Source organism: Salvelinus namaycush, chromosome 39, assembly GCF_016432855.1.
Source record: "Salvelinus namaycush isolate Seneca chromosome 39, SaNama_1.0, whole genome shotgun sequence".
NCBI lineage: Eukaryota > Metazoa > Chordata > Actinopteri > Salmoniformes > Salmonidae > Salvelinus > Salvelinus namaycush.
Window position 1 is genome coordinate 19880176 of NC_052345.1, and position 72089 is coordinate 19952264.

General features: G+C 42.3%; 2 protein-coding genes and 1 long non-coding RNA gene across 3 annotated transcripts; 1 reads left to right on the top strand and 2 right to left on the bottom strand.

Annotated features, from left to right (window-relative positions):
• Positions 1-7170: 7170 nt before the first annotated feature.
• LOC120032745 (zinc finger protein 260-like) lies at positions 7171-33375 on the bottom strand. The gene is made up of 4 exons (XM_038978931.1): positions 33247-33375; positions 32838-33056; positions 17653-17996; positions 7171-8263 (listed from the first exon to the last, which is right to left on the bottom strand). Exons 1-4 carry the CDS (start codon positions 33373-33375, stop codon positions 7171-7173), a joined length of 1785 nt encoding a protein of 594 aa, XP_038834859.1.
• Positions 33376-45461: 12086 nt separating this feature from the next.
• Positions 45462-54609, top strand: LOC120032560. The gene is made up of 3 exons (XR_005473838.1): positions 45462-45516; positions 51196-51341; positions 54583-54609. It is a non-coding gene; the product is annotated as an uncharacterized LOC120032560 (long non-coding RNA).
• A 16159-nt stretch (positions 54610-70768) lies between these two features.
• On the bottom strand, positions 70769-71458 carry LOC120032557 (zinc finger protein 2 homolog; the record flags this gene model as incomplete). The annotated part of the gene is made up of 2 exons (XM_038978699.1): positions 70769-71018; positions 71106-71458. Coding segments are annotated over 2 exons (603 nt in total), but the record flags the coding sequence as incomplete, so codon positions are not given.
• Between the last annotated feature and the right edge of the window lie 631 nt (positions 71459-72089).

A 72089-nucleotide genomic window follows, 5' to 3' on the forward strand; every position in this document is an offset into this window, starting at 1 on the left:
AGTGATGGCTATTTAACAGTCTGATGGCCTTGAGATTGAAAAACAGCTTCTGTCTCTCGGTCCCAGCTTTGATGTACCTGTACTGACCTCGCCTTCTGGATGATAGCGGGCTGAACAGGCAGTGGCTCGGGTAATAACAAAGAACAAATGTGTGTGCCTGAGGGGAAATTCACTTTCCTACAGCCAGAAGGGGTGAGAAATTACACCAATATCAGTGGACAATTTGCACTAATGTAAATAAACATAGATGATGGAACATATTCCCTTTTGCTGACGTGATGAACCGCTAAGGGGAAATAAATATTTAACATCTAAACCATGTGTGACCTCTCACCTCTCTGGCTGTAGAAGTGTTCTTCCTAACCAGTCCCTCAACAGCTCTCTGATTGAGCTCCACCCTCACTGGGTCTTCAGAGGAGAGGAAGGCTGAGGAGGGATGGAAAGATGAATGGATCAGTCAGTCAATAAAGTGTAGAGCTGCTGTCTGACAAAATCACTATTTTAGTAGTTCATTAAAGTGAAGAAGGCTTTATGACTCCCGAATACCAACTATCAATCACTTAGATCATGTATTTTCAAGTAGAGATACATCCTTGGGACGTCCCTAGCCCATTGAAGTTGACATTTAAAATGGTTAAGGTTAGAGTTTAGGGTAGGGATGTCCCAAGGATCCCGGATAGCATTGACATTGTGCATTCTTTTGTCTCTTTTACAAAAGCAGGTGATGGGTTCCGACTTCTGTACTTTTAAATATGAAATATCCTTATTATGTGAAATTTAATGAAACAATAATGTATGTTGATGCTAATATGATGTATAACATTCCATGATGTTTCTATATGATTACAATAGCCTCATATATTTAATATGCCATATACGATTTTTTAACAGTTACACTAATTAATTTTTATTAACTTAATTATTATGATTCAAGGTCAGTTCACCGTCTCACCTCATACTGTATTGGAGCAGCAGCAGCTGACTGCCCGGTTCAACGTCAGTTCACCGTCTCACCTCATACTGTATTGGAGCAGCAGCAGCTGACTGCCCAGTTCAACATCAGTTCACCTTCTCACCTCATACTGTATTGGAGCAGCAGCAGCTGACTGCCCGGTTCAACATCAGTTCACCTTCTCACCTCATACTGTATTGGAGCAGCAGCAGCTGACTGCCCAGTTCAACATCAGTTCACCTTCTCACCTCATACTGTATTGGAGCAGCAGCTAACTGCCCAGTTCAACGTCAGTTCACCGTCTCACCTCATACTGTATTGGAGCAGCAGCAGCTGACTTGATCGTTGATGCTAATCATCATATGTTGAATCTGAGAGTAAATAGAGCCGACTACAACTCTAAAATTGAAGGGTTCAACTGGAGTTGTTCTCAGATCCCTTAACAACCGTAGGGTTCTTGGTCAATGAAAAACAGCCCCAAAAGGTTCTTCAAAGAACTTGTTAGAATGTGGGTTCATCGAGTAACCTCCGTTGTTGCTGGACTTCTTCCGGGAACTTCGCAATTACAACTGAAAATGATTGTGACAAGTTTGGATGCGACAACAGTTAAAAAGGTTAAATTGGGTTTATGTTTGGCTCTGAATATATATCGAAATAATTTATATAATAACATAACATACTAATAATGAATAACGAAGACAATGATGGTTTTCTGTGAATATCTTCCATAACGTTACTATAGCTAATTACCGTAAATATTAGAAAGCCGGGTTTGACCGTTGGCGTTGTATGAGCTACAGTACAGTACCGTTATCTAGCTAGATAACGTTATGTCCTAACTAGGCAGAACTAGGTTTGGATTATTTCCCTCAACTATATTCTTTCCCATATATTGTATATCGTTTCCATAAAGCCAACATGGCTTTACACATTAACGTAAGTTTCCAATCTAGAGCAGTTCTCACTTTTGTGATAATTAACTAGCTAAAGTTAACTAACTTACGAACTAACTAAGACGGTGACCTGTCCAGACGAGATGTTACAACGAACTGAATCGTCAATGGAGGTCTTCCTCTTTATATAGCCTGATACAGCATGCAATACTATTAACTCACAAGGGGGCATAATGTTACATGTACAATACTATCCCATTTTGGAAACGTTACATGTACAATACTATCCCATTTTGGAAACGTTACATGTACAATACTATCCCATTTTGGAAACGTCCCATATCTTAGATGATCAGAAAATCCAATAAGCGTTTTATAGTTTCCTCCTTAGCGTATATTTTATATATATATTTATAGTTACATCGTAACTTGCCCTAAAGTGGACACACTCCCATCAGTTTCTGAGACAATTGCCCAGACTTTGTAGACGTTTTAATAATGCTTAAACCTCATCTTTATCAAATGATCCATTAATTCTTGTCAATAGGGGGTGCTGTTAGCACTTTGTAATAATTACGTTCCCAAATTAAACTGCCTCGTACTCAATTCTTGCTCGTACAATATGCATATTATTATTACTATTGGATAGAAAACGCTCTCTAGTTTCTAAAACCGTTTGAATTATATCTGTGAGTGAAACAGAACTGGACTTAGAGCAATTTTCCTATGTGGATGTGAGAATGCAGAATTTTGCTGGCTGTTCTCAGATCTGTTTATAAATCTGCCTGTCTTCTATTGGTTGAGATGCATACGCCTTCCCCTGGTTGTTAGCGAATAGTGAGACTTGAAATGGAGTCTCTAGGCAGATCTGAAAGGTTATAAATGGCTTGGGAAGAAAAGTACTGGTCTTTTCCCTCTTCGCTCTGACGCAGGAAGGAGCTTGGCATATCGTACTAGAACCTTCGGTTATAACTCTTAGAAATATCCGGCTGTGTTTTTATTCGATATAGGTGTTAAAGACATCATAATGTTGTTATTTTAAACCGAATTATATCAGTTTATGTCAGTATACTGCGATTTTCGGATATTGACTAGTGTTGCGTTCTAGGGAGTTGGTGATGTCTGGACCACATGGCTAATGTTTACTGCTAATTGCAACGTTGAAGAGGACATTCTACAACCGAGCAACGATTCTTTTGGACAAAGGACACCTTTCCCAAGATTCTGATGGGAGTTCATCAAAAAGTAAGAACTATTTATGCTGATAATTCGTTGTTCTGTTGAAAAATGTTAAATGCATAAGCCGCCATTAATTTCAGTGTAGCCTCGCTTTAACGCACGCTGTATGTTGTAGTAACGTTAATTTTAAAAATGTAACACAGCGATTGCATTAAGAACTAATTTGTCTTTCATTTGCTGTCCAACCTGTATTTTTTTGTCAAGTTTATGATTATTTATTGATTAGAATAGGTGCCTCTCCAAAGATTTCTCCCGACATATTGTTGGCAGCTTGGCAACTTTTCTCATTGCATAACCACGATTTGTGCCGCTAAATATGCACATTTTCGAACAAACTCTATATGCATTGTGTAATATGATGTTATAGGACTGTCATCTGAAGAATTCTGAGAAGGTTAGTGAAAAAATTAATATAATTTGGTGGTTTATACGTTATCGCTATTTTTGGCTTGAATCAATGCTGTTGTGATGTTTGCTATTGTGGTAAGCTAATATAACGCTATATTGTGTTTTCGCTGTAAAACACTTAGAAAATCTGAAATATTGGCTGGATTCACAAGATCTGTGTCTTTCATTTGCTGTACGCTGTGTATTTTTCAGAAATGTTTTATGATGAGTAATTAGGTAATACACGATGGTCTCTGTAGTTATTCTAGTTGCTTTGGTGAGAGTTGTGATGGTGGCTGCAATGGTAAACTATGATTTATACCTGAAATATGCACATTTTTCTAACAAAACATATGCTATACAATAAATATGTTATCAGACTGTCATCTGATGAAGTTGTTTCTTGGTTAGTGGCTATTTATATCTTTATTTGGTCGAATTTATGATAGCTACTGATGCAGTAAAAAAATGGTGGAGTTAAAGTGGTGTCTTTTGCTAACGTGGTTAGCTAATAGATTTACATATTGTGTCTTCCCTGTAAAACATTTTAAAAATCAGAAATGATGGCTGGATTCACAAGATGTGTATCTTTCATCTGGTGTCTTGGACTTGTGATTTAATGATATTTAGATGCTAGTATTTACTTGTGACGCTATGCTAGGCTATGCTAGTCAGCTTTTTTACTGATGGGGGTGCTCCCGGATCCGGGTTTGGGAGGAATTAGAGGTTAAAGATACCAACTCAAAACCTACGTTCGTCTACATATGGGTTGTTTAAATTGTATCTAATTATATTCCCAGTATTACTTTTAACAAATCTCTAGTAATCGATTATACACACATACAATCCATCATATTTTCATATATTCACCGAATCCATATAAAAACTCAAGAAATTCTCAGGTACTCACGACAACCATTCCATTGCTTTTTCAAGGACTCTCCATAGACTCTCCAAGCAGCTCTCCAAACATACTCCCAGCAGAACAAAAAATAAACTAAACTATAGATCTCTGTGAGGAACTACAGATCTCTGTTACAATCCAAACTTCAGATTAAGACTCAATCACACAACTCCCATATAGCAGTCACACAAGTCTCATATCGCAGTCACACATGTCTCATATCACAGTCACACATGTCTCATATCGCAGTCACACAATGCTATTCCCAAACATACCTAATCAATTAGGTGTTTTTCAACAATATTTTAACCTACAGGAATATTTTCACATTTCTATGTCATGGTTAGTTCCTAGGATAATGTAACTCATACATTTACATCTTTCAATACTTCTAAAATGGGATCCAGGTTTAAAATAATTACAGGTGCACCTTACTATCTTATACTATATCATACATGGTCTTAACTAGTAAACACAGATTCTAGTTTTCATCCAGTTCACACAGATAGCTGACTCGGCCCTGTTTACACCTCCAAGGTGCCTCCTACACACTCAGAGCCTACGAGACTTTTATAAAAACTCCACTTGTTTCGCTCACCTCATATTTTTTTTTTAAACAACGTTTGAGATGTGGTATCCACTCGGCTCGCTGCCTCTCAGATCAAAGGTGGGTCCATCTGCTCCGTTCCCGAAGTGTGGTCTCCTGAGATTCCAAGTTTGAGGGCTCCCTCATGTACCTTTTACCCAGGTCGTCAGGAGCGTCACCAAGTGAAGATTCACATCCCCAAATGTGGTTAATTTCTTTAATATCAAATGAGACAAACTTATCACACAAGTCAGAGTTATTCTTAAACTAAATCTTTATTCACTTAATAATAAGGGAGCAGATCAATACAACACACATTTAAAGTGAATCAATTTAGTGCTCTACGATAATGATGGCTGGTCGACAAATCACCCCCAGATGATTCGTTGAGAGCCACGAGACAAAAGTACAAAGGTCTTTTATAGCCAAGACACACCCCTTTCAACCTACATGACCAACAATAGACGTATAGAACGGGTCACAAGGTTAAAATTAGTATGAAATATACTTATAATACACAGCAGACAGTATCTGCTGTAAAAACAGTACTCTTTGTGTAGAGACTAGGGTCTGGCCCTGAGGTCATCTCTCCCTGATACCATATAGAACAGAAACATTAACTCATGCTCTGGAATGCGGTCTTTAGGTTTTATCACCCAAAAGACATGTAAATCTCCTGTCAATGTTTTCTCCCAGAGGCCCATCCTCAGTAGAACACACAGACACAATAGTTCTAAGAACTCTCTATTCTGTTGCATAAAACAAACATTTGATCCAATAAAAGTATTATAACATAATGTTGCAGTTTAGCTCTGTGTTCATTGAAAGTTGACTAGTAACAACTGGGACATAAAAGACACCCACCATAAGACCCACTAAATCTGCCCAAGATGAGGCAAACAAAAGTAAAACCCCCACACCAAACTTACAGACAGGAAGCAAACCAAAAAAGTGGAGCAACTAAAGGTGTTGACTCTCCACATCTATCAAGACAACTGGAGCACTGGGCCAGACACTCTTAAATAGAACCTGGACCAGCTCAGGTGGAACACCTTCCCACAAACGAGATGGACAAGCCAGCACAGGTGTAACACATACTGACTAACGAGGTGACACCAATCAGTGCGCCCTACGTGCTAACGAGCTATATGCACGAAAGTTCAACCTCAAAACATAAATGGGAAAACGAAAGACTAACACCTTAATTAAGAGAATGCTCACCACCAACAGAAAACAACTTCCATTTCACATTATAATCAACTACAATGCTTCACCTTCACCAATATAAACATGGTGTCTACTGGCTGTCAACAATTAAAAACAAGAAAAATAACGTGTATTTTTCTCTTCCTAAAACTCACTAGCTTCTATAACTCTCGTCCCCTTGGAACGAGCCCAAACAAAACTAATCTCTAATACGGAAAGTCAAAATAATTTGTGATCCATGGAACGCAATGGCTAAACACAAAACACAAATCTTTTTGACTGCCCAACCTTGAGACAATCAGAAACCAAGTTGTCCTCACCATGGACACAAGCACCAAAAACGCTGTTGTTTTGACAAGTAGCAATAAATCACTGATATCGATTAGGGGTTAAATCAGGTTGTACTTGCTGTTGAAACTAACAACTAAAAAAACACATGGAAATGGGAGATATCATTTAGCTCACTGGTTAGAGGACAACCTGCAGAAGACAGTCAGCTACATTTTGGAGTGATGCATTTAAATGTAGGGGTCGCTAAACAAAGGAACACAACACTTATTTGTCATCACTCATCGATATCATGTTGAAATAAATTGTGCCGAGAGGGAGATGAGGTTGTACGTCCTGTTTAAAACTAACAGCTCAAAAACCACACAGAACCTGGGAATAATGTGTACATCCCTGGTTAGAGGACAATTTGTAGAAAACAGATCGCTACATTCTGAAGTGCTGCATTTTGATTCAAGTGGGTCACTAACGTGGTAAGTGGAACACAACTCTTTTCTTGTTAGTCACTTTTTGTTAAATATCATAAATAGTACTCTTTCAATTCAGAGCCTGGATTTTTCTCCTCTGAGGCTAATATCCATATCATGCTGAAATCAATAGAACAGGGGACAAACGTTTAGGGTTCTACATTGTGACATCATTAAAATACTCCTACTACAATGTTAAAACATTCTACATTGTGACATAATTTCATTGATATCATGAAACAACTCCTTCATGTATGCATTTTTTGATGTTTGATCAGAGATCTTTTATCAGAGTATCTATTGTCACACTGATCACAGCTATAAGGTTTCTCTCCTGTGTGTGTTCTCTGGTGCACTGTCAGCTCTCCAGATTGACCAAATCTCTTCCCACATTGATCACAGCTGTAAGATTTCTCTCCTGTGTGTGTTCTCTGGTGTGATACCAGATGGCCAGATCTACCAAAACTCTTCCCACATTGACCACAGCTATAAGGTTTTTCTCCTGTGTGTATTCTCTGGTGCACTGTCAGCTCTCCAGATCCACCAAAACTCTTCCCACATTGACCACAGCTATAAGGTTTCTCTCCTGTGTGTGTTCTCTGGTGTAGAGTCAGATTGCCAGGTGTAGTAAAACTCTTCCCACATTGATCACAGCTATAAGGTTTCTCCCCTGTGTGTGTTCTCTGGTGTAGAGTCAGAGAGCCAGATGTAGTACATCTCTTCCCACATTGATCACAGCTATAAGGTTTCTCTCCTGTGTGTATTCTCTGGTGCACTGTCAGCTCTCCAGATCGACCAAAAGTCTTCCCACATTGATCACAGCTATAGGATTTCTCTCCTGTGTGTGTTCTCTGGTGTTGAGTCAGATGACAAGATTGACCAAAACTCTTCCCACATTGACCACAGCTATAAGGTTTCTCTCCTGTGTGTGTTCTCTGGTGTATAGTCAGAGTGCTAGATGCAGCAAAACTCTTCCCACATTGACCACAGCTATACGATTTCTCTCCTGTGTGTGTTTTCTGGTGCACTGTCAGCTCTCCAGATCTACCAAAACTCTTCCCACATTGATCACAGCTATAAGGTTTCTCTCCTGTGTGTATTCTCTGGTGTTGTGTCAACTGGCCAGATTGACCAAAACTCTTCCCACATTGAACACAGCTATAAGGTTTCTCTCCTGTGTGTATTCTCTGGTGTTTAGTCAGCTGGCCAGATTGACCAAAACTCCTCCCACATTGAACACAGCTATAAGGCTTCTCTTCTGTGTGTGTTCTCTGATGAATTTTAATGCCAGATGAGGTGAATCTCTTCCCACAGTCAGAGCAGCAGTGAGTTCTCTTCCCTGTGGATCTCTGCAGGTGTTTCTTGAGGTGTTCTGGTCTGGAGGGACTCTTCTCTGCCTCGTCAGCATCATGAGGTTGTTGAGGCTCCCCAGAGGATCCACGATAGTCCCGTATCTCTCCTGTGTGAACAACAAATTCAGACGATTAAAGGCCCACAACAGCGGTAATCCACTGTAAAAGGTGATGCCAACAGCATAGCCATGATGTTGTACAACAATTGACGTCTGTAATGAATGTTAAAATTATTTGACAATTGTCTTATGAGCAACAAGTCATATTTTGTCTTGTTTTCACATTAGTAGTAACATCTAAGATTGTCGGCTAGAAATAAGATATTCATGTTGTTGAAACTCTAAGCAGTGTGCCAGACGACTTTTGGTCTCCAATATAGGTCCCTTTCTGTGTTTGCTAAAATTGCGGCACAAGGGCAATTTGATTGCAGAAACTCCTCACTGCTAATGAAGAAACCGATAGTTATGGATGTACTATATCTGCCTTGAGCAAAAATGGTTAGCAAAGATTTTAGTTTTTCACAATGTATTCCGAATGTGAATGGGGGAAAACTCAGGGGAGTAACCCCCATTTCCAGGTTGCTTATGAGTGCATTTCACACTACTTTGGATTATAATTGTAAGGCTCGTTTGAATGTCCTGTGTAATATAATGTTTGCTACAGTATTAAGAATTGTGTAATTATTGAAGAACCGCGTTATTGACAGTATCTATTTGGGTGTTGTCAATAAAGTTAAGATTTTATTTTAAAAGTTTTTTTATTTTTTATTTCACCTTTATTTAACCATGTAGGCCAGTCAAGAACAAGTTCTCATTTACAACAGCGACCTGGCCAAGATAAAGCAAAGCAGTATGACAAAAAAACAGAGTTACACGTGGGATAAACAAACGTACAGTCAATAACACAATAGAAAAATCTATATACAGTGTGTGCAAATGGAGTACGGAGGTAAGGCAATAAATAGGCCGTAGTAGCAAAGTAATTACAATTTAGCAAATTAACACTGGAGTGATAGATGTGCAGATGATGATGTGCAAGTAGAAATACTAGTGTGCAAAAGAGCAAAAAAAGTAAATAAAAACATGGGGATGAGGTAGGCAGTTGGATGAGCTATTTACAGATGGGCTGTGTACAGCTGCAGCGATCGGTAAGCTGCTCAGATAGCTGATGCTTAAAGTTAGTGAGGGAGATATAAGTCTCCAACTTCAGCGATTTTTGCAGTTCGTTCCAGTCATTGGCAGCAGAGAACTGGAAGGAAAGGCGGCCAAAGAGGTGTTGGCTTTGGGGATGACCAGTGAGATATACCTCCTAGAGCGCGTGCTATGGGTGGGTGTTGCTATGGTGACCAGTGAGCTGAGTTAAGGGGGAGCTTTCCCCAGCAAAGACTTATAGATGACCTGGAGCCAGTGGGTTTGGCGACGAATATGTAGTGAGGGCCAGCCATTCTAAGTCAGAACCGTCCAGAGTAGTGATGCTAGTCGGGCGTGCGGGTGCGGGCAGCGATCGGTTAAAAGGCATGCATTTAGTGGTACTTGCGTTTAAGAGCAGTTGGAGGCCACAGAAGGAGTGTTATATGACATTGAAGCTTGTTTGGAGGTTTGTTAACACAGTGTCCAAAGAAGGGTCAGGTGTATACAGAATGGTGTCGTCTGCATAGGAGGTGGATCAAAGAATCACCCCAGCAAGAGCGACATCATTGATATACACAGAGAAAAAAGTCGGCCCGAGAATTGAACTCTGTGGCACCCCCATAGAGACTGCCAGAGGTCCAGACAACAGGCCCTCCAATTTGACACACTGAACTCTATCAGAGAAGTAGTTGGTGAACCAGGCAAGGCAATCATTTGAGAAACCAACCATTAATCTACACACAATAGAATCCTCATTAATCTACACACAACAGAATCCTCAATAATCACACAATAATGAAAAAGTGAAAACAGGTTAAAAAAAAGAAACTTATTTGCATAAGTATTCAGACCCTTTGCTATGAGACTCGAAATTGCTTTCAGGTGCATCTTGTTTCCATTAATAATCCTTGAGATGTATCTACAACTTGTTCAGAGTCCACATGTGGTAAATTCAATTGATTGGATATGATTTGGAAGGCAAACACCTGTCTATATATGGTCCCACAGTTGACAGTGCATGGCAGAGCAAACACCAAGCAATGAGGTCAAAGGAATTGTCCGTAGAGCTCCAAGACAGGAGTGTGTCGAGGCCTAGATCTGGGGAAAGGTTCCCCCAAAAAATCTGCAGCATTGAAGGTCCCCAAGAACACAGTGGCCTCCATCATTCTTAAATGGAATAATCTTCCTAGAGCTGGTCACCCGGCCAAACTGAGCGATTGGGGGAGAAGGGCCTTGGTCACGGAGTTGACCAAAAACCTGATGGTCCCTCTGACAGAGCTCCAAAGTTCCTCTGTGGAGATGGGAGAACCTTCCAGAAGGACAACCATCTCTGCAGTACTCCACCAATCAGACATTTCTGGGAGAGTGGCCAGATGGAAACCACTCCTCAGTAAAAGGCACATGACAGACCACATGGAGTTTGACAAAAGGCACCTTAAGGACTCTAAAACCATGAGAAACAAGATTCTCTGGTCTGATGAAACCAAGATGGAACTCTTTGGCCTGAATGCCAAGAGTCACGTCTGGAGGAAACCTGGCACCATCCCTACGGTGAAGCATGTTGGTGGCAGCATCATGCTGTGGGGATGTTTTTCAGCAGCAGGGAGTGGGAGACTAGTCAGGATCGAGGGAAATATTAATGGAGCAAAGTGCAGAGAGATCCTTGATGAAAGACCTGCTCCAGAGCGCTCAGGACCTCAGACTGGGGCAAAGGTTCACCGTCCAACAGGGCAACGACCTTAAGCACACAACCAAGACAACGCAGGAGTGGCTTCGGGACAAGTCTCTGAATGTCCTTGAGTGACATAGCCAGAGCCCAGACTTGAGCCCGATCTAACATCTCTGGAGACCTGAAAATAGCTGTGCAGTGATGTTCCCCATCCAACCTGACAGAGCTAGAGAGGATCTGCAGAGAAGGATGGGAGAAACTCCCCAAATGCAGGTCTGCTAAATTAAAGAGGAAAAATAATAATTTTATAAATTTTAGCTTTAAACAAAATGTGGAAAAATTCAAGGGGTCTGAATACTTTCCGAATGCACTGTATACAGCAACACCTCCCCCATAAGCATTCCTGTCTTTTCTGTAGATGTTATATCCCTGTATTGCTACTGCTGTATGAAAGGAATTATCTCAGTGAGTTTCAGAGATGAACAGTACAGTGCATTCCAAATTCAATAGGCAGGCAAGTAAACAAAATCGTTTTCAAATAAAAACTATTCCAGAAAATGTCAACGCGTATATAACACCCGTCCAAGAGACTGTCGACCAATCGCGCTCACATTGTCATGCTGTGACACACAGTTCCTAAGCTAATTCTCACTAAATCCCTTTTTAAAGTCAGGGTATGAGTCGAGAAACATGCCTATTTTCCTTGAAAGTACGTAATGTCACGATTGCAAAGCTATACGATATTACAGAGAACAAGTTAATTATCTCTAATTATCTCTGAAAATATTTGTATTGTTGTGCTTCTTGTTCACAGAGGGTAATTCATGCCAATGTTATTTTCTTTAAGATGTTAATACGAATCTAAAAGAGTTTCCAATATCCTCATTTCTTAAAGTATTTCTGGTGATAGCAAGTGATAGTGACACAAAAGCTAGGTCTATTTGAAACATTGCCATCCCATGGCAGCATTTACCAGCCACCAGGTTCAGAAGCTTTAAAACCACAAACATATTTAAAACCCAATTCTATTTTTGCCCAAAGTTAAGATATAAATTATTCAAACTGAACATAATATTATTATTTAATATAAATTATTTAAGGCTATTTTAGTTTGAGTGAAAGATAGTTTTGGAATAGTTTTCATTTTTCAAACAGGTTTGTTATTTTATTTCAGTTTACTAAATAGTTTCCCCCTAATTATTTTTTCTATAATAAGCATGGAGGTTTCCCCTATCAACCAGTCATAGGTTCTGGTGACAAAGCGCCTCGTAACCTAGCTGGGAATGGGACAAACGGAACCCTTCTGTGGTAACAGACAGGGGCGATTTGTAATCAAATCTAATTCCCAGGAATGGGGTTCATATGAACCACAGAGACTGTGTGTGGAATAATAACATGGCCGTGTCCAACCCTGCTTGTTCCCTCGACTCCACTACCAACCGCCAATCTCCAACAGGGCCCTTAACCTGTATCACTAGACACCTCATAGTGTGCTACAGGTAGGAATCAGCAATGAATCCCAATAATGAGACACCTCTGGGGAGGGGTGTCAGCAACATTTAAAAAAAAATATATATATATAGTGTTTTATGACAAACCGTTTTTTACAAATCCGTCAAGACACCAACTTAGACTTTACTGTGAAATGCTTTACTTACAAGCCCTTAACCAACAGTGCAGTTCAAGAAGAAGAGAACGTTTACCAAGTAGACTAAAATAAAAAGTAATAATAAAAAGTAACAAAATGAGAATAACAATAACGAGGCTATATACAGGGGGCACCGGTACCGAGTCAGTGTGGAGGCTATATACAGGGGGCACCGGTACCGAGTCAGTGTGCGGGGTTACAGGCTAGTTGAGGTAATCTGTACATGAAGGTGGGGGCGTAGTGACTATGCACAGGTAACAAACAACCAGCAAGTAGCAGCAGTGCACAAAAGGGAGGGGGTGGGGGAGGTCAATGTAAATTGTCCGGTGGTGATTTTACAAATTGTTCAGCAGTCTTATGGCTTGGGGGTAGAAGCTGTTGAGGAGGCTTTTGGTTCTAGACTTGGTGCTGCGGTACCACTTGCCATGCGGTAGCAGAGAAAACAGTCTATAACTTGGGTGACTGGAGTCTCTGACAATTTTGTGGGCTTTCCTCTGACACTGCCTATTATATAGGTCCTGGATGGCAGGAAGCTTGGCCACAGGATGTACTGGGCCGTTCGCACTACCCTCTGTAGCGCCTTAGGGTCAGATGGCGAGCAGTTGCCATTCCAGGCGGTGATGCAACCGGTCAGGATGCTCTCGGTATTACCTTTTGAGGATCTGGGGACCCATGCCAAATCTTTTCAATCTCCTGAGGGGGAAAAGGTTTCGTTGTGCCCTCTTCATGACTGTCTTGGTATATACCCACGTGGGTGATTGAAAGATGAACTCAGGTCCACACTCCAGTCCAGTTGACAGTGGTAATGCAGTGGTAATGCACCTTAAAGTTGGTTTCCAACCACCATATAAAGTCCAAAGAAGAAAAAGAAGCCTGAAGGAAGGAGAAATTACAAGAAACTAATTTGGTTTACCTTTTGGGTGATCGCGACTGGTTACCTATTTTGATGTGATATGCAAGTAGTGTGAAATTATTCTGAATTGATATGAAAATACAGCGATTTATGTTTCTAGAAATGTATCGCAATTGAGAATGGATAATTTGACTATTTTATCTGCCAGAGCCAGTCTACCTCTGAAAACAACAAAGTCCTTGGACCTTGAGGAGTAACGGGGGCAGCAATCAGCAGTAGAAACAATAACAAAGCGTACTCCCTGCCTGTTTTGGTAAAAAGCTGAGGGATGGGGCTGGAGAAATGCAACCATCCATGATACAAACATTATAGTTTTAACCATGTTTTGAGGATATAGAGTGTTCGTTTATATTTACTGACAAACATTGGAGTAAAAACAAGCTTATATTTTGGGTTCTGATGGGGTACGATAGTTGAACTAAGCTCACGAGGCATTTACAAGTAAATTCTTCAAGAAAAAGATGGGTACATATCATTAATGTATAAGTCCCAAAATGGATTTAACAACTGCTGATTACCCCTAAGACTACATATTGGGCTAATCTAATAGGAGATATTGAGGACTACAGTATTTCAGGCATCGTCATTGGATGCATTTGATCAATTGTTAACATTTTGTTGATGGTCCACTCTTGATGTTCTACACGTTACAGTGAAGCTTCAGCCATTCCTACAGATCAACATTAAAGCGTAGAACCCCTTTACTGCATATTGGTTCAACGACTGCAGAGACGGTACTTACTGGTGTTAAACAGATCTCCAACCTCCTCTTCTTCTTCCAATGTGATAGTCATCTCCCCCTCCTCTTTCACTCCAAAAACGGCATCCTCCTCTTCTTTTACTGTAATATCCTCCTCCTCTTTCACTCTGAACGGGTCTGCCTCTTCTTTCACTGTAACGTCTTTCTCTTCGTCTTTCACAGTAACAGCCTCACCCTCTACTTGTTTTTGTATTGTAACATCCATCTCTTCCTCCTCCTCTTTGACGAAAGCTTCTTTCTCCGTCCAGCAGACCACCTCTTCTTTATCAGGAGGTGAGTAACTTAGTGAACTCATGGTCGGGGATGTTAGCTAGCTAGCATTAGCGACTAGCCTAGTTCAAAGCTAACTTAGCAAACAAGCTAGCTGACAAACAACGTAAATATATAATTAAATGGGCCAACAAGTACATACGACAGAAGTGTGTTTAATACACAGCGACTAATATACACCAAAACAGTGTAAAGAGCGTGAATGTTGTAGCTATGTTTGCTAGAAAGCTACGGAGGTGTCTGACTAGCTGTTGTTGTTGAAGGAGCGTCCCGTCCACTAGATTATACGTCACACTGGCAGCATCGCCTGAAACGAAAATACGCACATCGCCATCTGCTGACTGGAGTGGTTAACGCAGTTGAGGAACCAAAAGTTTATATTCATTTATTTCATAAAGGTTTAATAATATATTAAGTCGTTCAAAGAGAAGCATGTGTTGATTGATTCGTGTTTAATGAGTGAGAGTTTAAAACAAACGTTACACCCACTACACATTTGCATTGAACCATACTTCTGACATGGATCATTTTGACCCCAGAGGCATATCTTTTATCATAGCCAAAATGTGGTTTATTCAATTCTTCATGACTTTGTCAATCAACTTGTTCTTAATAAATCTAAATCATGGAGTAGAGTTTCTGTATCAAAATGGACTTTTAACAAATTCAAATCCTTTGGAGTAATTTTGACCCCAGTCAACAGCATCTTCGATAAATAGGACGTTTATTTACAATCAAAGTCACATTGTATTGGTCACATACACGTGTTTAGCAGATGTTATTGCAGGTGTAGTGAAATGCTTCTATTTCTAGCTCCGGACAGTTAAGTAATATCTAACAAGAACACCAGAAATGTCACTTAAATAGAAGAGGGAACTAACAAAGAGTCACTGACAAAAACCACAACTAAACATGTGGGGTTTTAGAAGGGGTTCTGAAAGACACTATGGGGGTGTCCACTGAAAGTTGACTCGTAACAACAACTGGGAACCTGAAAGACACCCACCATGAGACCCACTAAAACTGCCCAAGAAGAGGAAAACAAAAGAAAAACCCACACCAAACTTAAAGACAGAAAGCAAACCAAAAAGGTAGCGCAACTAGTGTTGACTCTCCACATCTATCAAGACAACTAGAGCACTGGGCCAGACACTCTTAAATAGAACCTGGACCAGCTCAGGTGAAACACCTTCCCACCAATGAGATGGACAAGCCAGCACAGGTGTAACACATACTGACTAACGAGGTGACACCAATCAGTGCGTCCTACGTGCTAACGAGCTATACTTGCTAACGAGCTATATGGACGAGTCCAACCTCAAAACATAAATGGAAAAACCAAAGCCTGTAACACCTTCCCCCTTAAGACAACAAATATATGCTATATTTTTTTGCACAAGTTTGCTCACCACCAACAGAAAACAATTTCTATTTCACATTATAATCAACTACAATGCTTCACCAATATAAACATGGTGTCTACTGGCTGTCAACAACTAAAAATAGGGCAAAAAAAACTCTTATCTTCTAGAACTCTCATCTAACTAAAATGTATGTACAGTATTTTTTGCCCTTCTTCCTAAAACACACTAGCTTCTAGAACTCTCGTCCCCTTGGAACGAGCCCAAACAAAACTCATCTCCAATACAGGAAAAACGTGCAGTCAAAATAAATTGTGATCCATGGCAACTCACTGGCTAAACGCAAAACACTAAACTTTTTGACTGCCCACCCTTGAGGCAATCAGCAACCAAGTTGTCCTTACCACGGACATGACTGATTTCAAGAGGAAACTCCTGCAATATCCGTAGTAACTTTCCATCTCACTGCAGAGCTTCTCTCTTTTCAGGGTTCACTAGATAGGCATGTTGTTGGATGTCATGCGCTAGTACATTTGGGTTGGCACATCTGAGAATTAACCCTGCTATTATAAAAGCAGGGCAACAACGTCAATATAATTGTCCCAAAAAATGGTCAGCTGGTTGTATAAATAATTATGAATACTAAATGTTTCATGAAATGTAAATATGAAATATTTGATTGCATAGTCTTATTTTCAACGTCTTTTCAATTACATGTTGCTAGGTGGGATAGCCCAACGTCAAAACACAGTTTTAACGTGTCTAAATCAATAACCAATATGCCGAAACAGTTTCTGATATATTGAAAACCTAAACAAAAAATGTGCTATGTACACAAACATCTGCCACAATAATCACATTACTTGTATTTTTTTAACAAGCACCTTATAAACTGCACAAGCACCAGAAACGCTGTTGTTTTTACAAGTAGCAATAAATCACTGATATCGATTAGGGGGGAAATCAGGTTGTTCGTGCTGTTGAAACTAACACAACTAAACAAAAAGACATGGAAATGGGAGATATCTTTTACCTCACTGGTTAGAGGACAACCTGCAGAAGACAGTCAGCTACATTTTGGAGTGCTGCATTTAAATTTAGCGGTCACTAAACAAAGGAACGCAACACTTATTTGTCATAACTCATCGATATCATGTTGAAATCAATTGTGCCGAGAGGAGGGAGATGAGGTTGCACGTCCTGTTAAAACTAACAGCTCAAAACCCACACAGAATCTGGGAGTAATGTGTACATCACTGGTTAGAGGACAATTTGTAGAAAACAGGTGGCTACATTTTGAAGTGTTGCATTTTGATTCAAGTGGGTCACCAACATGATAAGTGTAACACAGCTCTTTTTGTGTTAGTCACTTTTTGTTAAATCACATAAATAGTACTCTTTCAATTCAGAGCCTGGATTTTTCCCCTGAGGCTAATATCCATATCACGCTGAAATCAATTGAATGGGGCAAACGTTTAGGCTTCTACATTGTGAAATTCCTTCAAATACTCATACTACAATGTTAAAACATTCTACATTGTGACATCATTAAAATACTCCTACTACAATGTTAAAACATTCTACATTGTGACATTTTTTCATTGATATCATGAAATAACTCCTTCATGTATGTATTTTCTGATGTTTGATCAGAGATCTTTCATCAAAGTATCTCTTGTCACACTGAACACAGCTATGAGGTTTTTCTCCTGTGTGTGTTCTCTTGTGTAGAGTCAGAGAGCCAGATCTACCAAAACACTTCCCACATTGACCACAGCTATACGGTTTCTCTCCTGTGTGTGTTCTCTGGTGCACTGTCAGATCTCTAGATATACTAAAACTCTTCCCACATTGACCACAGCTACAAGGTTTCTCTCCTGTGTGGATTCTCTGATGAATTTTAATGCCTGATGAGGAGGTGAATCTCTTCCCACAGTCAGAGCAGCAGTGAGTTCTCTTCCCTGTGGGTCTCTGCGGGTGTTTCTTTAGGTGTTTTGATATGGAGAGACTCTTCTCTACCTCGTCAGCATCATGAGGTTGTTGAGGCTCCCCAGAGGATCCAGGATAGTCCCGTATCTCTCCTGTGTGAACAACAAAGTCAGACAGATGATTAAAGGCCCACAACAGCAGTAATCCACTGTAAAAATGATGCCAACAGCGTAGCCATGATGTTGTACAACAATTGACGTCTGTAATGAATGTTACAATTATTTGACAATTGTCTTAAAATGAGCAACAATAGTTATATTTTGTCTTGTTTTCACATTAGTAGTGACATCGATGAATGTAGACTAGAAATAAGTTATTCATGTTGTTGAAACTCTAAGCAGTGTGCCAGACGACTTTTGGTCTCCAATATAGGCCCCTTTGTGTTTCCTAAAATTGCGGCACGAGGGCAATTTGATTGCATAAACTCCTCCCCGCTAATGAGGAAACCGATAGTTATGGATGTACTATATCTGCCTGGAGCAAAAATGGTGAGCAAAGATTTTAGTTTTTCACAATGTATTCTGAATGTGAATGGGGGAAACTCAGGGGAGTAACCTCCATTTCCAGGTTGCTTATGAGTGCATTTCACACTACTTTGGATTATAATTGTAAGGCTCGTTTGAATGTCCTGCTTAATATAATGTTTGTGTCATCATCGCAAATCAATCGCTTTGTACTTTTAAAAAAAACCTTCAACCAGTAAAATGCTCTTTGGCTAGCTTTTCCATCAGCCTGACAATGAGGGATTGTACACGGTTTGCCAAATTGGCCCGTAACGTCACCTAACAACAAATAAAGGAAAATAGCTCTGTGTGTTGTACAATAGCCTATCCATCAAGGAACAGTTCTCTACACATTATGACCAAAGTAGGGATGTTGGATCCAACGTGGAGCACGGCATAACTGTCTTTACCAGAGTAATGAATGAAGAAGCACTTTGGTTGTTGTTGCATGTCTTGATGTTTGTCATGCGACTGTCATTCAGAAATGAGGAATGATTTTGTGACTAAAATAAAGTATACGATATTTTTTTATTTAACCTTTATTTAACCAGGTCGGCAAGTTGAGAACAAGTTCTCAATTACAGCGGGGCAAAAAAGTATTTTGTCAGCCACCAATTGTGCAAGTTCTCCCACTTAAAAAGATGAGAGAGGCCTGTAATTTTCATCATAGGTACACTTCAACTATGACAGACAAAATGAGAAAAAAAATCCTGAAAATCACATTGTAGGATTTTTAATGAATTTATTAGCAAATTATGGTGGAAAATAAATTCTTTGGGCTGCAAGCCCGAGGCCGGCCACAATATGACAACAGCCACTTCAAGTGCAGGGCGCGAAATTCAAAATATATTTTTTTGAAATATTTAACTTTCACACATTAACAAGTCCAATTGTAACGGTCGTCCTAGGGATTGGACCAAAGCGCAGCGTGGACATAATTATGTTTATTAAAGTAAAGACAAAAACACGAAAATACTTCAACAAACTAAAAAAAACTAATAAACGATGTAGACAGACCTGACTTGAGAACTTACAATAGACGAAGAACGCACGAACAGGAACAGACTACATACATGAACGACAAAACGAAACAGTCCCGTGTGGTAGACATATGGACACGGAAGACAACCACCCACAAACAAACAGTGTGAACAGCCTACCTTTACATGGTTCTCAATCAGAGGAAACGTCAAACACCTGTCCCTGATTGAGAACCATATAAGGCTAATTACCAACGACCTAAACATAGAAACACATAACATAGAATGCCCACCCCAACTCACGCCCTGACCAACTAAACACATACAAAAATAACAGAAAACAGGTCAGGAACGTGACACCAATACAGCAAATGAAAGGTACACATCTTGTGAATCCAGCCAACATGTCCGATTTTTAAAATGTTTTACAGCGAAAACAGCACGTATATTTATGTTAGCTCACAGACATTTTTCACAGCACAGGTAGCATGCACAAAGCCAACCTAACTAACCAAGAACCAACCAAACTAACCAACAAACAACTTCATCAGATGACAGTCTTATAACATGTTATTCAATAAATCTATGTTTTGTTCGAAAAATGTGCATATTTCAGGTATAAATCATAGTTTACATTGCAGCTACAATCAGAAATTGCACCGAAAGCAGACAGGATAATTACAGACACCAACGTCTGTCACAATTCCGATGGTGGAAATGAAGGAGTCAAGTGCAGAGAGCAGGGTAATCTCAATCAAGTGGATTTATTATTTCACCCAGAAATAATCTCATAAACGGCGACGCCACACAAACAACGGGCGCGTCAAAATACTGTCCAACATAAATAGGACTGAAATCCACTATACAAAACACCACCAACACAAACAGAAAAACAAGCCCGCACAAAAGTCGGCGGGCCAACTGGGTTTAAATACCCCCTACCCTAAACACAAAACAGGTGATACCAATTAGACAAACTCAAAAGAAAACAGAAAAGGGGATCGGTGGCAGCTAGTAGACCGGAGACGACGACCGCCGAGCGCCGCCCCAACGGGAAGAGGCACCATCCTCAGCGGGATTCGTAACAGTACCCCCCTCCCGACGCGCGGCTCCCGCAGCGCGCCGACCCCGGCCTCGAGGACGACCCGGAGGGCGAGGAGCAGGGCGATCCGGATGGAGGCGGTGAAAGTCCTTCAAGAGGGACGGATCCAAAATGTCCCCCACCGGTACCCAGCATCTCTCCTCCGGACCGTACCCCTCCCAGTCCACGAGGTACTGCAGGCCCCTCACCCGGCGTCTTGAGTCCAGAATGGCTCGTATCCTATACGCCGGGGACCCCTCAATGTCGAGAGGGGTAGGAGGGACCTCCGGTACCTCACCTTCCTGCAGGGGACCAGCTACCACCGGCCTGAGGAGAGACACATGAAACGAGGGGTTAATACGATAGTAAGAGGGAAGTTGTAACCTATAACACACCTCGTTTATCCTCCTCAGGACTTTAAATGGCCCCACACACTGCGGCCACAGCTTCCGGCAGGGCAGGCGGAGGGGCAGGTTTCGGGCCGAGAGCCAGACCCTGTCCCCTGGTACAAACACAGGGGCCTCACTGCGGTGGCGGTCAGCGCTCCTCTTCTGCCGTTCACTGGCCTGCCTGAGAGAGTCCTGGACCGCTCGCCAGGTCTCTCTAGAGCGCTGTACCCACTCCTCCACCGCAGGAGCGTCGGTCTGGCTCTGATGCCACGGAGCCAGGACCGGCTGGTACCCCAGTACACATTCGAAGGGCGACATGTTCGTTGATGAGTGGCGGAGTGAGTTCTGGGCCAACTCCGCCCACGGGACGTACCTTGCCCACTCTCCTGGCCGGTCCTGGCAATACGACCTCAGAAACCTACCCACTTCCTGGTTCACTCTTTCCACCTGCCCATTACTTTCGGGGTGATACCCAGAGGTGAGGCTGACCGAGACCCCCAGACGCTCCATAAACGACCTCCACACCCGGGACGTGAACTGGGGACCTCGATCAGATACGATGTCCTCCGGCACCCCGTAATGCCGGAAGACGTGGGTAAATAGAGCCTCCGCAGTCTGTAGGGCCGTAGGGAGACCAGGCAATGGGAGGAGACGACAGGACTTAGAGAACCGATCCACAACGACCAGAACGGTAGTGTTCCCCTGAGATGGAGGAAGATCAGTCAAAAAATCTACCGAGAGATGAGACCATGGCCGTTGTGGAACCGGAAGGGGTTGTAACTTCCCTCTCGGTAGGTGCCTAGGAGCCTTACTCTGAGCGCATACCGAGCAGGAGGAGACATAGAGTCTCACGTCCTTAGCCAAGGTGGGCCACCAGTATTTCCCCCTAAGACCCCGCACTGTCCTCTCAATCCCCGGATGACCCGAAGAAGGTAGTGTGTGAGCCCACCGAATCAATCGATCACGGACACCAAGCGGTACGTACCTAAGGCCAGTCGGACACTGGGACGGCACAGGTTCTACCCTCAACGCCCGCTCGATGTCCGCGTCCACCTCCCATACCACCGGGGCCACCAGACATGAGGCGGGAAGGATGGGAGTCGGATCGATGGGCCGGTCATCCGTGTCATAGAGACGAGACAGCGCGTCGGCCTTAGTGTTGAGGGAACCTGGTCGGTAAGAGATCGTGAATCTAAAACGAGTAAAGAACATGGCCCACCTCGCCTGACGCGGATTCAGTCTCCTCGCCTCTCGGATATACTCCAGATTGCGGTGGTCAGTCCAGATGAGAAAAGGGTACTTAGCCCCCTCAAGCCAGTGTCTCCACACCTTCAGAGCTTTTACCATAGCTAGTAGCTCCCTGTCCCCCACATCATAGTTCCGCTCCGCCGGAACCAGCTTCTTAGAAGAGAAAGCACAGGGACGGAGCTTCGGTGGCGTGCCCGAGCGCTGTGATAGCACGGCTCCAACACCAGCCTCGGACGCATCCACCTCCACTATGAACGCTAATGAAGGGTCCGGATGCGCCAACACGGGAGCCTCAGTAAACCGTGCCTTCAACTGGTTGAAGGCTCCCTCTGCCTCGGCCGACCACCATAGACGCACCGGCCCCCCCTTCAGCAGCACGGCGTTAACGCGGTCACTCTCCATCACCACCCCTGAGGTGGAAATGCGATAACCCAGGAAGGAAACGGCTTGTTTGGAGAACACACATTTCTCAGCCTTGACGTATAGGTCATGCTCCAGCAGCCGCCCAAGGACCCTGCGCACCAGGGAGACATGCGCGGCGCGTGTGGCAGAATAGATCAAGATGTCATCAATATACACTACCACACCCTGCCCGTGCAAGTCCCTGAGAATCTCATCTACAAAGGATTGGAAGACGGCTGGAGCATTCTTTAACCCATACGGCATGACGAGGTACTCATAGTGGCCTGATGTGGTACTAAACGCTGTTTTCCACTCGTCTCCTCCCCGAATACGCACCAGATTATACGCGCTCCTGAGGTCCAGTTTTGTGAAAAAACGTGCTCCGTGGAATGATTCCACCGCCGTAGCGATGAGAGGTAGCGGATAACTAAATCCCACTGTGATAGAATTTAGACCTCGATAATCAATGCACGGACGCAGACCTCCCTCCTTCTTTCTCACAAAAAAGAAACTCGAGGAGGCGGGTGACATGGAGGGCCGAATGAACCCCTGTCTCAGAGTTTCCGTGACATGTGTCTCCATAGCCAACGTCTCCTCCTGTGACAATGGGTACACATGACTCCTGGGAAGTGCAGCGTTCTCCTGGAGGTTTATCACGCAATCCCACCGTCGATGAGGTGGTAATTTGGTCGCTTTCTTCTTACTAAAAGCGATAGCCAAATCGGCATATTCTGGGGGAATGCGCACAGTGGAAACCTGGTCTGGACTCTCCACCGATGTGGCACCGATGGAAACTCCCACACACCTACCTGAACACTCATCTGACCACCCCTGAAGAGCTCCCTGTCTCCAGGAAATGAGGGGATTGTGAATGGCTAGCCAGGGAACCCCCAACACCACCGGAAACCCAGGTGAATCAATAAGGTAGAAACTAATCTGCTCCCTATGATCCCCCTGCGTTACCATGTCCAGCGGAATCGTGGCCTCCCTGATCAGCCCTGACCCTAACGGTCGCCTATCTAAGGAGTGCACAGGGAAAGGTGGATCTATCTGCACCAGCGGAATACCCAACTTACGGGCGAGTCCGCGATCCATAAAACTCCCAGCTGCGCCTGAGTCTACTAGCGCCTTATGCTGGAGAGAGGGGAAAAACGCAAGGGAAAAAATAACCAAAAACATGTGACCGACAGGAAGCTCTGGGTGAGTCTTGTGCCTACTCACCTGGGGTGACTGAGAAGTATTCCGCCTGCCATCTCTACTCCCAGAGGCGCTCCTCCAGCACCGGTCCGAAGTGTGTCCTCTTCGGCCACAATAGGTGCAAGAGAAGCCACCTCCTCCGGCCCCCCTAGATGCAGCCCCTCCCAACTCCATCGGAGTTGGAGCGGGAGGGCTGGGAGGTGGAACTGACAGGACCCCCTCTGAACGCCCGCGGGCAGCTAGCAGGTTGTCCAGTCGTATTGACATGTCAATGAGCTCATCGAGGGAGAGTGTAGTGTCTCGACAAGCTAGCTCCCGACGGACGTCCTCCCGAAGGCTACATCGGTAATGGTCCATCAGGGCCCTGTCATTCCACCCCGCACCAGCAGCCAAGGTCCGGAACTCCAATGCGAAGTCTTGCGCACTCCTCGTCTCCTGTCTGAGGTGGAACAGTCGCTCACCCACCGCTCGGCCCTCCTGAGGGTGGTCAAATACGGCCCGAAAGCGGCGGGTGAACTCTGGGTAGTGGTCTCGAACCGAGTCTGGGCCGTTCCAGACCGCGTTAGCCCATTCCAGGGCTCTACCCGTCAGACAGGAGATGAGGAGGCTAACACTCTCCTCTCCAGAGGGAGTCGGATGAACGGTGGCCAAGTAGAGCTCCAACTGGAGCAAAAACCCCTGGCACCCAGCCACCGCTCCGTCGTACTCCCTTGGGAGCGCGAGACGCAACGCGCCTGAACCAGATGCTGACGTTGAAGGAGTAGGTTGCGACGTCTGTGAAGGAGCTGGTGTAGATGTCGGGATACCACTCCTCTCCCATCGCTCCATCCTCTCCATCATCATGTCCATCGCCGACCCAATCCGATGGAGAACGGCGGTGTGATGAAGGACACGCTCCTCCATCGATGGAAGAGGGGTGGTTGCTGCTTCTGCTGACTCCATGGCTGGTGCGGGCTTCTGTCACAATTTCGATGGTGGAAATGAAGGAGTCAGGTGCAGAGAGCAGGGTAATCTCAATCAAGTGGATTTATTATTTCACCCAGAAATAATCTCATAAACGGCGACGCCACACAAACAACGGGCGCGTCAAAATACTGTCCAACATAAATAGGACTGAAATCCACTATACAAAACACCACCAACACAAACAGAAAAACAAGCCCGCACAAAAGTCGGCGGGCCAACTGGGTTTAAATACCCCCTACCCTAAACACAAAACAGGTGATACCAATTAGACAAACTCAAAAGAAAACAGAAAAGGGGATCGGTGGCAGCTAGTAGACCGGAGACGACGACCGCCGAGCGCCGCCCGAACGGGAAGAGGCACCATCCTCGGCGGGATTCGTAACAACGTCAAATACCTAAATACTCATCATAAAACATTTCTGAAAAATACATAGTGTACAGAAAATGAAAGACAAGCATCTTGTGAATCCAGCAAATATTTCCGATTTCTTAAGTGTTTTACAGCGAAAACACAATATAGCGTTATATTAGCTTACCACAATAGCCAGAAACACAAGCCATTCTCCAGTAGCAAAAGTTAGCGATCGTAACAAACCAGCAAAAGATATATAATTTTTGACTAACCTTGATAAGCTTCATCAGATGACAGTCCTATAACATCAGGTTATACATACACTTATGTTTTGTTTGAAAATGTGCATATTTAGAGCTGAAATCAGTGGTCATACATTGTGCTAACGTAGCATCTTTTTCCCACAACGTCCGGATATTTTTCTGACACTTTTTCTGACACACATATTCTGACCAAATAACTATTCATAAACATAACTAAAAAATACATGTTGTATAGGAAATGATAGATACACTAGTTCTTAATGCAATCGCCGTGTTAGAATTCTAAAAATAACTTCATTACGACATCCAGCTTAGGTATAGCGAGAGACTACCCAAAAGCTGGGCGCAAACGACTAGCACAACATGTTTGACAGATATATGAAATAGCATCATAAAATGGGTCCTACTTTTGCTGATCTTTCATCAGAATGTTGTACAAGGGGTCCTTTGTCGGGAACAATCGTTGTTTGGATTTAGAACGGCCTTTTTCCCTCTCGATTTAGCAAGCACACTTGTCAAGTGGCGCGAATCTCTCCATCGTCAACAAACTCAGAGAACGGAACACGGCAAAACTCCCGAAAAAATGTCAATAATCTGATTAAACTATATTGAAAAAACATACTGTACGATGATATTGTCACATGTATCAAATAAAATCAAAGCCGGAGATATTAGTCGTCCATAACGACAGCTTATCAGAAGGCAAATCCAGGTCCCTTGACGCGCTCTCCAGAAAACAGGAAACTGGTGACACGTCATACAAAGAGCATTTATTCGAGCCCAGATCAAGTTACACACTCAATTTCTTCTCTCAATGCTTGTCGACATCTAGTGGAAGACGTATGAAGTGCATCTAAACTAATAAATATCAAGGACTTTAATGGGCAGGCCCTAGAAGAGAGCATCAATTTCAGATTTTACACTTCCTGTCAGGAAGTTTGCTGCAAAAGGAGTTCTGTTTTACTCACAGATATAATTCAAATGGTTTTAGAAACTAGAGAGTGTTTTCTATCCAATAGTAATAATAATATGCATATTGTACGAGCAAGAATGGAGTACAAGGCCGTTTGAAATGGGCACCTTTTATCCGGCTACTCAATACTGCCCCTGCAGCCCAAACAGGAAAAGTATTTGGTCACCAACAAACAAGCAGGATTTCTGGCTCTCACAGACCTGTAACTTCTTCTTTAAGAGGCTCCTCTGTCCTCCACTCGTTACCTGTATTAATGGCACCTGTTTGAACTTGTTATCAGTATAAAAGACACCTGTCCACAACCTCAAACAGTCACACTCCAAACTCCACTATGGCCAAGACCAAAGAGCTGTCAAAGGACACCAGAAACAAAATTGTAGACCTGCACCAGGCTGGGAAGACTGAATCTGCAATAGGTAAGCAGCTTGGTTTGAAGAAATCAACTGTGGGAGCAATTATTAGGAAATAGTAGACATACAAGACCACTGATAATCTCCCTCGATCTGGGGCTTCACGCAAGATCTCACCCCGTGGGGTCAAAATGATCACAAGAACGGTGAGCAAAAATCCCAGAACCACACGGGGGAACCTAGTGAATGACTTGCAGAGAGCTGGGACCAAAGTAACAAAGCAGGAAGTTGGATGGGCTATTTACAGATGGGCTGTGTACAGCTGCAGCGATCAGTAAGCTGCTCAGATAGCTGATGCTTAAAGTTAGTGAGGGAGATATAAGTCTCCAACTTCAGCGATTTTTGCAATTCGTTCCAGTCATTGGCAGCAGAGAACTGGAAGGAAAGGTGGCCAAAGGAGGTGTTGGCTTTGGGGATGACCAGTGAGATATAACTCCTGAAGTGCGTGCTATGGGTGGGCGTTGCTATGGTTACCAGTGAGCTGAGTTAAGGCGGAGCTTTACCTAGCAAAGACTTGTAGATGACCTGGAGCCAGTGGGTTTGGCGACGAATATGTAGCGAGGGCCAGCCGACAAGAGCATACAGGTCGCAGTGGTGCGTGGTATATGGGGCTTTAGTGACAAAATGGATGGCACTGTGATAGACTGCATCCAGTTTGCTGAGTAGAGTGGTAGAGGCTATTTTGTAAATGACATCGCCGAAGTTAAGGATCGGTAGGATAGTCAGTTTTACGAGGGTATGTTTGGCAGCGTGAGTGAAGGAGGCTTTGTTGCGAAATAGGATGCCGGTTCTAGATTTAATTTTGGATTGGACATGCTAAATATTAGTCTGGAAGGAGAGTTTACAGTCTAACCAGACACCTAGGTATTGTAGTTGTCCACATATTCTAAAACAGAATCGTCCAGAGTAGTGGTGCTAGTCGGGCGGGTGTGGGGATTGACCGGTTGTTATTATCGGCTGTTGAGTCTGCCGATAAGAATACGGTGATTGACAAAGTCGAAAGCCTTGGCCAGGTCGATGAAGACGGCTGCACAGTACTGTCTTTAATCGATGGCGGTTATGATATCGTTTAGTACCTTGAGCGTGGCTGAGGTGCACCCGTGACCAGCTCGGAAACCGGATTGCACAGAGGAGAAGGTACGGTGGGATTAGAAATGGTCAGTGATCTGTTTGTTAACTTGGCTTTCGAAGACTTTAGAAAGGCAGGGCAGGATGGATATAGGTCTGTAATAGTTTGGGTCTAGAGTGTCACCCCTTTAGAAGAGGGGGATGACCGCGTCAGCTTTCCAATCTTTAGGAATCTCAGACGATACGAGAGGTTGAACAGACTAGTAATAGGGGTAGCCACAATGGCAGCAGATAATTTTAGAAAGAGAGGTTCCAGATTGTCTAACCCAGCTGATTTGTACGGGTCCAGGTCTTGCAGCTCTTTCAGAACATCAGCTATCTGGATTTGGGTGAAGGAGAAACTGGCGAGGCTTGGGCAAGTAGCTGCGGGGGGTGCGGAGCTGTTGGCCGGGGTTGGGGTAGCCAGCTGGTCCAGGTTCTATTTAAGAGTGTCTGGCCAGCCGTAGAGAAATGCTTATTGAAATTCTCGATTATCGTGGAGTTATCGGTGGTGACAGTGTTTCCTAGCCTCAGTGCAGTGGGCAGCTGGGATGAGGTGCTCTTATTCTCCATGGACTTTACAGTGTCCCAGAACTTTTTAGAGTTAGAGCTACAGGATGCAAATTTTTGTTTGAAAAAGCTAGCCTTTGCTTTCCTAACTGACTGTGTATTGGTTCCTGACTTCTCTGAAAAGATGCATATCGCGGGGACTATTCGATGCTAGTGCCGTACGCCACAGGATGTTTTTGTGCTGGTCGAGGGCAGTCAGGTCTGGAGTGAACCAAGGGCTATATCTGTTCTTAGTTCTACATTTTTTGAAAGGGGCATGCTTATTTAAGGTGGTGAGGAAATTACTTTTAAAGAACAACCAGGCATCCTCTACTGACGGGATGAGGTCAAAATCCTTCCAGGATACCCGGGCCAGGTCGATTAGAAAGGCCTGCTTGCAGAAGTGCTTTTGGGAGCGTTTGACAGTGATTAGGGGTGGTCGTTTGACCGCGGACCCATAACGGATGCAGGCAACGATCGCTGAGATCCTGATTGAAAACAGCAGAGGTGTATTTGGAGGGCAAGTTGGTCAGGATAATATCTATGAGGGTGCCCATGGTTACGGATTTAAGGTTGTACCTGGTGGGTTCCTTGATAATTTGTGTGAGATTGAGGGCATCTAGCTTGGATTGTAGGACGGCCAGGGTGTTAAGCATATCTCAGGTTAGGTCACCTAATAGAACGAACTCTGAAGATAGATAGGGGGCAATCAATTCACATATGGTGTCCAGGGCACAGCTGGGAGCTGAGGGGTGTCTATAACAGGCGGCAACAGTGAGAGACTTATTTCTGGAGAGATTCATTTTTAAAATTAGAAGGTGTTTGGGCATGGACCTGGAAAGTATGACAGAACTTTGCAGGCCATCTCTGCAGTAGATTGCAACTCCTCTCTTTTTGACAGTTCTATCTTGACGGAATATGTTGTGGTTGAGGATAGAAATTTCAGGATTTTTGGTTGCCTTCCTAAGCCAGGATTCAGACACGGCAAGGACATTAAGGTTGGCGGAGTGTGCTAAAGCAGTGAGTAAAACAAACTTAGGGAGTAGGCTTCTGATGTTATCATGCATGAAACTACGCTAGCCCGGAGAAGCGCCTGGCTCGAGGCTAACTGGTGCTAGCTTCGGGACAAGGGCGTCATCGACGTCCTGCAAAGGCCGGTTGAGGGCACATCGGACGGAATTACGTCGGCAGACCAGTCGTGATGGATCGGCGGGGCTCCGTGTTGACAAAGGGTCTAGGCCAATTGGCAAAAGAGGTATTGTAGCTGGAGTAATTTTGTTTGCTAGCTGGGAAATGCACCGGGCTCGAGGCTAACTGGTGATAGCTTCGGGACAAGGGCGTTAGCCACTATAGCCACTCTGGTGCAAAGGTCCAGAGCTTACGGCAGGAATCCGGTGATGTAGTGGCTTTTAGTCGTCTTAGTGAAGAGTCTGGGAGGCATCAGCTGTGTAGCCGAGTGATCATAGGGTCCACTGAGCAGGCCGGGAGATGGGCCTGGCTCAAGGCTAGCTTCGAGGCTGGGCCACTCGGTAGCAGCTAGCCAGCTGCAATTATCCGGTGTAATGGTCCAGAGCTTACGGCAGGAATACGGTGATGTAGTGGAGAAAAACAGTCTGGTATCCTCATTGTTGATATTGCACTGTGCAGACTGGCAGGTATTATCCAGGCTAAAAGCGGCTGGTGTCTGAGCTAAAAAGGTAAAGGCCACTAGCAGTGGCTAACAATGACTAAATAGCTATTAGCTAATTAGCTGGTTAGCTTCTGATGGCTAGCTGCTGATTGAGGTTCTAGCTATAAGGTCTAAAAAAAATAGCAGATCTGTATCATAATGGGTGAGGCGGGTTGCCGGAAGGTATATTTAATTTAAACATGGAAAAAGAGATTGAAATATTTTGCAATATATACAAAAAATGACGGAAAAAAACAACAAATACGTCATACTGCTACGCCATCTTGGAATGCAAGGTGACTCGGTTAAAAAACATTGGATATAGCAAACTCTGATGATTTAGTAGTTCTGTGCCTATGAAAACTGTTTTCCCAGCGTAACATAAGGAGCCACTAAATGATACGTAGTTCAAGTGCATTTCAGAATACAAAAAAACTGTCCCACAGCAAGATCCCTTATTTAAGTTGAAGTTCATCATATAACAAGGGTAACATTATGACTATAACTACTGTTCCCTGAAGGAGGGAAACTAGGTACAACATACTATTAAATTCACGCCTCGCTGGAAGCCCCGCCTTCCACAGGTGATGAGCGTGAGGCTCGGGTTATTCCTTAAATTTAATACCGCTCTTCACCGACCCAGGAAGGAGTGGGGCCAAACAGGTGTTGCACCTCATTTCCCTCCTTCAGGGAACAGTAATTATAGTGTTAGGTTCTAATTTTTCAGAGTAAATAACTAACAGACACTAGAGAAGCTTAACCAAGTTTAATTCTTCCCAAAGGGTCGTTACAGCCGTAGTTCAGACAAAAACATGTGCTCACCATCACAAGTATATATATACCCCACTTTGGACACTCCTCCTTCTCTCCAATCCTTACATCTTCTGGGTCGACAGGAAGAGGGTAACAGGATACTAAACCCTTATTACTCCCTTCAGGGGATCTGACCTGACCTCAACCCCTCCTTCGCCTAATCCATAGATGTCCATCCGCTTCCCCTATAGCAATCCTGTGATCTCCTCCCGTCCACCCAGCACATTCCACAGCCACTCTGTCTTTCTACAGATCTCACTCATTTATATACTGCATCTGATCTATCATGTCTTTACTATCTCAATGTTCAAAGTTTAGCCCGAATCCAACAGTCATAAAGTTGCACTCCCTTTCAGTCGGTCAACTTCGGTAAAACATACTATGGGAAAATACAATCATTCCCCATGCCGACCCAAACGGATACTAAATGAAACGGCCCCTGGCAGACCACCCAGACCTTACTTCGCAAGATTTGTCAATTTATTAATTGTATTTTGTTTGAAACACTCCTGTCAATGTTGAGTAAGGACGCACGCCTTATTCTGCCCTTGAGTTGCGTTCCCATGCAAAACTAGACAGATAGCTAACAACTAAGTCTTCAATAAAACTCCCAAGGCGTGACTTTTCTTGAATGAATATATTGAAAACGTTTATGTTGTAAAACTGCAAAACACAGAAAATAATATACTTTAGTATTCAATTCACACCGACATACTGTAGCTATACATTATACATTTGTAGTTGCATGAATACAAAGCACGTGCTACAGTACCATGCATCTGGCATGATGCCAAACCATATAGCTAATTGCTTTCTCATAATGGTAATTGACTAACTCCTTTCATTACTCTAATAATGTACAACCGTCTATGTAGAATAACAAAGCATATTACACTAGAAACAGTAACAAAAATACAGTATTGTATATTTTACAATTCGTTTGCATGACGCACGAGCAAAGTAATACAGCTAACATCATACATGAAAGGCATTGCAATTTGTGTGAGTAAATGCAACCAACCAACATTGATATGTAAGAAACTCTATCAATAACAAGATTATCATCATTAGCTAAATGCTTGAATCAAACTTACAAACAAATATTTTCCAAGGCTGAAGCGTGACAAGAAATAACTACACTGAAAGACCTGCACCGTAGCGTTGTTTTTAGCTGCTTCTATGCGTGCAGAACGAATTCTCTACTTCCTGTTTGCGTACAGTCTAAGTACCAGAAAGCTCCACTAGGGGGCAAATAACACCATGGAACACAATGAAAATCCATCTTAACCATTGTTATAAAATAATCTGTTACCTTCTAACAGGATGGCAGCACACTCCCCGCCTGGTATAATGAAATTGTGCCACTATGAAATAAAACATATCAAGAAACAAATAATGTCCTTTCTATTTGTATCTTTTGTCTCTAGGATGCTTCAGAAAGAAGAACAACAATCTCTGAGATTGGTCTCAGAAACACTTTAGCAGCTCCTTGCTTGACAATTTTTAGTTCTACCTTCCTAACCTTTTTGTCGGTACTGGGAAAGGTTTTGACCACAAGCCCGACTGGCCAGTCATTTCTGTGTGCCTGACTGTCTTTCAATAAGACAACGTCTCCCACTTTTACATTTGGCTTTTCTGCTGTCCATTTTCTGCGTCTCTGCAGCGTTGTCAGGTACTCCTGTCTCCACCTTTTCCAAAAGGTGTCAGCGAGACACTGGACTTGCTTCCACTTTTTTCCATGAAGGTCGTTCATGCTGAAGTATCCAGAAGGGGCTGAGGTAGCGCTGGTCTTCTGTGTCAGTAACATTGAGTGTACTTTGTTTAGGGAACTCTTTTCCTTTTTCAAGGCATTTGAATTCCTCCCTGAAGGCTTCATGTTGCACACAGTGAAGGATTGCTGTTTTGGCTTGTGACAACTCACTTGTACCGCATGGTTTATTACAGTCATGCCAGCCTCTGCAGCTGGTGTTGTCCGCACCTTCGTGGAAGGATCTGGCAACATGAATGAGTCGTGCTGTGGCTCGATTGAGAGCTTTCCAGCTTGAGAACCTCTCAAAGCGATGAGAGCCGAGTTGAGCTCCAGAAACCTTAGGGGCGAAGACAGTGACGTCTGGTCGAATCTCTGCATCTGCGTGAGGCTCTACAAGGTCAAATTTTATGTTCTCAGGCTCACTTGAGTTTGTTTGGGTCAGGAAAGGTGGTCCTGAGAAATAACTGGTGTACTTTAAGAGCGCAGCAAGTATAGGCCTGGTTGCATGGTCTGCTGGATTGCTGTCAGTGTTTACATAACACCACTGATCTGGATGGGTAGACTTCCTGATGCGAGTTACCCTATTGGCAACATACACATAGAATCTTTTGGTGACATTGTGGATGTAACCGAGAACTATCTTACTGTCTGTGTAGAACTTGGCCGCATTTACATCAATGTCAATTTCGTCTCTGATCAGTTCATACATCTCAACAGCTAGCAAAGCCGCACACAGTTCTAGGCGTGGGATAGTGTGGGCCGGACGAGGGGCCAATTTTGATTTCCCCATGACAAATCCAACATGGCATTGACCTTCTGAGTCAATAACTCTCAGGTAGGCTACTCTACTCCTATGGCTACTGTAGAGGCATCCGAGAAGATGTGTAGCTCTCTTCTTTGAGTGGTAGACAAGGAGACTGGGATGTAGGTCCGCTGAATATACATATGTTCCAACTCCATCAAAGATTCCTTCCACATGTTCCATTTCTCTTCTTTTTCTGGGGGAAGAGGGGCATCCCACTCACTCTGATCAGAAGAGAGTTCTCTGATTAAGGCTTTACCTTGCATTGTTATTGGAGCCACGAACCCAAGGGGGTCATAAAGACTATTCACTGTGGACAGGATGCCTCTCCGCGTAAAAGGCTTCTCATTGTGGGACACATGGAATGAGAAGCTGTCTGTTTCCAGGTTCCAGGAAAGTCCTAGACTCCATTGAAAGGGGAGAGGATCCACTCCTAGGTCCAGATCTTTTAAGTCTTTTGCACGGTCCTCCATAGGGAAGGCTTCCATAACTGTTTTGCTATTGGATGCAATCTTGTGTAGTTTCATGTTGGACTCCGCCAACATTGCTTGTGTTTTTCTTAGAATGTTGATAGCTTCTTCTGTAGTAGCTACTGATGTCAGCCCATCATCGACGTAGAAGTTCCTCACTACATATTGCTTGGGTTCTGATCCGTGTTCCTTCTCACCCTGTAGCGCTGCGCGTCTCATGCAGTAGATGGCTACGGCTGGTGAAGGGCTGTTCCCAAATACATGGACTTTCATCCTGTACTTAATTATGTTTCTATCTGGATTGTTGTCTTCATACCAGAGAAACCTTAAGTAATCTCTGTGATCGTCACGTACACCAAAACAGTAAAACATTTGTTGCACATCTGCTGTTAGTGCAATTCAATCCTTGCGGAAGCGCATTAGGACACCCAAGAGTGTGTGGTTTAAGTCTGGACCACTGAGCAGAACATCGTTAAGTGACACGCCTTGACACTTAGCACTGGAGTCAAATACTACTCTTATTTGTTCAGGCTTTTGTGGATGGTAAACACCAAATATGGGCAGATACCAACGTTCTTTGTCTCCCTCTAGTGGCGGTGAAGGTTCGGCTTGGTCGTTATCCAGCATCTTTTGCATGAAGTCAATAAAATGACGCTTCATGTCAGGCTTTTTGTCTAAAGTCCTGCGAAGTGTTGTGAGACGGTTTATGGCCTGCTCCCTGTTATTAGGAAGGCGACGTCGAGTGGTGCGAAAGGGTAGTGGAGCCACCCAGTTGTTTCCATCATCCTGGAAAACCTGTTTGTCCATAATGTCCAAAAAGGCTTTGTCCTCCACTGATGGTGCTGGTTTATCATCGTCTTGTGTTTTGTCGAACACGGAACATCCCATGCTGTCTGTGTTCACAGTTGTGCTCGGATCTCTCGAGTGCACTGTAGAGGGAGAGATGTGTTTCTGAGCTACGCTGTTGTAGTTCTCTTTTACCTGGATGATGTCAGGGCAAGGGCTCAGATAGGATGTGCGACCATTTTGAAGTATGTTTGTACTGAACACGTTAACATTGGCTGGTCGGTGAGCTGTTCCCAAACAGACCTCACCCACGATGACCCACCCGAGGTCGAGTCGCTGTGCATAAGGAGTGTTGTGGGGCCCATTGATTTGCTCTCGTACCTTGTGTACCCTTAAGATGTCTCGTCCTAAGAGCAGGAGGATGGGAGCGTCTGGGTCCACAGCTGGAATTTTGTCCATAACTGGTTGCAGATGGGGATGATGATACGCAATGTCAGGGGAGGGAATCTCCGTCCTATCGTCTGGCATCATATCACACTCTATCAGAGTAGGGAGAGATAGCCGCATGTGTCCGTCTATAGACTCCACCATGAAGTTGACGGCTCTCCTGCCAGAAGTCTCTGTTACCCCAGAACAGGTCTTCATGGTGTATGGAGCAGAGTTGTCATTGATGTTGAAGAGATTGAAAAACTCTGTCTTGGCCAGAGATTTGTTACTCTGTTCATCAAGCACTACATACATTTTGACAGCTTTCTCTCTTTTCCCAGCCGGATAAGCTTTAACTAGGCATATTTTTGAACATGATCTTGGATTAACTGCCTCACCACAGATCTCCGTACACTTTGAGGTGACAGATAGAAGAGCATCGTCACCTTGCTCCCCGCCATGCTCTTTCTCTGCTGTAGCAGTGTCTGTATTTGAAGGGGCTGGGCCTGGATGCAGAGCAGCAAGATGTCTGTCGCTGTCGCACTCAGAGCACTTGATTGACACCTTACAGTCTTTAGCTCTGTGCTGAGTTGACCCACAACATCGGAAACAAATTCCATTCTCTTTGAGATATGATTTGCGCTCATCTAGAGTTTTGTATCTAAACCCACGACACTTTTTAAGAGGATGAGGTTTGTTATGTATCGGGCAGTGATGGTCAGGGTTTTCAATCTTTGTCTTACTGGGTTTGGTTTGGTGGTCTGAGGGCTCAGATGACACATCGGTTTTGTATACAGTCACAGGTGTCTTGCTGCTGTACCTGGCAGGTTTCTCACTTTTCATAGACACCTGGTTAGTTGAGGTGTAGAGGGTGAAACTGGGGTCGTTTCTAGTTTTTGCCTGGTTCCTGATGAATCTCGAGAAGAACGGGAATGGTGGGAATGCTACCCGATAGTCCTCCCTGTATTTGGATCCCTGTGCAATCCATTTTTCTTGTAAACTGAATGGAAGTTTCTCTACTATAGGGTTTACCCCCCGAGATGTGTCCAGATAAGCGAGGCCTGGAAGGTACCCTTCTACTTTAGCACACTCCAGTTCGAGAAGAATGTCACCTAGTTCTCTTAGTTTGTGATTGTCTTTGTTAGCCAGTTTTGGAAAATCATCAATTTTCTTCAACAGTGCATTCTCGATCACTTCGGGTGTACCATAGCACTCTTCTAGTCGTTGCCAGACCATGTTAAGCCCTGCTGTTGCGTTGAAAATATGGACAGATCTAATTCTGTTTGCTTGCTCAGACGACTCTGCCCCTAGCCACTTGGTAATTAGATCTAACTCTTCCCTGGCTGATAAATTCAAGTCTCTGGTCACATTGAGAAAGGATGCTTTCCATGCCCAATAATTTTCAGGGCGATCATCAAACTTCAGGAGTCCGGAACTCACCATCTCACGGCGTAGGAGGTACTTGATGAGGTCTGGTACCACTTGTGACTCAGGGACGCTTTGTGTATGTGACTGGAAGTGGGCTTGTTTTCCATTTACACCATGCTGCTGTTCATTTCTTTTGAACGGAGAGTCTCTGCTCATGCTCTGTTGTTTGCTACTTTCTGGATTATGGCATGTAGCTGGGTCAACACTAAGCTCTTGTTTCTCCACTTCAAATGGAAGTTCAGCAAAGTAGGGCCTAGCATGTTGTTGCACATACTCACAGGTACGCTGGACTGGACTTAAGGGCTGTGTCCCTGTGTCTAGTTCTTTGCGAAGCTCTCTGAGTTCTGATTCTACAGCTTCTTCAAAGGCTGCAGCTTCAGCCAATGCAGCAGCAGCTGTTCTCTCAAATTGGAGAACATATAAACTTGCCTCGAGGTCAGCTTTTTGCTTCAACAAGCTGGCCTCTATTTCTGCCTTTTGTTTCATCACAGAAGCTTCCTTCTCAGCATAGGAGACTTGTGCACACGCTGCGTCTGCCTTGGCGCGTGCTTTGATGGCTGCAGAACTCGCCGTTGAGGATCTGCTTGACTGTTTTGATGACCTTGATCTTGTAGATTGAGACTTGGTCCCAATGTGCTGAAGAGGCTCCTCCATCTCTCTCTGTCGAACTCCTGGCTCTGGTTGTTGTACCGTAGACTGCTGGTCTTCCACAGGAACAGAGGCTTTGTTGGCTGATGAATGTAGAAACAAAACCACCGTGTGTGGTTATTCTTGAGCTTGAGCCCGCCGTGATGATGTTTTTTTTACTATTCTGCCCTTGAGTTGCGTTCCCATGCAAAACTAGACAGATAGCTAACAACTAAGTCTTCAATAAAACTCCCAAGGCGTAACTTTTCTTGAATGAATATATTGTAAACGTTTATGTTGTAAAACTGCAAAACACAGAAAAGAATATACTTTAGTATTCAATTCACACCAACATACTGTAGCTGTACATTATACATTTGAAGTTGCATGAATACAAAGCACGTGCTACGGTACCATGCATCTGGCATGATGCCAAACCATATAGCTAATTGCTTTCTCATAATGGTAATTGACTAACTCCTTTCATTACTCTAATAATGTACAACCATCTATGTAGAATAACAAAGCATATTACACTAGAAACAGTAACAAAAATACAGTATTGTATATTTTACAATTCGTTTGCATGACGCACGAGCAAAGTAATACAGCTAACATCATACATGAAAGGCATTGCAATTTGTGTGAGTAAATGCAACCAACCAACATTGATATGTAAGAAACTCTATCAATAACAAAATTATCATCATTAGCTAAATGCTTGAATCGAACTTACAAACAAATATTTTCCAAGGCTGAAGCGTGACAAGAAATAACTACACTGAAAGACCTGCACCGTAGCGTTGTTTTTAGCTGCTTCTATGCTACGAATTCTCTACTTCCTGTTTGCGTACAGTCTAAGTACCAGAAAGCTCCACTAGGGGGCAAATAACACCATGGAACACAATGAAAATCCATCTTAACCATTGTTATAAAATAATCTGTTACCTTCTAACAGGATGGCAGCACACGCCTGATTACCCATATAGAAGTAGAATTAGTCTACCTGGCCTGAGCGCAAATGTAGGCCTATAAATGTGCCCATTTGGGATGTCTGATAGTATTTCTGATCGTCTTAACGCACCACCACTAATGAGCTGTGGAGCTTCTCAAAGTAATGTTTTATTCACCTCAAACAGCAAGTAAACAAAGTCTAATAAAAATCAATAGCGAATGACAATAGTTCCTCAGAGTATTTTCGTAAAATATTTCCAGCTTTCGCCCTTTCGATAACCACTAGGCACAAAAGGGAAAAACATAATGCACTGATCCAGCGGGAATGTCAAAATACCTGATTACTTCTTATCCCTTTCACAAATAGCCTACAGCTGTGTCGGTCGAGAACTCACTGGCAGGGGAAACTGAGGGCCCAGAATATTTTATACAATGTTGCAAGCTTGCTATCTAGAGTTTTGGGCCAGTCCAGTTGATAGTTGATCCAATGTTTCCAGTTCGTTGCAGACAGGCCATGTGTAGCCAATGAGATTTATATGATATTTATTTATCAGGATCGAAATCTGGTTAAACTATCATTTTGACCTTAAAGATGGCCAGTCCTTGTATTCATAGTGTAGTGAATTCAGGGGGTAGCCCTGAGCTGAACTCAAACCTGGGTCAGGTGACTCTCCAGCCAACACCTTATAACTGTTACACCAAGATGTCGGAACTTCTTGACGAGGTCGCTAGGTTTTGGGTTAAGGTTGACACAATAGCTTTCTCTATGAATTTGAGAGTGGTTACATTTCTCCAGCCCCCATCCCTCAGCTGTTTACCAAACCAAGTCTCTTGGCAGCCATTTTGTTTCTGTTTAAATCCTAGGTTGTCTCTTTAAAAAAGCCACACAACAATCAATCAACCAATCTGCAGTTGAAACAATAACAAAGCTGTCATTCCACCACTGTTTTGCTAATAAGATGATGGATGGGGCTGGAGAAATGCAACTACTCTCAAATTCACAGACAGACCTATGGATGCAAGGACTGACCATCCATGATAACAACATTATAGTTTTAACCATGTTGAGGATATAGTGTTGATTTACATTGTTTCTAAACAGAGTAAAAAAAAGCTTATTTGGGGTTCTGATGGGGTACAACAGTTGAACTAAGCTCATGAAGCATGTGTTATACTCTTCAAGAATCAATAGCTATAAATAAATCATAAAAAAGTCACAATATGGATGTAGCAATTGCAGATTTCCGCTTTAACACTAAACATCAGTTCAACAACTGCAGAGTGTGTTTATGTTTTTAAGACAGTACTTACTGGTGTTAATCAGGGAACGGTTTCTCAAACCCATCTTATGGCTAAGTTCACCGTTAGAACCATCGGACGCCTGTTGGGATTTATGTTTATGCACTATAGCCTGCTAACATATTGTTTGAAGATGAATATTGTTTTGTTACACACACACACAAACAATACAGATGTGTGTAAGGACTGACCAACACAGGCCATAAAAGCTGTGGTCAATCTGGAGAGGGGAGGGGTGCATATCTCCAGGCCAACAAGGGAGGTTAGGACACTGGACAATACCGACATCTTGGTGTAACAGTTATAAGACGGAGCTGCTCTTCCTCCCGGGGAAGGACTGCCCGTTCCATGATCTCGCCATCACGGTTGACAACTCCATTGTGTCCTCCTCCCAGAGCGCTAAGAACCTTGGCGTGATCCTGGACAACACCCTGTCGTTCTCAACTAACATCAAGGCGGTGGCCCGTTCCTGTAGGTTCATGCTCTACAACATCCGCAGAGTACGACCCTGCCTCACACAGGAAGCGGCGCAGGTCCTAATCCAGGCACTTGTCATCTCCCGTCTGGATTACTGCAACTCGCTGTTGGCTGGGCTCCCTGCCTGTGCCATTAAACCCCTACAACTCATCCAGAACGCCGCAGCCCGTCTGGTGTTCAACCTTCCCAAGTTCTCTCACGTCACCCCGCTCCTCCGCTCTCTCCACTGGCTTCCAGTTGAAGCTCGCATCCGCTACAAGACCATGGTGCTTGCCTACGGAGCTGTGAGGGGAACGGCACCTCCGTACCTTCAGGCTCTGATCAGGCCCTACACCCAAACAAGGGCACTGCGTTCATCCACCTCTGGCCTGCTCGCCTCCCTACCTCTGAGGAAGTACAGTTCCCGCTCAGCCCAGTCAAAACTGTTCGCTGCTCTGGCACCCCAATGGTGGAACAAACTCCCTCACGACGCCAGGACAGCGGAGTCAATCACCACCTTCCGGAGACACCTGAAACCCCACCTCTTTAAGGAATACCTAGGATAGGATAAAGTAATCCTTCTAACCCCCCCCCCCCTCTTAAAAGATTTAGATGCACTATTGTAACGTGGCTGTTCCACTGGATATCATAAGGTGAATGCACCAATTTGTAAGTCGCTCTGGATAAGAGCGTCTGCTAAATGACTTAAATGTAATGTAAATGTACCATATAAGGAACTGTTTGAGTGTAGCGGCACAAGACGGATCTAATCTACGCAACGACCAGATGCGGACATCTGAAAAAAGGGGACCAGTCTGAGTAACGGCGATAGGCTGGGCAAAGTTTAAACCGCGCTCAGCCTCTACTGTGATAGGCCAACAGACGCGTTGGAACTACGTCATCACGGTATAAGAACAGCTGTTTACGTACTTCCTGCCAGTTCTCTGTTCAACCCTGCGCGGTGATACAGCGAACCCGTATATACGAAAATTGCATTTTCCATTCATTGCTTGCGGTAATTAAACATAATTAAAGAAAGTTAGCAGACCTTGCTTTTTATTTATCCTGATACCGGATTCGAATAACGCAACGCTCACACACCTTAAGATGCGTTTGGGAAAACGTGCCCAGATATCCAGGTTCCTCCTCTTCTTCTTCCTCCTCCTTCGATGTAACAGTCATCTCCCCCTCCTCCTCTTTGACTTCATAAACTGCATCCTCCTCTCCTTTTACTGTAACATCCTCCTCCTCTTTCACTCTGAACGCGTCTTCCTCTTCTTTCACAGTAACGGCCTCACCCTCTACTTCTTGTTTTACTGTGATATCCTCCTCTTCTGTAGCAGGAGGAGAGTAGCTTAGTGACCGCATGGTCGGGATGTTAGCTAGCTAGGCTAATGCTAACTTAACCAGCCCGCTAGCTGACTAATAACAACCGTAAATATGAAATTAAATCTGATAACTAACTAGACGACAGAAGTGGGTTCAAAACACAGTGGCTAATATACACTAAAGAGCTTTATTGGTTCGGCTACTTTGTCTAGCAAGCTACCGAGGTGGCGGACTAACTGTTGCCGCTGTTGAAAGAAGCGTTCTGTCTACTAAATTATACGTCATACTAACAGCATTGACTTAAAGTCGCAGACCGCCATCTGCTGACTGGAGTGGGTAACGCAGTTGAGTAAAATGTATATTTTATCTTCAGACCAGAAGTAAAAGTGTAGGAAGCATGAGTTTTTACTAACCAGAGTGTAACAACACAGTGTGGTTAAAGACTTAGTAACTTAGTTGTATTGAAGATCTGGTTACCTATAAGAACAAACAGTTATGCTTTTGCTTTTTTACATATTTCTTAACCCACAATAGTTGGCTACGCTTGTTAGGCTAATAGCTAGTTTGCTAAATAGCTAACGTCAGGTGGTTGGCTACGCTTGTTAGGCTAATAGCTAGTTTGCTAAATAGCTAATGTCAGCTGGTTGAATACGCTTGTTAGGCTAATAGCTATTTGGCTAAATAGCTAACGTTAGCTGGTTGGCTACGCTTGTTAGGCTAATAGCTAGTTGGCTAAATAGCTAACGTTAGCTGGTTGGCTACGCTTGTTAGGCTAATAGCTAGTTGGCTAAATAGCTAAGGTTAGCTGGCCGGCTAAGATAACTGCATATAGCTACTGTTAGCTGGCTGGCTAAGATAACTGCATATAGCTAACGTTAGCTGGCTGGCTAAGATAACTGCATATAGCTAATGTTAGCTGGCTGGCTAAGATAACTGCATATAGCTAAGGTTAGCTGGCCGGCTAAGATAACTTCATATAGCTAACGTTAGCTGGCTGGCTAAGATAACTGCATATAGCTAACGTTAGCTGGCCGGCTAAGATAACTGCATATAGCTAACGTTAGCTGGCCGGCTAAGATAACTGCATATAGCTAACGTTAGCTGGCTGGCTAAGATAACTGCATATAGCTAATGTTAGCTGGCTGGCTAAGATAACTGCATATAGCTAACATTCTTTGATATTTGGTTAGATGGTGTTATGTATTTCCAAAACGTTGGTTACTTTAATCACTCAAGTCATGAGTGCAAACGATTGGTTTAATTTAAAGTTATACATTTGAAGTTATTTCTGTTGTAGTTTACATCATAGGTAATAAACTGGTCCGCCATATTACTTCACACCTGACTTTGGCATTCTTTGGAATTCTTATTGGTTTTATGTAATAAGGTGTAACTTTGCATTGGGCCTTAAAACATATATTTCCTTTGATATTTTATAAACGTACACATACAAATGACAACATCATACAAACATTAACTACATCACACCTGCCCAGACCCACTAGAACACACCCCCATCTCCATTAACTACATCAAACCTACCCAGACCCACTAGAACACACCTCCATCTCCATTAACTACATCACACCTGCTCAGACCCACTACAACACACCTCCATCTCCATTAACTACATCACACCTGCTCAGACCCACTACAACACACCTCCATCTCCATTAACTACATCACACCTGCCCAGACCCACTAGAACACACCCCCATCTCCATTAACTACATCACACCTTCCCAGACCCACTAGAACACACCCCCATCTCAAGCGCCTGCATCAGCACCATTTTATTTCTCTCTGTCACTTTAAACTTTTAGATAATAAAGCATTTGACCTTTCTTTTGAATTATCAACAGAGGATTGGTTGATTTCCAGGTTTTAATTAAGTATAATATTTAAGATAATTGACGAGAAAAGTATCATCCAACCATCGGGTATCTCACTGCACCCTCAAATGCCATGTCTTGAAATATACAGACAGACAGATTAAAAGTAATTTTACATTGTATAACTGTACTTCTGACAGCCAACTTTCTAACTCCTCCCATAACTTTAGGACGTCATAACATTCCCAGAAGGATTATTGAGTCGTTGTTAGTTTTACGCTTAAGACATGACTCTGCCGTTGTGCTGTAGAATTTGTGAATTTTGTCTCTTGTGTAATAAGGGACTATCATTTGTCCCAACATCACAGGCCACAGACTTTGATGCAGTTAAAGACTTCCAAAAGTTTTTCTGCAGTTTAAGATAAACTGAGTTTTTTTTATGGGGTTTCTCCCTGTGCACCTGCCAATGTTAATCCATTGAACGAGACAAGTTACAAGACAGGACATATTGCTAATGTTCTTCCCGGCCTATTGAATGACGTCGTCCATCGGGATTCCCCAAATAAGAAGACGCTCTGGAGTCAGATGTGGAGGAGGAGGTTGATCATCAGGAGTCATATGTGAAGGAGGAGGTTGATCATCAGGAGTCAGATGTGAAGGAGGAGGTTGATCATCAGGAGTCAGATGTGAAGGAGGAGGTTGATCATAGGAGTCAGATGTGAAGGAGGAGGTTGATCATCAGGTGTCAGATGTGAAGGAGGAGGTTGATCATCAGGAGTCAGATGTGAAGGAGGAGGTTGATCATCAGGAGTCAGATGTGAAGGAGGAGGTTGATCATCAGGAGTCAGATGTGAAGGAGGAGGTTAATCAACAGGAGTCCGATGTGAAGGAGGAGGTTGATCATCAGGAGTCAGATGTGAAGGACGAGGTTGATCATCAGTGAACCTCTAAGATTGTGGCTGGGCTGGCGTTTACACTTCCAGCTTGGTCATATATTTTGATACATTGAATGTTGATATTGTGTTATATGTTATATATTTGTACCTCCTGTTTCATGAAGTGATGTCACTAAGTACTGCCCCTATATGCACAGTGCATTCGGAAGTTTTCAGACCCCTTCACTTTTTCTACATTTTGTTACGTTACAGCCTTATTCTAAAACGGATTAAATAATTTTCCACCCTCATCAATCTACAAACAATATCCAATAATGACATGACAATACAATACCCCATAATGACATCACAATACCCTATAATGACATCACAATACCCAATAATGACATCGCAATACCCCATAATGACATCACAATATCCCATAATGACAAAGCAAAAACAGGTTTTTATAAATTATAAATGAAATAATTCGATTTTCTTTAAAAAACAAGGACATTTCTAAGTGACCCCAAACTTTTGAACGGTAGTGTACATCTATCTACATGATGTATTGTTACACCATGTAGGAGCAGTATAGACCTAGTCTGTTCATTATACACATCTAGACGAAGTATTGTTACACCATGTAGGAGCAGTATAGACCTAGTCTGTTCATTATATACATCTACATGATGTATTGTTACACCATGTAGGAGCAGTATAGACCTACAGTAGCTAGCTACTTATTTAGATTTAGTTTGACTTAATGAAACTGCCTTAAATGTGCTGTAGTAAACATTTTTTATTCGCACTAATAAATCAACACATTCCTGTCTTTGTATGTCTCAATATAATAGTATTATTTAATTAAAGCCATTTAAAATAATCTTTGTCTGAAAATAAAATATGAACCTCAACTGCGTTTCCCACCAGGTCAGCAGACGGCGACGTGCGTCTTTCAGGCGATGCTGCCAGCGTGACGTATAATCTAGTGGACGGTTCTTCATAAACAGCTCGTCAACCACCTCGGTAGCTTGCTAGACAACATAGCCGAAAGATTCAAGCTGTTTATACGCTTTCGATGTATATTAGCTACTGTGTTTTAGACACACTTCTGTCGTATCTACTTGTTAACCTATTTAATTTAATATTACGTTATTTTGTATTAGTCAGCTATGCTGGTTTAGTTAGCACTAGCCTAGTCGCTAATGATAGCTAGCTAGCTAACATCCCCGAACATGAGCTCCCTAAACTACTCCCCTTCTGTTAAAGAAGAGGGGGTCTGCTGGACGGAGAAAGAAGCTCTGGGGCTGAACATTGTCGTGAAAGAGGAGAAGGAAGAAGAGGATGTCACAGTAAAACAAGAAGTAGAGGGTGAGGCTGTTACCGTGAAAGAAGAAGAGAAAGACGTTTCAGTGAAAGAAGAGGAAGACGCGTTCAGAGTGAAAGAGGAGGAGGATGTTACTGTGAAAGAAGAGGAGGATGCCATTTTTGGAGTGAAGAAGGAAGGGGAGATTACTGTCACATTGGAAGATGAAGAGGAGATAGGAGATCTGATTAACACCAGTAAGTACCGCCTTAAATGTGTTTTTAACTTTGGATATTCGGAGTTGGCTCATCAATACCTCTTCAACGGAGGGCCCTAGGATGATGACTGATATGTCTAGAATCAGAAGACATAGAGAACAAGCTACCCCTTGTTTTCTCCGTTCCGTTTCCAAAAAGTGACTTAACATATATATTTGAGAAGGGTCTATCTGCTGACCGCAGACTGGGGGGCACGGCATGTAGTGATTTTCATGTAGTGATGTTTTACTACACACCGGGCCCCCCAATAGTGCCATGTGAGAGTTGGGTTGGCTACACCAAAGATTATGGATATACTGACAAGATGACTCTCTGCCCTAACAAGGGGAGTCGTTGTCCACAAAGCGGCACTGTGGGCTGTCTACTAGCTCCCGCCTACCCTTTCTTTGGATTGGTGGATTCATCTTATTGTAATCTATTGTTTATATTCTTTGAGGAAGGTTGACGTCAACCGCCTGAATTCAATGGAGAGAGATGCTAAGCTACTAGCATGAATATGCATATGCATAGGTGCAGTAATCTGTGAGCTGCTCTGACAGCTGGTGCTTAAAGCTAGTGAGGGAGATAAGTGTTTTCAGTTTCAGAGATTTTTGTAGTTCGTTCCAGTCATTGGCAGCAGAGAACTGGAAGGAGAGGCGGCCAAAGGAGGAATTGATTTTGGGGGTGACCAGAGAGATATACCTGCTGGAGCGCGTGCTACAGGTGGGTGTGTCAAATCAGAGGGCCTGTTGTCCAGACCTCCGGCAGTCTCTATGGGGGTGCCATAGGGTTCAATCCTCGGGCCGACTCTCTTCTCTGTATACATCAATGATGTTGCTCTTGCTGCTGGTGATTCTCTGATACACCTCAACGCAGACAACACCATTCTGTATACTTCTGGCCCCTCTTTGGACACTGTGTTAATTAACCTCCAGATGAGCTTCAATGCCATACAACTCCTTCCGTGGCCTCCAACTGCTCTTAAACGCAAGTAAAACTAAATGCATGCTATTCAACCGATCACTGCCTGCACCTGCTCGCCCGTCCAGCATCACTACTCTGGACGGCTCTGACTTAGAATACGTGGACAACTACAAATACCTAGGTGTCTGGTTAGACTGTAAACTCTCCTTCCAGACTCACATTAAGCATCTCCCATCCAAAATGGGATAGAATTAGATCTAGAATCGGCTTCCTATTTCACAACAAAGCATCCGTCACTTATGCTGCCAAACATACCCTCGTAAAACTGACCATCCTCGACTTCGGTGATGTCATCTATAAAATAGCCTCCAACACTCTACTCAGTAAACTGGATGCAGTCTATCACAGTGCCATCCGTTTTGTCACCAAAGCCCCATATACCACTGCTCTCGTCGGCTGGCCCTCGCTACATATTCGGTGCCAAACCCACTGGCTCCAGGTCATCTATAAGTCTTTGCTAGGCCGCCTTAACTCAGCTCACTGGTCACCATAGCAACACCCACCCATAGCACGCGCTCCAGGAAGTATATCTCACTGGTCATCCCCAAAGCCAACACCTCTTTGGCCGCCTTTCCTTCCAGTTCTCTGCTGCCAATGACTGGAACGAATCGCAAAAATTGCTGAAGTTGGAGACTTATATCTCCCTCACTAACTTTAAGCATCAGCTATCTGAGCAGCTTACCAATTGCTGCAGCTGTACATAGCCCATCTGTAAATAGCCCATCCAACTGCCTACCTCATCCCCATGTTTTTATTAACTTTTTTTGCTCACACCAGTATTTCTACTTGCACATCATCTGCACATCTATCACTCCAGTGTTAATGCTAAATTGTAATTACTTTGCTACTATGGCCTAGTTATTGCCTTATTGCCTTTATTGCCTTTGTACTCCATTTGCACACACTTTATTGTTCATGACGTCCTCCAGTGATTAAAAAATCAAACTTTTCCTGTTGAAAAGTGATATATAAATACAGTAAAGTATAAACACACTAAAGGGAACCAAATAAATGTTTTGAGAAAATAGTGTTTATTTTAGAGAAATGCAAACTAGAAGGAATGAGTGATGTCATAGTAAGGCCTTCAAGGAGTTGGCTTGATGGGAAGTCGTGATGTCATCCAATAGGAGACAGATCTTCATGTGAATATTCATTATTCTTTTTTAAATCCTTCTTGTTCTGTCAAGTTGGTTGTTGATCATTGCTAGAAAGCCATTTTCAAGTCTTTCCATAGATTTTAAAGACTAAGTCCAAACTGTAACTAGGCCACTCAGGAACATTCAATGTCATCTTGGTAAGCTCCTCCAGTGTGGATTTGGCCTTGTGGTTTAGGTTATTGTCTTGTTAGTACAGTTTTTTGTATTCAGATCTCTGAAATACACTCTACCTACGTAACATTTAGTTTCCTTATATTATGCTGGGAAACAGTTTTCATAGGCACAGAAATTCCAAATAATTTCTGAGTATGGAAAATCCAATGGTTCTAACCGAGAGCCACCTTAACTTTATTGACAACACCCAAATGGATACTGTCATTAACTTTTACTGCCTCAGAAACCCGGATCCGGGATCCCCCCCCACCCCCCCACACTGATTAGCATCGCTAGCATAGCGTCACATTTAAATAGTAGCATCTAAATATCATTAAATCACAAGTCCAAGACACCTAATGAAAGATACAGATCTTGTGAATAAAGTCACCATTTCAGATTTTTAAAATGTTTTACAGGGAAGACAAAATATGTAAATCTATTAGCTAACCATGTTAGCAAAAGACACCCTTTTTCTTTGTCCACCATTTTTTCTCAACACCAGTAGCTATCACCAATTCGGCTAAACTAAGATATTGATAGCCACTAACCAAGAAAAAACCTCATCAGATGACAGTCTGATAACATATTTATGGTATAGGATAGGTTTTGTTAGAAAAATGTGCATATTTCAGGTATAAATCATAGTTTGCCATTGCAGCCACCAACACAAATCTCACCAAAGCTCCTAGAATTACTACAGAGAGCAACGTGTATGACCAATTTACTCATCATAAAACATTTCATAAAAATAGACAAAGCATAGCAATGGAAAGACACAGATCTTGTGATTTCAGACAATATTTCAGATTTTCTAAGCGTTTTACAGCGAAAACACAATAAATCGATAAGTTAGCATACCACATGTGCAAACGTCACCCCAGCATGAATTCAAGCCAAAGGGAGCGATATCGTTATCATCGCCAAAAGATATAAATTTTTTCACTAACCTTTTCAGAATTCTTCCGATGACACTCCTGTAACATCATATTACAACATACATATATTGTTTGTTCGAAAATGTGCATATTTAGCCATAAAAAACCGTGGTTATACAATGAAAATAGTAGCAAATCAAGCCTGAACATGTCGGACGCCATCTTTCATAGTGATCTAGTTTAATCGAAAGCTAATCATATACTTGACTAAAAAATACAGGGTTGACAGGAATCGAAAGACAAATTAGTTCTTAATGCAATCGCTGATTTACATTTCTAAAATTATCCTTACTGTGCAATACAGGGTTCGCCAAGCGAAGCTATAGCAAACAAGATGGCGGATATATGCGTTTAAAATATTTCGACAGAACAACGATTTATCATATTAAATATTTCTTACTATGAGGTGATTTTCCATCAGATTCTTGGGCAATGCATCCTTTCTTGGGTCTAATCTTCTTTTGGTCGAAAGATGTCCTCTGTCCATCGAAATGCCCACTAACGTTCGACCGGGACCCCGAAACGTGCCCGGTGCTTGAAAGTGCATAACAAAGCAATGCCTCAAAATCGCACTAAACGGATCTAAATTGCTATAAAACGGTTCAAATTAACTACGTTATGATGTTTCTAACTCCTATATCGAATTAAATTACAGACAGATACATTTCACGTTGATAACCGAGCCTCTGAAAATGGCATCCCGAGGACCTCTTCTGCGTAATGGCAAGAGTCGAAAGGGGGGCTACTCTCACTCCTTGGCCTTTTATAACCTCTGAGAGCTACGCAGAAAGCCCATTCCACTTCTCATTGATTACTGACATCCAGGGGAAGGCGGGTGCAGTTCATGTCGTTCCATAGGAAAAACACAGACTTTAAAAACTGATCTGAAATCAGAGCTTCGCTCTCAGACCATCGCAGTACCTGTCATGGATTTCGCTGTAGAAAGAGTTATGGGTCACCCACAGACAAAATTCCAACGGCTATAGAAACTAGAGAGTGTTTTCTATCCAATATAATTAATAATATGCATATTGTACGATCAAGAATTGAGCACGAGGCAGTTTAATTTGGCGACACCCAGAAATAAAAAATGCTAATTGCGCCACCTATTGGCAAAAGGTTAACGTGGTTCTTCAATAATTACACATAATTCTTAATACTGTAGCTGTTTAGTTACAGTCACATGTTCAACTATCATCAGCCGATCCAGGAAATCATTTTCTGAATGACAGTCACATGACAGACATCACAACATGCAACAACAACCAAAGTGCTTCTTCGTTCATTACTCTGGTAAAGACAGTTATGCCGTGCTCCACGTTGGATCCAACATCCCTAACAAATTGATGTTTATAATGTGTTATTGTCTGCTTGATTTACAGTAGGGTCTCGTTAGTCTGTTTGGAACCAGAGATCCTTAGCTCATAATGTGTAGAGAACTGTTCCTTGATGGATACTCTATTGTACAACACACAGAGCTATTTTCCTATATTTGTTGTTAGGTGAAGTTATGGGCCAATTTGGCAAACAGTGTACCAACTCTCATTGTCAGGCTGATGGAAAAGCCAAAGAGCATTTTTTACTGGTTGAAGTACAAAGCGGTTGATTTGCGATGATGACACAAACATTATATTAAGCAGGACATTCAAACGATCCTTACAATTATAATCCAAAGTAGTGTGAAATGCACTCATAAGCAACCTGCAAATGGAGGTTACTCCCCTGAGTTTTCCCCCATTCACATTCAGAATACTCTGTGAAAAACTAAAATCTTTGCTATAACTATTATCCTCACTAGCGGGAAGGAGTTTCTACAACCAGATATACTACATCCATAACTAGCGGTTTCCTCATTACCAGATATACTACATCCGTAACTAGTGGTTTCCTCATTACCAGATATACTACATCCGTAACTAGTGGTTTCCTCATTACCAGATATACTACATCCGTAACTAGTGGTTTCCTCATTACCAGATATACTACATCCATAACTAATGGTTTGTTCATTACCAGATATACTACATCCATAACTAGTGGTTTCCTCATTACCAGATATACTACATCCATAACTATCGGTTTCCTCATTAGCAAGGAGGAGTTTCTACAACCAAATTACATTTGCATCGCCCTCGTGCCGCAATTTTATTAAACACAGAAAGGGGAGATTATTGGAGACCAAAAGTCGTCAGGCACACTGCTTAGAGTTTCAACAACATGAATAACTTATTTCAAGTCTACAAGCTTAGATGTTACTTCTAATGTGAAAACAAGACAAAATATGACTATTATTGCTCATTTTAAGACAAATGTCAAATAATCATTACATTCATTACAGACGTCAATTGTTGTACAACATCATGGCTACGCTGTTGGCATCACTTTTTACAGTGGATTTCTGCTGTTGTGGGCCTTTAACCATCTGTCTGACTTTGTTGTTCACACAGGAGAGAGACGGGACTACCGTGGGTCCTCTGGGGAGCCTCAACAACCTCAAGATGCTGTCGAGGCAGATAAGAGTCTCTCCACATCAGAACACCTCAAGAACACCCGCAGAGATCCACAGGGAAGAAACCTCACTGCTGCTCTGAAGGTGGGAAGAGATTCACCTCCTCAGCAGGCATTAAAATTCATCAGAGAATCCACACAGTAGAGAAATCTTATAGCTGTACTCAATGTGGGAAGAGTTTTACTCATTCAACCAGCCTGATATCACACCAGAGAACACACACAGGAGAGAAACGAGAGAAACCGTATAGCTGTGATGAATGTGGGAAGAGTTTTCATACATCTAGCCATCTTATTGTACACCAAAGAACACACACAGGAGAGAAACCGTATAGCTGTACTCAATGTGGTAAGAGTTTTATTAGCCTAAGCAGCCTGATGTCACACCAGAGAACACACACAGGAGAGAAACCTTATAGCTGTGATCAATGTGGGAAGAGTTTTGCTACATCTGGCCAGCTGACTTTACACCAGATAACACACACAGGAACGAAATCTCATAGCTGTGACCAGAGATAATCTGATTAAAGATCTCTGATCAAATATCAGAAAATGCATACATGAAGTTGTTTCATGATTTCAATGAATAAATGTCACAATGTAGAATGTTTTAACATTGTAAAAGGAGTATTTTAATGTCACAATGTAGAACCCTAAACGTTTGCCCCCTTATCATTTAATTTCAACATGATATGGATATTAGCCTCAGGGGGAAAATCCAGGCTCTGAATTGGAAGAGTACTATTTATTTGATTTAACAAAAAGTGACTAACACAAAAAGAGCTGAGTTACACTTACCATGTTGGTGACCCTCTTGAATCAAAATGCAACACTTCAAAATGTAGCGAGCTGTTTTCTACAAATTGTCCTCTAACCAGGGATGTACACATTACTCCCAGATTCCGTGTGGTTTTTGAGCTGTTAGTTTCAACAGGACGTGCAACCTCATCTCCCTCCTCTCGGCACAATTGATTTTAGCATGATATCGATGAGTGATGACAAATAGCGTTCCTTTGTTTAGCGACCCCTACATTTAAATGCATCACTCCAAAATGTAGCTGACTGTTTTCTGCAGGTTGTCCTCTGTCCTCTAGTGAGGTAAAATATATCTCCCATTTCCATGTGTTTTTTTTTAGTTGTGTTAGTTTCAACAGCACGTACAACCTGATTTTCCCCCTAATAGATATCAGTGATTTATTGCTACTTGTCAAAACAACAGCGTTTTTGGTGCTTGTGCAGTTTATAAGGAGCTTGTTAAAGTAATATGATTATTGTGGCAGATGTTTGTGTACATAGTACATTTTATGTTTAGGTTTTCAATATATCAGAAACTGTTTCTGCATATTGGTTATTGATTTGGACACCTTAAAAATGTGTTTTGACATTGGGCTATCCCACCTTGCAAAATGTAATTGAAAAGCCGTTGAAAATAAGACTATGCAACCAAATATTTCATATTTACATTTCATGTAACATTTGGTAATGATAATTATTTATGCAACCAACTGACAATTTTTTTGGTACAATTATATTGACATTGCTGCCCTGCTTTTAGAATATCAGAGTTCATTTTCAGATGTCAACCCAAATGTACTAGAGCAAGACATTGGGGACTGGGCCCAGATCCAACAAAAGGCAGAGAGCTCGATGACACAAGGAGTACAGAAGCCTTATATAGTCAAACTATCTTGTGCATATAGAAAACACGTGATCTTGGTATGTGTCCGTGTGTGGAGAACGAGACACAGACTAACTGTGAATTGGTCGTCTCGTTCTGTAGCAACAGCTAGTTATTCTAGTTTTCCAGTGAGGTGTCAAAACAACAGGAAATTACTCTAGACACAGTTCCTCTGAAGTAGATCAACGGTTCCCTGAATTGGGGCAAGCAAGCTCCTTTGGCCTGTCTGCCGAGAGGGTGTGTCTAGAGCTAGTCTGGAGATAAATCAGACCCAGCCTGAACTGTGTGATGTAGTAGGGAGTTGTAGTTTCTAGAGATAAATCAGATCCAGACTGAACTGTGTGATGTAGTAGAGTTGTAGTTTCCAACAGACCAATATTCTACATAGTTTAGCGCATAAAACATAATTAACTACAATGACCATAATCCACTGTGTACCTACTTGTCCTGTCTTTGTTTCTTTCTGTGTTTCTTTTACACATGATATGTAAAAGAGACAGAAGAATGCACAATGGTCAATGCTATCTGGGATCCTTGGGACATCCCTTTCTAAACCCTAACCTTAACCCCTACCTTAACCATTTTAAATGTCAACTTCAACGGGCTAGGGACGTCCCAAGGATGTATCTCTACCTGGAAATACATGATCTAAGTGATTGATCGTTGGTATTCAGCAGTCATAAAGCCTTATTTACTTTAATGAACTACTACAATAGTGATTTTGTCAGACAGCAGCTCTACACTTTATTGAGTGTAGAGGGTGAGGGTGGAGTGAGGGTGGAGCTGAGGGTGGAGCTCAGTGAGGGTGGAGCTCAGTCAGAGAGCTGTTGAGGGACTGGTTAGGAAGAACACTTCTACAGCCAGAGAGGTGAGAGGTCACACATGGTTTAGATGGTAAATATTTATGTCCCATTTTTTATTTAACCAGGTAGGCCAGTTGAGAACAAGTTCTCTTGTAGTTCTCAGTGCGACACAAACAACAACACAGCGTTACACGTAAACAAACGTACAGTCAATAACACAAAAGAAAAATTGAAAAATCTATGTAGTGTGTGCAGATGTAGAAGAGTAGGGAGGTAATAAATAGGCCCTGGAGGCAAAAATAATTACAATTTAGCATGAATACTGGAGTGATAGATGATGACGTGCAAGTAGAGATACTGGGGTGCAAAAGAGCAAGTAATAACATGGGGATGAGGTTGTCGGGTGTGCTATTTACAGATTGGCTGTGTACAGGTACAGGGGTTCATCACATCAGCAAAGGGGAATATGTTCCATCATCTATGTTTATTTACATTAGTGCAAAGTGTCCACTGACATGGGTGTAATTTCTCCCCCCTTTTGGCTGTATGAAAGTTAATTTCCCCTCAGGCACCCACATTTGTTCTTCGATATTATGAAGGTGATTTGTGTCAAATGTTCTTTTCCCCACTCATTCACCGCATCTCTTTACATTGCTTATGCATATTCGGTGGCCAGACTCAAATTCCGAACACAATGCCCATCCTGGTAGATCTGAACCTAATGCAGCTTGGAGTGATCAGATGACAGGAGTCACATTTAGGTGCCAGGTGTAACTGATGCTCCATATCCATTACTTTGAGTGTTTTATATAATATGACTAAATGTGTTTCTTTCTGTGTTGCAGGGGCAGTCAAGAAAGGGAACAGCAAGGCCACAGAACATGACATAAGCAGAGCTGTGGGAGACCACCTCAAGCCCCTGGTAGAGCCGGGGGTGGTGTTTACCACTCCACCACGCCTTCAGCAGGCTGGAAATGTGAGATTGATACTGTTTTTCATACTAAGATGGACCATCAGTCTGTTGATTGGTCAGTCATTGGGTTAATTTGTTTTGCAATATGTTCAAATCAAATCAAGCTTTATTTATACAGCACATTTCAGACATGGATGCAACACAATGGCTTCACAGGAAAAAACTGAAATATTTAGTACACAAACATAAGAGGATAAAAAAAACAATAATCACAACTGAAAGACTAATGAGCATCCTAAGGAAATGTCATTGATTAAATGTTTAAATGTCCAACCCAAAATATATTCTTGTTTTTTAGGAGGGGCTCTGAAAGACACTATGGGGGTGTCTAATGAAAGTTGACTAGTAACAACAACTGGGACCTAAAAGACACCCACCACGAGACCCACTAAATCTGCCCAAGAAGAGTAACACGAAAGAAAAACCCACACCAAACATAAAGACGCAAACCAAAAAGGTGGATCAACTAAAGGTGTTGACTCTCCACATCTAGCAAGACAACTGGAGCACTGGGCCAGACACTCTTAAATAGAACCTGGACCAGCTCAGGTGAAACACCTTCCCACTAACGAGATGGACAAGCCAGCACAGGTGTAACACATACTGACTAACGAGGTGACACCAATCAGTGCGTGCTAACGAGCTATACGTGATAAAGTCCAACCTCAAAACATAAATGGAAAAACCAAAGCCTGCAACACCTTCCCCCTTAGGACAACAAATATATCCTATATTTTTCCCCCACAAGCTTCTAGAACTCTCGTCTTCCTTAAACTCATTTAGTTCTAGAACTCTCGTCCCTTTGGAACAAAATCAATTGTGATCCATGGCAAAGCACTGGCTAAACGCAAAACTTGCTGACTGCCTAACCTTGATATATATTTTTCACGAGGTGATTTGAGTCAATTCACTTAATGGTGAGGCATGGAATAATAAAACATGTATCTTTGTCAGGCTGAATGTTTGAAATATGAGGTGATTTGAGTCATGCTTCTTCAGTAGTGGAATAAAGACAATTAGCATTTGAATGTTGTCAAGAAATACTGGAGTGATGTCAGATTGTTAATAAAATTGATTATAGACCAATTTATTTTACTGCTTTCATGTGTGTATATACACAAACATCTGCAACAATTATCATATTACATGTCTTTTTTTAAACAAGCAGCTTTTTCAACTTGTAGAAAACAGCTAGCTACATTTTGAAGTGCTGCATTTGGATTAAAGTGGGTCACCAACATGGTAAGTGTAACACAGCTCTTTTTTTGTTAGTCATATTTGTTAAATAATACTCTTTCAATTCAGAGCCTGGATTTTCCCCTGAGGCTAATATCCATATCATGCTGCAATCAATTGAACAGGGCAAATGATAAGGTAGAACATCATTAAAATACTCCTACTACAATGTTAAAACATTCTACATTGTGACATTATTTCATTGATATCATGAAACTCCTTCATGTATTTTCTGATGTTTGATCAGAGATCTTTTACTAGAGTATCTCTTCCCACATTGATCACAGCAATAAGGTTTCTCTCCTGTGTGTATTCTCTGGTGTATAGTCAGAGAGCTAGATGTAGTAAAACTCATGCCACATTGATCACAGCTATAAGGATTCTCTCTTGTGTGTGTTCTCTTGTGTATTTTAAGTTCTGATGAAGATGATCAACCTTTCCCACAGTCAGAGCAGCAATGAGATTTCTTCCCTGTGGGTCTCTGCTGATGTTTCTTGAGGTGTTTTGACGTGGAGAGACTCTTCTCTGCCTCGTCAGCATCATGAGGTTGTTGAGGCCCCCCAGAGGATCCACGATAGTCACGTCTCTCTCCTGTGTGAACAAAAAGTGTGACAGATGGTTTAAGGCCCACAACAGCAAAAATCTACTGTAAAAAGGTGATGCCAACAGAGTAGCCACGATGTTGTACAAACAATGACGTCTGTCATGAATGTTCATTATTTGACATTTGTCTTAAGACAGTCAAGTGAACAACAATAGTCATATTTTGTCTTGTTTTCACATTAGTAGTAACATCGACGATTGTATGCTAGAAATACGTTTTTAAAGTTGTTGAAATCCAAAGCAGTGTGCCAGACAACTTCTTGGTCTCCAATATAGGCACCTTTCTGTAGGTCTATGTTGTTGATAGGTGAAGTTATGGGTCCTACAGTAGGTCTATGTTGTTGTTGTTAGGTGAAGTTATTGGTCCTACAGTAGGTCTATGGTATAACTCGCGGTTTCCGCATTAGCTTGGAGGAGTTTCTGCAACCAAATTGCGTTTTAGCAAACACAAAGGGCAGAGAGCGATGCATCTATTTGGGGATGTCTGATAGTATTTACACACCACCACTAATGATTTGTGGAGCTTCTCAAAGTAATTTTCTCTTCACCTCAAACAGCAAGTAAACAAAGTCTTACTAAAATCAATTGGCGAATGACAATAGTTCCTCAAATTATTTGTAAAATATTTCCAGTTCTCACTCTTGGTAAACACTTGACATGAAAGGGAAAATGTAATGCTCTGATCCAGTGGAAATGTCATAAAATAATAATATTACTTCTTATCCCTTACACAAATAGCCTACAGCTGTGTCTGTCCCAAACTCACTGGCGCGGGAAACTCTGAGGGCCCAGAATATTTTATATCAAGCTTCGGACCGACCTAGGTGATAGAACTTGAAACATTGTATCAACTATGTCGACAGGCCATGCGCAGCCAATGTGATTTATTTTTATCTGGATATTTTCTAGTTGTTTTTATTTGTTGTCTTTATGTAGGCTATTTTTACATAGTTGGCAATGGCAATACAAGTTATTTAGATTTGCATAATTTTCATTTAGATAGAATGTAGATTAACCACAGATAATGATTTTGAGATACAATGACTATTATAATTATAATTACTATTATAAATTAAATGAAACTGTTCCAGTAAAATGTGAATATGAAAATCATAACTGGCACCAGATCAGTAGAAATGGTCAGATAAATTGGCACTACAAATGGAAAAGGTCAACGACTGCTGTTGTAGCCTATTACTGGAAACTTCAGGAGCATAACTTCAGAATTTACGAAGGCCAGCAGCAGCGTGAGGAGAATGCTAAGGAAGAGATTTTTTTCTTATGGTTAGGCTATCTTGATCTCTGGTTCCCTCCAGTCATTTGTGTGTCTCAATTATTTATACAGCTTTATATAAAGCTGTTAAATCCCAGTGGATTGATGAGGAATTGAAAAATGGTATGGTTGAAAAGGATGAGGCAAAAGGAATGGCAAATAAGTCTGGCTGTACAACCGATTGGCAAACATCCTGCAAATTGAGAAATCATGTGACTAAACTGAAGAAAAAGAAGAAAAAGACAATGCAACAAAGATAAATGACATAAAGAATGATAGTAAAACGCTTTGGAGAACCTTACATACAATTTTGGGAAAAAAGGCAAACTCTGCTCCATCATTAACTGAATCAGATGGCTCATTCATCAAAGCCCACTACTTTTATGATTTTTTCATTGGCAAGATTAGCAAATTTAGGCATGACATACCAGCAACAAATGCTGACACTACACATCCCTAGCCCTAACCTAACCTTGCTGGAAATGGGACAAACGGACCCCTTCTGTGGTAACAGACTGGGACAATTTGTAATCAAATCTAATTCCCAGGAACGGGGTTCAAATGAACCACAGAGACTGTGTGTGGGATAATAACATGGCCGTGTCCAACCCTGCTTGTTCCCTCGACTCCACTACCAACCACCAATCTCCAACAGGGCCCTTAACCTGTATCACTAGACACTTCATAGTGAGCTACAGGTAGGAATCAGCAATGGATCCCAATAATGAGCCACCCATGGGGGGGTACCCCTTTGTGGACAAATCTCTCAACGTATTACTGCTACCCTGGGGAGATTGATATACCCCTTAAACACCGGCTACGACCCTTGTCAGATGAGGCAGGGCTTGCAAACTATTAAAGACTACGAAGGGAAGCACAGCCGATAGCTGCCCAGTGACACGAGCCTACCAGACGAGCTAAATTACTTCTATGCTCGCTTCAAGGAAAGTATTACTGAAACATGCATGACAGCATCAGTTGTTCCGGACGACTTTGTGATCACGCTCTCCGCAGCCGATGTGAGTAAGACCTTTAAACAGGTTAACATTCACAAGGCCACAGGGCCAAACGGATTACCAGGACGTGTACTCCAAGCATGCGCGGACCAACTGGCAAGGATCTTCCCTGACATTTTCATCCCCTGTCTGAGTCTGTAATACCAAGATGTTTCAAGCAGACCACCATAGTCCCTGTTCCCAAGAACACTAAGGTAATCTGCCTAAATGTCTACCGACCCGTAGCACTCAAATGACAGCAAGTAGTGCAGACGAGGGATAACAAGTTGGTGAAGCAACAGATGTGCTGGAATGAGAACAATATAGATGGAATGAGAACAATATAAATGGAATGAGAACAATATAGATGCTACTTTGAGAACACAAACTCTCACATCTTTCACAGCACAGAGCGAGGGAGTCCAGGGATGACTGGAGGAGCAATGGAGGAAGCATTGTGGGATTCTCTTGGCGTGAGTACAGTTGGTGAGAATGCATGGAGGATGGTGAAGAACAGTGACTCTGTACAGTTGGTGAGACTGAGTAGACGATGATGAAGAACAGTGGAGTGAAAAGGGCTAAAGTTGGTAATGAACAGCAGTTTAGGGTCGGAGTGGGAATCATCAGCAAGGATGTTTTTGTGGGTGCCCTGTTAACAGTCTCAAAGATGGTGAAGGATGAATTGGGTAAAGTGGAATCGGTTCGAGTGACCAGGAGTGGTATGATACTGATTGTGTGTCAACAGCGCAAAAGGAGAAAGCTTTGTGTGGTTTAGGTTAAACATTTCAGGTAGACGCACGTTGATTAAAATGAATGCTAGATGGAAGGTTTTACTGTGGTTTGGTGAAGTGGTTCTCCCATCTTTTGTAAAACCTGGGTAAGTGAGCTATACAGAAGCTGCTGCAGTGTTACAATTGTAAAAAGGTTTGGACATGTGGCAAGTGTTTGTCAAAGGAATAAATATGTCGTAGTCAGATGAAGCATGTTGTAATTGTGATGGGAATCACGTTCCCGGGTTCCCGGGGTGCCCTGTACGGATGAAGGATGTCACAGTAGCTTGGATGATCAGGCCCATCCAGCAGGTGTCCTATGTGGAGGCAGTGAAAATAGCTGAAGGAGTAGAGGAGAAGGTAGTTCATGTCCCAAAGTGAAGTCATGCAGGAGAAGGATCCCAACACACTAATAGTGAACAAGGTGGACTTTGTTGTGTTTATAGAGCAAGTGATAAATTGCATTAATAAATTATTAGTAACCTTCGTCCAAAACTAGCAGTTTCTGCATTAGCATGGAGGAGTTTCTACAACAAAATTGTGTTTGCATTGCCCTCACTGCCGCAATGATAAATTGCATTAAAAATAAACGAATAAAACATCTAAGAAGCTAGACATCATTGTGAAGGCAGCAAATAGATTTCTGGATCTCCAGGACTTCACAGACTAAATGTTACAGGGAGTACTGAATGAAGAATTTCCACCCCTCCCAGGTTCCTGAACCTGTGTAGGGATCTGTATAGTACCATTTTTGTTTGAAATTCAGGGTAGTGGAGTGAATTTGGTTCGTGTTTATTTTACGTAATTAGTATGATTTGTTAAATCCCAATTTTTTTAGCGTTTTGGTTATTTTTTACAACCCCGTACAGTAGGTGGCAGCAATACACCTGATGAGTGTAGTCTGACAATAAACCTCAGAGAAGAAGACATGGTAGGAACCAAAGTGTTGGTCAGTGTTTCCAGTTGACCCTAATTAGATGTTACATTACATGTTGTTTTCTTACTTCATGTAGCCGGCTAGCTAGCCAACATATTCATACATCGCTTACTCCTCTCTGATAAGATACCGCTGCACAAACATGCTTATCTAGGCCTACACCAGCACTGGTACCAGGCAGTATTAGCTAGCTACGTTTGCTCTGACTCTTAATACATTTAGCAAGCTAGCTAGCCCGCTAACATTATTTGAGCAACACCTTGCTAAGAAAAGACAATCTTTCGCCTTTAATGTAATGGCATGAAAAGAATTGCCAGAATATTATACAATGACTTATCAACAGCTGTAACAATTTGACCTCAACAGGAAATATACACTGGCAGTTATAGAAAGACCCATTTACTATATAACCATTGATTCTTGAAGAATATAATTTATAAATGCCTCAAATGTTTTAACCGTATTACCCCACCAGAAACCAAAACATAAGCTCGTATAACGCCACTGTTTGTAAACAAATACTATATGGCTGAGGAGTAGGGTCGATCCAAGCGTTCTGACCTCACAACGACAGTAAAGCACCCAAGCTAACTGGCTAAAGTTGGATAGCTTGCTAGACACAAATCAGAGAAAACCTCACTTTTACCATTTTTCTTGCCCTAGCAGAGCTGGTTAGGCTGTTTTCATGTTATCCAGAGCATTGGTGACTAACTGTGCTGCTGGCAACAATTTAATTTGAGCTTTTTTACAGATGTTTACTGACACCAGCCATATTAAACAGGTGTTGAGCGTTATTAAATTCATCAGTCATTATGCGCTCTAATCAAGTCAGTAAACATTGGGTAGTTAGTTAGAATATAGTTAATATACTGGCAAGTTTGATGTATAAGTAGCCAACTAATGTTAGGTAGCTAGCTCACATACTAGTACATACTGCTGTAAAGATATGCTATGCGTTTTGTAAGGATAGTGTAGCTAACATAACGTGTAAGGTAACTTATTTGAAAAGTCATTACTTTATTGCATTGCTCAACATTTGTCATAATTATTTAAAGCAGTTCATTTGTATCCGCTCTCTCGTTGGACTTCGGCTGCATATTTTCCCCCATTTTCTTCAAATCTGAAAACGTTGAAGCCACAACCATTTCCTGAAGAATTGCATTATGGGCCCTAAAGTACTGCGTGTATACGTCATATTTTGGCGAATTTAGTACGACATCCGGGAACTTTTGGCATACTAACTATATCATACTATGACCAATAAGCAGACTATATACTCAATTAACATCACAAATAGTGCGGTTTGTATGAGTATTCTAACACAGCTCAGGACTCTGGGCAGCCATTTTGTTTGTTTAAAAACTAGGTTGCCCCTTTAAAAAAGCCACACAACAATCAATCAACCAATCTGCAGTTCAACCAATAACAAAGCTGTAATTCCACCACTGTTTTGGTAATAAGATGATGGGGCTGGAGAAATGTAACTAGTCTCAAATGCATAGACAGACCTAAGGATGCAAGGACTGACCATCCATGATATCAACATTATAGTTTTAACCATGTTGAGGCTATACAGTGTTGATTTACATTGCTTCTAAACATTGGAGTAAAAAAAGCTTATTTGGGGTTCTGATGGGGCAAACAGTTGAACTAAGCTCATGAGGCATGTGTTATATTCTTCAAGAATCAATGGCTATAAATAAATAATTAAAAAGTCAAAATATGGATGTAGCAATTGCACATTTCCGCTTTAACACCACACATCAGTTCAACAATCGCAGAGTTTGTGCATCTGTTTTTAAGACAGTACTTACGAGTGTTAATCAGGGAACGGTTTCTCAAAACCATCTTATTGTTAAGTTCACCGTTTGAACCATTGGTTGCCTTAAGATGCGTTTGGGAAACCGGGACCAGATATCCAGTTTCCTCCTCTTCTTCATTTTTCGATGTGACAGTCATCTCCCCCTATTCTTTCACTGAAACGTCATCGTCCTCTTCTTTCACTCTGAACGCGTCTTCCTCCTCTTACACTGAAACGTCTTTCTCTTCTTCTTTCACTGTAACAGCCTCACCCTCTACTTGTTTTTGTATTGTAACAGCCTCCTCTTCCCCCTCCTCTTTCACGAGAGCTTCTTTCTCCATCCAGCAGACCTCCTCTTCTTCAGCAAGAACAGGGTTAAGTTTGAGACTGGAACTATGAGGCATGTACTGAAGTCGCTAAGCGATATAATTCAAAGCAATGTCACTTTATCAGCACAACGTGATCAATGACGTCTGAAGAATAATTTCGTTGAACACCTGATTGGTTTGGTATTGGGCTTGTTCGACATTGCAGCCGACAGTGCAGGTGGCTACTGACTGCTGACTGACTAATTTACAAATCACCTTGCATCATAAATAACTACTCATTATTATTTATAAATCAGTCAGCCAGTCACCATTTACCCACAACGCAGCATGGATTTGATGCTCTCGAACACGGCCAGTAGTTTAATATATGACATAATGGCAACGCTGCTACGGCGTGTGACTTAATCTATAAAAATGTGGCTGTTCTAAATTCTGTGTCGCTCAAAGCCTTGAGTAATGAACCTATTTTGGACACAATTGGCTGGAAAGAGCCAATGATTCAGGAAGCTTTATTTCCCCATCACTACTTTGCAGCATGTTTTCTGTGAATTAGACTACGGGAGTTTTGTACGTTTTTCCAAATTGGCTTATTGCTAGTGTGAGGTTCTGAATTATGCACTATAACCCAATACTATATCACATGTGATTGAATATTAGCAACTGTTGGCCTGGGCGCCTGGGTGTCTGTGTGTGTGACAGTTAGCCCCAGATAAGTGTGCTGGGAAGCTGTGGTTAGCCTTGAGCGAGAACAGTGTGCTTTTGTATGCAGGTGCAAATAGCTCAGACAATGTTGCAGAGCTGTCTGACCTCAGTCTCTGGGGTGAGGGAGCGTAATCTACGCAGCAACAGCGCCGGGACACCAAAGAGCGCTAAGGGGCTGGACTAGCTTAAGCGCCAACACCAGCGATAGGCCAGTAAGTCTAAAACCCCACTGGACCTCTACTCTAACAGGCCTGCTCTGAAGCAGGAACTAACAACTGTTAGAGTATATAAGGGAGGGGCTTTGGGGTGTTGCCCAGTTCTTTGTCTTATCCTGCGTGATGATGCATTGAGCCCGTATATACGAAAATTGCATTTGCCATTTATTACTTAGTTAATAAAAAGTATATAGCATACAATCGGTGACTCATCGTCATACTTGTCCTTATACCATATTGAATTGACGCAACCCTAACACTAGCCGCTAGTTTTCTGACATCTGGAATCGATTTGTATTGAATGATGGGGATTTTCCCTGCCATCATTCTGTATGTCTCTTTTGATCTGCAGTCATGTTTTATTTGTGTTTTGTTACTTGGGTTCTAACTGGTCTCCGGTAGTTGGGCTCCAGCTCGCTGACCATAACCGTGCTGGTTGGCTATGCTGGTTAGGCTAATAGCTAGTTGACTAAATAACTAACGTTAGCTGGTTGGCTAAGATAACTGCATATATCTCATGTTAGCTGGCTGGCTAAGATAACTACATATAGCTAATGTTAGCTGGCTGGCTAAGATAACTGCATATAGCTAACATTTTTGGATAGATGGCGTTATGTATTTCCAAAACTGTGGTTTTCTTTAATCACTCAAATAATGAGTTCAAACGATTGGTTTAATTTGAAGTTCTACATTTTAAGTTATTTCTGTTGTAGTTTACATCATAGGGAATAGGCTGGTCCTCCATATTACATCACACCTGACTGGCATTCTCCTGAATTCTGATTGGTTTAATGTAATAACTCCAAAAATAGAACTGTGAGGTGTTACTTTGCATTGAAAATGTTTTAATATTTTATTTGATATTTTATAAACAATACAAAACATACACATACAAACAACATCATACAAACATTAACTACATCACACCTGCCCAGACCCACTAGAACACACCTCCATCTCCATTAACTACATCACACCTGCCCAGACCCACTAGAACACACCTCCATCTCCATTAACTACATCACACCTGCCCAGACCCACTAGAACACACCTCCATCTCCATTAACTACAGTACACCTGCAAAGACCCACTAGAACACACCTCCATCTCCATTAACTACATCACACCTGCCCAGACCCACTAGAACACACCTCCATCTCCATTAACTACAGTACACCTGCCCAGACCCACTAGAACACACCTCCATCTCCATTAACTACATCACACCTGCCCAGACCCACTAGAACACACCCCCATCTCCATTAACTACATCACACCTGCCCAGACCCACTAGAACACACCCCCATCTCCATTAACTACATCACACCTGCCCAGACCCACTAGAACACATCTCCATTAACTACATCACACCTGCCCAGACCCACTAGAACACACCTCCATCTCCATTAACTACATCACACCTGCATAGACCCACTAGAACACATCTCCATTAACTACATCACACCTGCATAGACCCACTAGAACACATCTCCATTAACTACATCACACCTGCCCAGACCCACTAGAACACACCTCCATCTCCATTAACTACATCACACCTGCCCATACCCACTAGAACACACCTCCATCTCCATTAACTACATCACACCTGCCCAGACCCACTAGAACACACCTCCATCTCCATTAACTACATCACACCTGCCCAGACCCACTAGAACACACCTCCATCTCCATTAACTACATCACACCTGACCCACTAGAACACACCTCCATCTCCATTAACTACATCACACCTGCCCAGACCCACTAGAACACACCTCCATCTCCATTAACTACATCACACCTGCCCAGACCCACTAGAACACACCTCCATCTCCATTAACTACATCACACCTGCATAGACCCACTAGAACACATCTCCATTAACTACATCACACCTGCATAGACCCACTAGAACACATCTCCATTAACTACATCACACCTGCCCAGACCCACTAGAACACACCTCCATCTCCATTAACTACATCACACCTGCCCATACCCACTAGAACACACCTCCATCTCCATTAACTACATCACACCTGCCCAGACCCACTAGAACACACCTCCATCTCCATTAACTACATCACACCTGCCCAGACCCACTAGAACACACCTCCATCTCCATTAACTACATCACACCTGACCCACTAGAACACACCTCCATCTCCATTAACTACATCACACCTGCCCAGACCCACTAGAACACACCTCCATCTCCATTAACTACATCACACCTGCCCAGACCCACTAGAACACACCTCCATCTCCATTAACTACATCACACCTGACCCACTAGAACACACCTCCATCTCCATTAACTACATCACACCTGCCCAGACCCACTATAACACACCTCCATCTCCATTAACTACATCACACCTGCCCAGACCCACTAGAACACACCTCCATCTCCATTAACTACATCACACCTGCCCAGACCCACTAGAACACACCTCCTTCTCCAGCTCCTGCATCACTGTCTGCCACATGGCCTCAAACTGCACCATTTTATTTCTCACTGTCGCCCAGCACTTTACCTTTCTATTGCGTTATCAATGGAGGATTGGTTGATTTCCAGTTTAAGTATAGTATTTAAGATGATTGACGAGAAAAGTATAGTCCAACCATCCGGTAACTTGTTTCATGCTCATCAAAGGTGAGGGTGAATTTCAGATGTTCACTGCTTGTATTGATGAAGGAGTGGAATCGATGAAGTTCCTCTGCTGTCCCCTGGAATAGAAGGAACACGTCATCAATGAAGACTTTTACAGAACCTGTTGAGGTGCTAGAATGGATTGTTAGGGCTGACAATCACATTCTTCTCTAACAACCCCACATACAGTTACGCATAATTAGATGCAATTTTTTTTAAACTACAGTGACTATAATGACCTGAGCGCCTACTTGTTTTGTCTGTGTTTCTTTTACACCTGCTACATAAAAGAGACCGAAGAATGTGTAACAGTATAGCTTCCGTCCCTCTCCTGGCCCCATACCTGGGCTCAAACCAGGGACTCTGCACACATCAACAACTGCCTCCCACGAAACATCGTTACCATCGCTATTAGCGCGCACCCCACTAACTAGCTAGCCATTTCACATCGGTTACTAATGCACAATGGTCAATGCTATCTGGAATTCTTGGGACATCCCGACCCAAAACCCTAACCTTAACCCCTAACTTAACCATTTTAAATGTCAAGTTCAATGGACTAGTGTTAGGATTGGTGTTTATTACTATAACCCAATGCTATATCACATGTGATATATTAGCAACTGTTAGCCTGGGCGCCTGGGTGTCTGTGTGTGTGTGCTGGAAGTAACAGTTAGCCCCAGATAAGTGTGCTGGGAAGCTGTGGTTAGCCTTGAGCGAGAACAGTGTGCTTTGTATGCAGGTGCAAATAGCTCAGACAATGATGCAGAGCTGTCTGACCTCAGTCTCTGGGGTGAGGGAGCGTAATCTACATAGCAACAGCGCCGGGACACCAAGGAGCGCCAACAGCCTGAGCGCCGGCGATAGGCTGAGCAAAGTTTAAACCACGCTCAGCCTCAACTGTGATAGGCCAACAGACGGGTTGGAACTAGTCTGTCACAGTATAAGAACAGCTGTTTACTTACATCCTGCCAGTTCTCAGTTCTGCCCTGCGAGGTGATACAGAGAGCCCAGCCCGTATATACGAAAAATGCATTTACCATTTATCGCTTGAGTTTAATAAAAACTCTTAAAGTATATTCGGTGACTCTGAATCACATTTTGTCCTGATACCAGATTTGAATTGACGCAAATCCCTTATACTAGGGACGTCCCAAGGATGTATCGCTACCTGAAAATACATGATCTAAGTGATTGATAGTTGGTATTCAGCAGTCATAAACCCTAATTTACTTTAATGAACTACTAAAATAGTGATTTTGTCAGACAGCAGCGCTACACTTTATTGACTGACTGATCCATTCATCCTTCCATCCCTCCTCAGCCTTCCTCTCCTCTGAAGACCCAGTGAGGGTGGAGCTCAGTCAGAGAGCTGTTGAGGGACTGGTTAGGAAGAACACTTCTACAGCCAGAGAAGTGAGAGGTGAGAGGTCACACATGGTTTAGATGGTAAATATTTATATCCTCTTAGTGGTTCATCACGTCAGCAAAAGGGAATATGTTCCATCATCTATGTTTATTTATGTTAGTGCAAATTGTCCACTGATATTGATGAAATTTCTCACCCCTTTTGGCTGTATGAAAGTTAATTTCCCCTCAGGCACACACATTTGTTCTTTGATATTATGACTTTTCCCCACTCATTCACCCCATCTCTTTATATTGAATATTTATATTCAGTGGCCTGACTGCATCCAGACTATGTCAAATGCCCATCCTGGTAGATCTGAACCTAATGCAGCTTGGAGTGATCAGATGACAAAAGTCACATTTAGGTGCCAGGTGTAACTGAGGCCATAGATGCTCCATATCCATTACTTTGAGTGTTTTATATAATATGACTAAATGTGTTTCTGTGTTACAGGGGCAGTCAAGAAATGGAACAGCAAGACCACAGAACATGACATAAGCAGAGCTGTGGGAGACCACCTCAAGCCCCTGGTAGAGCCGGGGGTGGTGTTAACCTCTCCACCACACCTTCAGCAGGCTGGAAAAGTGGGATTGATCTGTTTGATCCAGTTGTTGAATCCTTTGACTTATTGTTGATTTCAAAACATTTCAGTTTCAACAAATGAATTGGGTTGGTTGAAAAATGATACTAAACGTACATACCATGCACTATTTTAACATAGTGGAAGATAAACTGTTTTTCATACTAAGATATGTTTTGCTTTTGCACATATTTGTTCATTGGTTTTGCTAGTCTGTTGATTGTCAGTCATTGGGTTCATTTGTCTTACAATATGTTCAAATCAAGCTTTATTTATACAGCACATTTCAGACACGGTGTTAAAGGAATTTTAATTCCTATGTTTATCAACCAATTCAATTAAAACACTCTGCCCATACATAAGAATTTGTAAGATAATTATCAGCATTAAATGGACAGAAACCAGTCTTAAAATCAATCAATCAATAGCGTTTATTCTCGAGAGTACTGAATCATAGTACAATTTACATCAGGTTATATAATAAAGATGATGTCATAGGTTTTAATGTCCATCCTCCTCTCGGATACAATGGCAGTATAGTTAGAGTTCTCATTACTATCTGCAACCAACCCAAGGTCTTTCCCCTCCCTGGGTAGAGACATCATTCTAGCCTGTCTGAAGATAAACCCATTCTTTCTAACAAGGAACACATAACACTCAACATTATGATTATAATAAGATTCATTCTTACAGTAAAATAGTAGTATTCTGTTTAGTTATAATTCTAAGTTAAATGTATACATATTTTAGTCATTAAACACAAAAATCCCATAACACACGGATACAACACAACGGATTCACAAGAAAAAACTATGAAAATAAACAGAAATATTTAGTACACAAACAATAACTGAAAGACTGATGAGTATTCTTAGGAAATGCCATTGATTAAAATATTAATTGGATGCAATATCCAACCCCAAAATATAAGCTTGTTTTTTTAGGAGGGGTTCTGAAAGACACTGAGGGTGTCGACTGAAAATTGACTAGTAAAAACAACTGGGACATAAAAGACACCCACCATGAGACCCACTAAATCTGCCTAAGAAGAGGCAAACAAAAGAAAAACCCACACCAAACTTAAAGACAGGAAGTAAACCAAAAAGGTGGAGCAACTAAAGGTGTTGACTCTCCACATCTATCAAGACAACAGGAGCACTGGGCTAGACACTCTTAAATAGAACCTGGACCAGCTCAGGTATAACACATACTGACTAACGAGGTGACACCAATCAGTGCATCCTACATGCTAACGAGCTATACGTGCCAAAGTCCAACCTCAAACATAAATGGAAAAACCAAAGCCTGTAACACCTTCCCCCTTAAGACAACAAATAAATCCTATATTTTTGTTGGACAAGTTTGCTCACCACCAACAGAAAACAACTTCCATTTCACATTATAATCAACTACAATGCTTCACCTTCTACAATATAAACATGGTGTCTACTGGCTGTCAACATTTAAAAACAAGAAAAAACAAGTATTTTGAAATATTTTTTTCTCCTTTTTTCTTTCTATAGAATCCTAAAACTCACTAGCTTCTAAAACTCTCGTCCCCTTGGAACGAGTGCAAACAAAACTCATCTACAATACGGAAAAATGTGTAGTCAAAATAAATTAAGATCCATGGCAACGCATATCGATTTGGGAGGAAATCTGGTTGAACCAGCTCTTGAAAGTAACACAAAACACATGGAAATGGGAGATATATTAAACCTCACTGGTTAGACAACCTGCAGAAGACAGTCAGCTACATTTGAGTGTTGCATTTAAATTTAGGGGTCGCTAAACAAAGAAAAATAACACTTATTTGTCATCACTCATCGATATCATGTTGAAATCAATTGTGCCGAGAGGGAGATGAGGTTGCACGTCCTGTTAAAACTAACAACTCAAAAACCACACGGAATCTGGGAATAATGTGTACATCCCTGGTTTGAGGACAACTTGTAGAAAACAGTTAGCTACATTTTGAAGTGTTGCATTTTGATTCAAGTGGGTCACCAACATGGTAAGTGTAACACAGCTCTTTTTGTGTTAGTCACTTTTTGTTAAATCACATAAATAGTACTCTCTTAATTCAGAGCCTGGATTTTCCCCCTGAGGCTAATATCCATATCATGCTGAAATCAATAGAACAGGGGACAAAACTTTAGGTTTCTACATTGTGACATCATTAAAATACTCATACTACAATGTTAAAACATTCTACATTGTGACATTAATTAATTGATATCATGAAATAACTCCATGTATTTTCTGATGTTTGATCAGAGATCTTTTATCAGAGTATCTCTTGTCACACAGATCACAGCTATGAGGTTTCTCTCCTGTGTGTGTTCTCTGGTGTCGAGTCAGGTGGCTAGATGTAGTAAAACACTTCCCACATTGATCGCAGCTGTAAGATTTCGCTCCTGTGTGTGTTATCTGGTGTAGAGTCAGTGCTCTAGATGCAGCAAAACTCTTCCCACAATGACCACAGATATAAGGTTTCTCTCTTGTGTGTATTCGCTGGTGTTGAGTCAGATAGCTAGATGCAGCAAAACTCTTCCCACATTGACCACAGCTATACGGTTTCTCTCCTGTGTGTGTTCTCTGGTGTTGAGTCAGATAGCTAGATGCAGCAAAACTCTTCCCACATTGCCCACAGCTATAAGATTTCTCTCCTGTGTGTGTTCTCTGGTGTCGAGTCAGATGGCTAGATATAGTAAAACACTTCCCACATTGATCACAGCTGTAAGGTTTCTCTCCTGTGTGGGTTCTCTGGTGTAGAGTCAGAGAGCCAGATCTAGTAAATCTCTTCCCACATTGATCACAGCTGTAAGATTTCTCTCCTGTGTGTGTTCTCTGGTGTCTAGTCAGATGGCAAGATGTAGTAAAACACTTCCCACATTGATCACAGCTGTAAGATTTCTCTCCTGTGTGTGTTATCTGGTGTCGAGTCAGAGAGCCAGATGTAATACATCTCTTCCCACATTGATCACAGCTGTAAGGTTTCTCTCCTGTGTGTGTTCTCTGGTGTATAGTCAGTGCTGTAGATGCAGAAAAACTCTTCCCACAATGACCACAGCTATAAGGTTTCTCTCCTGTGTGTGTTCTCTGGTGTAGAGTCAAAGAGCCAGATGAGGTACAACTCTTCCCACATTGATCACAGCTAAAAGGTTTCTCTCCTGTGTGTATTCGCTGGTGTAGAGTCAGAGTGCTAGATACAGCAAATCTCTTCCCACATTGACCACAGCTATAAGGTTTCTCTCCTGTGTGTGTTCTCTGGTGTAGAGTCAGAGTGCTATATGCAGCAAAACTCTTCCCACATTGACCACAGCTATAAGGTTTCTCTCCTGTGTGTATTCTCAGATGTTGAGTCAAATGGCAAGATCGACCAAAACTCGTCCCACATTGAACACAGCTATAAGATTTCTCTCCTGTGTGTGTTTTCTGGTGTAGAGTCAGAGTGCTAGATTTACCAAAACTCTTCCCACATTGATCACAGCTATAAGGTTTCTCTCCTGAGTGTGTTCTCTGATGAATTTTAATGCCTGATGAGGTGAATCTCTTCCCACAGTCAGAGCAGCAGTGAGATCTCTTCCCTGTGGATCTCTGCAGGTGTTTATTGAGGCGTTCTGATCTGTAGAGACTCTTCTCTGCCTTTTTAGCATCATGAGGTTGTTGAGGCTCCCCAGAGGATCCACGACAGTCACGTCTCTCTCCTGTGTGAATGACAAAGTCATACAGATGGTTTAAGGCCCACAACAGCAGAAATCCACTGTAAAAGGTGATGCCAACAGCGTAGCCATGATGTTGTACAACAATTGACGTCTGTAATGATTTGACATTTGTCTTAAAATGAGCAAGAATAGTCATATTTTGT

Coding starts and splice junctions, on each gene's coding strand:
- LOC120032745 (XM_038978931.1), bottom strand. CDS start 33,375: ATGTATGAACTGATCAGAGACGAAATTGACATTGATGTAAATGCGGCC. Junction 33,057..33,246: donor ATGTGTATGTTGCCAATAGG/GTAACTCGCATC, acceptor TTGACCTTGTAG/AGCCTCACGCAGATGCAGAG. Junction 17,997..32,837: donor TAATAAACCATGCGGTACAA/GTGAGTTGTCAC, acceptor AAACACCCGCAG/AGACCCACAGGGAAGAGAAC.